This window comes from Xiphias gladius, chromosome 10 (assembly GCF_016859285.1).
Source record: "Xiphias gladius isolate SHS-SW01 ecotype Sanya breed wild chromosome 10, ASM1685928v1, whole genome shotgun sequence".
Lineage (NCBI taxonomy): Eukaryota > Metazoa > Chordata > Actinopteri > Istiophoriformes > Xiphiidae > Xiphias > Xiphias gladius.
Window position 1 is genome coordinate 23,914,987 of NC_053409.1, and position 71,171 is coordinate 23,986,157.

Sequence of the window (71,171 nt, forward strand, 5' to 3'; positions counted from 1 at the left end):
TTTCTATTTGGCCACGGAGATGTGTGCACGGTAGTTTTGGCATAAAATCTTAGTGCAGCCTTAAAGGTTATACTTAAGATACTGACGGTGCATAAGACATTTCAGGGCCTACGAGACAACATGTGGTTGAACCTAAAATTCTCACATCCCCAAAGATTAACAAGCAAAATCATCTGTATCTTTACGTCTTTTATGAACATCAAACGTGTTTTCAGCTTCATGCTGGATACAACTACATTTCTAAGTTTTCTTTGCCAGTTAACTTTTGTTTCCTGATTTGCACAGGAGGATCAGTGCACACAAGGGGATAAAAACCAGATCGTTTATGTCTTGTACGCGTTTGTGTAACCTGCTTTAGTCTGCTAAAATAACCACGTTGGGCACAGACCTTAAAATTGTCGCCGGAAAAATAAGTCTGGTTGCATTCCAGCGGCAGAGGATGGAGGCTCTGCGGGGAGTGGCAGCGAGTGTGGTGAGGCTGCTAACAACTGAGGAATGAGGCTCTGGGATGAGAAACAAGACAAAAGGCTTGCGTAGAGATGACACGCAACCTGAAGTGGCTGCGTGGATGTGATGAGAGACGTGCGGTGAGTGATGGGAAAATACGAGGTGCAGAAGAGACAGAAAAAGAAAAGAATGAAATCAAATCAAAACAAAAAGGAACGCAGGATCAACCATTATTTATTCAACACGATTAATTTTGTAAATGTTTCATTACATGATCACTTGATTTGTGTTTTTAAAAAAAAAAAAGGAAAATTGATGCTTTTCAGACATTTGAGATTCAAGTTAAAACTAAAATCAAATCCAGTATCAGGTAATGTTTGCAACATCTCACATTTGGATGAAAAAAAAAAAAAAAAACCTGATTAAATAAATAAATAAATAACATGACAATTATCTCCAAACAAAAAACTCCAATAGGCTAAATCTTATATTAGGTCAATGAGTGATTTTAAAAATATATATATTTTTTTTTACATTTTTAAACATAATGCAATCAGAAAGAGATTATATTGCAACATGTCGCCTCGCCTTTCAAACTGGGCAGAGATTTTTCCTGATTTAGGAATCTGATCCAGAACACATTTGATAACTTTGTTTGGGGCTTCGATATCATGTAAACTGATGGCGGCTTCCAAACCGAGGCTTTTAAACATTTCCAAGCTTTGAATCGTTCTTTACTGCGCGTTCAAACCACAGATGTCTAGATCTTTACATACAGTCCATGGCTCGGACAGAACACGACACGAGGCGGAAAGGTATCACACAATGTCGATGGAGAGTGAGTTTCTGGTTTGAGTTCAGTCAGAGGCTGAGCTGAACACAAACACACACACACGGATACACTCCCACAGACATAGTCCTTGTGTCGGTTGCTAGCTAGCTTATAGCTATTGTCTGCACAGCTGCTACACTGGCAAATGGTCGAACGGTCAAATTGGAGGCAAAGATTTGCTTCGATTTCTGCCTGAACACACCTTTTAGAAACGTGTGAAACAATGGTGGCTGCATTATTATTTAAAAAGCAGTGAATTAGTTATGATGTATGTATAGGTTTTCTACGTTTTTCAGTTTCAGTTTCAGAAACTTTGTACGAAGCTGAGACAGGTCTGCGCTTCTTCTTTAGTCCCGTATCTGTGGAAAGAGCCGGACTCTGACTCCACATCGTGTTTCCCTGACATTAAAAACGCTCCTGATCCTGCTTTCAGTCTCCAGCTGCCTTTTTTTGCAACTAAACTGTCCTCGTTACTTCTACTGAAAGGGAGAGGTCGTCCTTTCATACATTCTACAAAAAGTAGCATTCCTCTAGCGATTAAAAAGGGCTGGTGCAAAATACTTAAAAAGGGGGAAAAAGTGACTACATCTGTCCTCAGAAAGTCCATACAATCAACTACAAGCACATCACCCCCCCAAATAAGCAGAATATCAGCCTGATACCAAGAAGAAGAGCAGAATCCACAAAATAGCTTCTATGCTTTTTAGTTGCAGCATCCACTTCCTTGCTGATACCATGTGGACTCTATTTCTTTTCTAAATTACATATATTACAATATATATTTTTAAACTAATTAAACGCTTGTCCCACCTCAAAGAGAGAGAAAAACAAAATTCAAAAAAAGGTACAGGATGCATAAATGACTTATTGCTTTAAATATTGGTTCTTCTAGTACACAAACTCCACAACTCTCCTCCTCAAACTCAACGGGAATCTTTTCGGACGGCTTGTGTCGTAAATCACAACGCTCGGCTTCCCGGCCGAATACCGGTGCCGAAACCACATCAGACTGAACATTCACACCGAGTCCATCGATTAACCCACACCTACTGTATCAAAAAGGAAATAGTGCATTTACACAGTGGCAATACTCAGCCGACAGCCAAAGGTGAGGACAGTGAGCTCAAATCAGACAGTGTTCCTTCCTACTGGGCTAAAATGTCAGGAAGAAAATCGCTTTAAGAGAAAGGCAAGGCAGAAAACGACTCTGGGCCTGGTAACTGAACTGGTTGACAATGAAAAATGACTGATTTGAACTCACTGTCAAAATGCTTCTCCTGCCAACTGTATCTCTCCTTTCCTCCTCCCTTAGGTAGACTTTTTTTTTTTTTTTTTTTTAAACAACACAGTGCAACACTGCTGCCAGCGGTGAGCCGTGAACTCTGCTCGACTCCTCCTCGCACTGCGGCCAAAGACGCGGACGCACAATCATCCACCAGCATGCACGGCCGCAGAGGCCTTTGTTTTGAGCTTGAGGAGATGACTGCGTTTGGGAGATATGAGCTAACATACTAGTTTTGTTTTGAGCCTCTATTCAGTGACTGGCATGTGGGACTCTTCTGATAGTCATATCAGGGTTTCTACATGTTTTCCATTTCAAAATGTAATTATTTTTTCCAGGATTTCTTGAGCAAATTCAAGGTTTGACAGGTTTTTTTTCCCCAATAATATCCACGTGGTAGCACGTGGGGAAATATGACTGTCCTGTCATATCACTGACTGTACGGCTAAGATACCAATTGTACACAAGTATTTTGTGAAGATACAAACTTTCTTAGGTTTAAGTTATTTATCAAACAAAAATGCCAAATATTTTCTGTTTCCAGCTTCTACAACGTGAGGATTTCCCGATTTCCTCCGTTTTATATCACTGTCAACTGAATATCTTTGGGTTTTAGACTATTAGTTGGACAAAACAAACACAGGTGTCGTCTTGGGCACGGAGAGATAGTCATGGGCATTTCTCACAATTTTCTCACATTTTAGAGACTAAATGATTAACGGATCGACATGAGCTTGAGTGAAAACAATCTTAAACTAGGTTTAAACAAGAATAGATTTTTAAACTTTCCACAACACTTGTCTTCTGGGCTTTCACAACCAAAACAGCACTGCAAAGGTCGTGTTGTTTCAGGTACCTGTGAGAAAATGAAAGGCCAGATTGCAGGGCTGCAACTAATATTTCCATTATCGATTAAACTTAAGATTATTTTCTTGATAAATGGATTCATCGTTTCATGAGGAAAATGTCAAATAGTGTAAAATCTCCGTCGCAGTTTCCTAGAATTTACAGTGATGTCTTCAAATAGCTTTTGTGCGACCAGCAGTCCAAAACCCAGGGGTTTTTTGAAAAAAAAAAAAATAAAATAAACTCCACTAATGCCGCTCATGCGCACAGCACTCCCCGGAGCCTGACCTGTCAGGCGCTGGGACGCAAACACCACTCTCCTCTGCCGAGTGTAATCGCGATGTTGTCACAACGTTCCTCCGGCGTGTTTACACTGGCTGCTGATTTATGCGGCAGAGAGCATGCCATGTCTCGCCGGAGCATCTCTAACCTAAACACAACCCTCCAGCGGAGCTGGCTTTGGCCCATGTATGGGGCGAGTGTTTACCCTGCACCCATCAGCCTGACTGGTCCCAGGCAAAGCCGAGCCCTCGCCCTGTCAGGCGGCGCTGGGTCTGAACCGGTACAGTGCCTGATGGAAGACGAACAAGCTTTTAATCATCTGCGCATATGACAGCGGATTCCGGGAACAGATAAACGGAGCGTTGTCCACTCAGCGTTATCTCAAATACCACTCTGTCATCTTTGTTTACACCTGAGCTCTTCTCTAGTTACTGCTGAGGAATAACAAAGGGTTGGCTAAGACCACAAACAGTTCAATTCAGCAGATAGCGGGTTCACACTGCAGGCAACATGACAAGCAACATTTCCTTTACAGCTGAGCAAGCATGGCTTTCTTTATAACCAAACACTTTTAGTCTTGTAAATCACAGCTCTGCCTTGTAAATGTAAAATTGATGTGAAATCGATCACAGCCACTCAAAGCTTCCCAGCTCTTCCCACCAAGCCTTTTATTTGATAGATGACATGAGAAAATGTCCTAAAACTCAAGTATGGGCTCTGAATCCATTGCTGAGGTTAGGTATGCAGTAAAATAATGTTTTGTTTTTTCTTTTTTTTTGTCATATGAACTAATTATTATAAGTTTAAGTATAGGATTATTTTACATTACAACTGTAAATACACAGTTTCAAAAAAAATGCACAGTCGCAACGACTGCGGCTTCTTGCACCAACATCGGTTGAAATTAGTTCTGAAGTCACTCGATGAAAATTACATTTAGGTAATCTATTACTTGTGTAAATCCTTCATTAGGATAAAAATGCTGAACATTATCTCATTGTAGAATAAATCCAAAGATAATTGGTGTTGGTCAGAGAGAACAATTTGAAGGCATTTTCCTTAGGTCTTTATTTTAAATATAGATTTTATAATTCAATAAACAAATCAAATATGAACAAAATAATTATTATTTATAGCCCTAATTGGAAGACACGAAAAAAATACAATGGCCAAGCTGCTTGCAGTGTGAACGCAGTTGAGCAAATGCCAACAGGCGGCAAAATGAATTTAACGCTGAGTAGCTGGCTCGGAGATTTTCTGAACTCCCTTCGTCCTGATGGATACACACCGACACACATTCATGGCTACAGTGCAAAGAACAAGAAAGGGGACTCAGTATGTGCCTAAAATTCACAATACCCGATCTACAACTGAATTCATCCAGACTCCTTCAACCCAAAAACTATATTTATACGAGTGTAAAGAATATCAGAGCTCTGTCGTCTTCTTAAAAAATATACAACAGTATATAATCCATAATATCCGTGTCAAGAGAAGGCCACTTTGCATTTAACTTATGAAGGTCAAGATTACCACGGTTCTCATACTACTCATGCACAAACTGAACTACGTAACAGTCACAGAAAGCCGCTCTCACCCTCTGACCGGACAACCTCCAAACAACTGACAACTATTTTCTGAAACAGAAACTAGTACAAAATAAAACTCTACCACTTGCCACAGCAAGAACTGACCAGTATTTGGTTGGTGGGCTGTTTTAGTGTCCCCACACTGATTATTATTATTATGATCCTCAATGCTCATAAATATCAATCGGTCCTTAATTGGTTTGTTTGTTGATTTTGAGGAACAATCCGAATCTTCTGATTATTAAGTATGCCGCAGTGCAACTTTGGAATTTTACGGAGAGCTCTGTCGAACAGACATGAACAGCCGTGTTAAAGTGAGACAAAAGATCATCGTGTAATGAGTGCGAAATGAAAAGAAATTTACAGTACAATCATTTTTAATATTGATGTAGATGTTGCTAACTTCAGTCCTTCCCTTTTTTGGCAAAACTTCAACACTACATCATAATTCCTCCATTTTTTTTATTCTTAGAAGACCCTAAAGCTATGTTGTTCTTTTTGTTTTGTTTTTTTTTTATTGGTAGAATGAATATATAGCATTTTTTAAAATTCAACTCTTTAAACCTGCACTCACAATTTTCTATGTTGGGTCTAATGATGTCTATGGCTGCAGCCACCATTTAAAAATCCTATTTCCAGCGATAAGCTACCTGTCCAAGTACAGTTCAGAGAAAATAACAAATTACTTTACAATGTGGGAGTTTGAGAGAGAAACAAAATCTAAAAGGAAAAGAAATTGAGTGGAATGACGGTGATGACAATGAATTTTACTGTGCAAAGTTTAGAAATGATGTCTCATTTCTCTGAGATGATAACATGAATGAAATGAAAGGCAAGATGGTTCACCTCAAACTTCAGAATAATATATTCTCCTAATATATTTTCCAAACATAATTTTTGATCGATTTTCTCCTTTGCCCACTTTTAGGTTGGGAGAACAACCATGGTTTCATGTCATTCTGTTCCCTGTGTCAATAAATCCTTGAGTAAAACTACACAAAACCAAATATCAACATATATTACATGATCAGTCCAGAGGAGCTTAACATAATGGCAATTTAGGTTTCTTTTGATTTTGTGCATTTTAAAAGGCAATGAGCCTTCTTTTTCAAATTTTTAAACAATTTTGTAGGAGCTCAATTCGTGGTGATATGACAATTGGAGAAGGCAGCCGTTACCTCGTGACTCCTTCTCTCGACTTGTCCAGATCGATCTGGCGTCCAGAGTTTTCTGTGACTTCTCAACGTCATTTTTACAATTGCTCTGTGTCTTTCGGGGCGAAATGAGTTAGCTGTTGAGCTTGGCTGCCTGCTCCTTCTCAGCCTTCTCTTTGGCCTTTTCCTTCTCCATCAGCTTCTCCTCCTTCTGCAGCATCACCATGATGTCAGCCACCTGAGAGGTGGAGATGTCGATGTCCTCCTTGTCAATCAGTTCCACCACCTGGGATAATGCAAGACAAGGGGAATTCATTAAAGCCCCTAAAACCTCGGTTTTAAATTTGAAGTATTTCGATATAACATTTTAAAAACCATGGCTAAATAAGCAACTGTCAAAGTTAAGTTTGGGGAAAAAAAACATCCACAGGTAAAATTTATTAACTGTTTAACAGTCAAAAACTCAGCTAATCTGCCTCAGCAGGACTGTGTGGGTGTACTTGCAAGATATGCAAACAGCCCCACTGTTGTTCAATTTTGATTCAAATGTTGCTAAATCCCGAGCGATGCATGAAAGTATGTGGCATTACCTTTTAATAACAGACTCCGTCTACTTCAAACAAAACACAAATACAGAAATCTGTCAAATGAAATAACAAAACAGAATTCTAACTTTGGCAGAAAATGTTGCGTTTACATAGGACCCCACTGCTCACAGTGAGAAGCAGATTGAGAATATTGTGTTTTCTGGGCCTTTCAGACATTCAGAATACAGTAATTTCTTTCACAATGATAAATAAAATCTGAATAAGCTGTAGCTGGAAGCTAGACCAGAAAACTATGACGACCAGGACTATCAGCGTATTAAAAGATGCGCTTTGGCTATTCAAAGCTAAAGGGGTCATTTTGGAAACTTGCAAGAATGAAGAGAATACAAGCAATCAGATGAAACATGTGCTTTCAAATTCAGAAACCATCAACTGGTACTCTAACAACTGATCTACTGTAGGAGAATTTCAAACAAAAACAAAAAAGGCAAGTAACTGCACTTAAAAGTCACAGCTCGGATTTTGATTAGTAGGGCAAACAATCCTCTCCCTCTTGCAACTCCTAACAACTTACAACTAACAATTAATGGCCCTACCGATCATTTTTGACTACACAAATCAAATTGCAGGTATATTGTATATTCGATGGAAAAATCAGTGCAGTGTAATAATGCGTCTTAATTGAATTTACGGGCCTGTTTTAGAAACATTGCTGTGCATTACGAAGTAAACAAAAAACCTTTTACAAAGCTTTCAGGATCAGAAAACCAGTCTATTCTGTAATTACTTATCGTTAAAAGCCCTGTTTATCGATTGGAAAGTGAAAGCAGGATCCAAACTATGGTTTTGAATTGTAGTGATGATTCAGCTCTTTTGCTTAAATATCTGTATCACGGACTGTACATACTTTTGACTTGATATTTGATATTAACCAATTCAATTACACAAATCATTAGCAACATTACCCAATATCCACATGCTAAGTCCTGATCTTAATTACTTCACATAATCAAACATAATCCAAATTTAACATACGCTATCAAATGGGTGATGGTATTACACCTAACCACAACCAGGAGACACATGATCGGCAAATCTCCCCTGACTCAGGTTGTTTGGATACTGAAGTGAAGTGCTGTTGTACTATTTACATGAAAAGTCACAAGTCACCCTTTGACGTTAAATAGCCCTGATCCACAAGAAACCTGTTTCTAAGTTTTGTCAGAGAGAAAAAGATAAAGATCTTAGCTGGTAATTTAAAAAAAAATACAAAATGAAAAAGATACGACATAAACCATCATTTTCAGTCATATCGTCAACGTACTTTGATGACGTCGTCGATGTCGATCTTCCCGTCCTTGTTGTCGTCGAGAGCCTCGGCGATGCTCTGCAGCTTGTGCTCTGGAATGTTCTGGATCTGCCGCATGACGCTGATCAGCTCGTCAATACTGATGAGGTTCTCCCTGAAGGTGTAGAACAGACTGCATACAGGGAACGGTTACCAGGTTTGACAGCACGTAAAATGTGGTGGAGAGGTCTGAGGTCAACATGCTCCATTCAAGGTTCCCAGATCACACCAATCAAACTGATTTTAGAGTTTAATTTTTTAATTAAGAACAGGTTAAATTTGGGCCAAAAGGTTTAATCATGCGGAAATGCAGTGCAGCACGCTTCAAATTAATAGATTGTTGCTGCTTAATTTTTTAAAGCTGATGTATGTTCCATTTAAAGCTGCTCTGGGCAACTTTAAATAGCAGGAGGAATACATTGGTCTTATATTTTGGGTGAATTCTTCCTTAGAAATATTATCAAGCAAAGTTAAAAATCAGAATTTACATAGACCTCATAAGTGTTTAACCTTTAGAAAAGGTCACAGGTCCCTGACAAAGACTTTAATACAGTCTGAATAACCATCTTAAACCACCTTTCAAATCAAGCAGCTTAAGCAAGATCTCTTTGTATTTAAGTTGATTTCATTCATTTAGGGATAAAATCTGTTTGGTAAAATTCAAATACAGCAACCAGTGCGCAGCACCTCGGCATTGGGGGGGGGGGGGGGACTGATCCTTTACAGCACAATTTCGACAACCACAATGCAATGTTGGGCAAGCAAGCAAATGGTGGTGTACCACAGTTTCTTACCTTGTGGCATCACTACATTTAGTAAAGAATAATCTGTAAAATTTTAAACAAATTAGGAGCTGGATTTTGTCTTACAATTGTAAACTTAAACAATTATTATACATTTTTTTTTCTGGGAAACCTTTGGTTCCTTGTTTTATCTCCACCACCATTTTACAATGAAAGTAATGATGATGATGATGATGAAGATGACAATGACAACAATGATAAAGATGATAATTAGGTTGAGTGTTACACAAAATGTCCTGTATAAAACCTGAGGAATTCGACAAATCAAACCACATAATCAAATTTTTAAATCCAGAATAATTTAAAGATAAACCCATTTATGTCATCGAGGGTTGAAAATGAAAGGCAACATTTTGGGCAAATTTTTGGAATCATAAAACATTGTCAAAACAGGCAAAAAAAAAAGTGCCTGCTCAAGCAGCACTACCTTCAGTAACTGCACAGTAGACAGCTGAATTATGCAACAGCAGCACTGGTCAGTTGTTAAAGTGGCTGGTGACCAATGGCTCAGATGAAATCTCGTTCATTCGTGCCAACAATGAACTGTCCTCTACAGCAACAAGTTGCCTTTGCATCATTCACTGTCAAAAGCTTCATGTCCCCGACAGACACCAACACCACGGCGTGTGAAATGGTGCAAAAGCCATGAGAGACAGCAAAGGTTTCCTCTCAAAGGAATAGTTCAACATTTTTGGGAAATGGGTTCATCTGCTTTCTTTCCCAGAGTGAGACAACGAGATCGATAAGAATCGTATTAAATATATTGTGTAAATGAGGCAACTTTATACTTAAGAAGTATGTCCTGACTTCAGCCCTGTACTTAAAGGGAAACTCCACTGATTATACACATCAAAGTCTGATTATAGATCTCGGGGAGTCCCACTGCATATGTGAAAAAAGTTATGAGGCTCTACAGGGGGCTGTGAGGAATTTGTTTAACGTCTTCGAGCGACGTCACTTGAGCCTGCATCGGCTGGGTCTGGCAACGTTATATATTCTTTTACTACAAATACAGTACATTAGGTTGATCTTGATGTTTTCTTTGGTCCACGTTCTTTCTGGTATAGTGTCATTTATATTTATTAAGAATTTGTGAAATTTTCAGCAGTAAACATTCATTTACAAAATGACCGCACGGCAGCAATTTGGAATGAAACTCTTCGCATACTATGTTAAGCTTCAGCTGACAGCAGTGCAGTGGCAGTGTGACATGTTCAGCTCTTACCCAACAGGTGGGGTGGTTCCACTATCCATCTGTCCGTCCAGGATGACCTTGTCCTTCTCCAGCTCCAGGATTATCTTGTCAATGCGACCGATCATGCGGTTCACTCTCTTAGACAGGCGCTGGCTCGCCTTTGACTCCTCTAGTGTCTTCTCCTGGCCGCTCTTAGAGAGCTCCTTCTTTATTTCCTCCAGATCCTGGAAAACATACATCATGAACACACAAATGAAATGCAAACACATACTCGTGTAAAAAGTACATTCTTACACAATCCGGGCTTGAAAAAACACACTTAACACCTGTTTATTGTCCATTCTGAGACAAGCTACTCAGAAACCTTCGATTTGAATGGCAATATAGCTTGACTCTCGTCTTTCTACAGTAAATACTCTCAGGATAAGGCACCTCGTTGTATTCTTGGACATCGTCCTTCAGTTCCTCCAGCTCTTCTTTCTCCAGAGTCAACAGCCTCTTCTGCCCCTTCAGCTTTGAGCAGGCGTCACTCAACATGTCAATCTCTTCTTTGGTGATCTCCTCACCCTGAAAGATAAACATACAATTGAAAACATTTGCCCCAAAACATTTGATTATCCGCAACATGGATAAAAATTTGTGTTACAATGTCCTAATTAAAACATACAATATGTCCTTTGAAGCAGACTAAATCAAAACTGCTTTCTTTTTAGATACAGATAAAAGTTAATAAAGATAATAATAAAGACAGTAGCTTATGGTCATATTTTCCCCTCCAAAATGGATATATGTCACTATACATCCCAGTTACGTTGAGAAAAAGGTCAGCAAGTTTGTTCTCTTAATAAGACCCACATGTTCATTTAATATAAACCCACGTAAGAGACCAACCCAAACACACAAAAGGGGTAAAAGAGGGAAGCTAGAGAGGACGCTGGGAAACTCCCCATAACCCAACAACATACTACGTGTTACCACGAGATGGAAGGAACTCTGTGGAGCTGCAGAGGTGGTTTGATAGGGAAGAAAAGGTCAGTGACACTGCCTGTGAGGATCGACAAGGAATAGAGGAGGAAAAGTCCATGCAGATGTGGGCCAAACAGAATTTGCAAATCATATCTAGCATTTGTTTAACCAATTCAGAGCACCAGAGGAGCGAGTTTTACTCTCTCAAATTAGGAAATGCTAGAAAATTTTGACACTGGTTCGTCCACACTACAGCCGTTTTTCATTCCGGAAAGAATGAGGCTGTATTTTGGGATTATATGGTCGATCCATATCCATTTTCAGTGAATATCAAATCCAATTTCAGTCAAAAAAGAAAAAAAATATAACCCCACTTGTAACATGTCTGTGATTTGTCTGTTCTCTTTATTGTAATTGACCTTGTCTGCTTTTCATCCGACTTAAGAACTCGCAAAGCTGAACATGAGCATTTGTGGTCTGCCCTTGCATTATTTTCTCCTGCTCTGCTTTCCAAGCACGAGGCACTGCTGGCTGATGTCAACATCCATTTCATCATACCCATAAAACCTCGTATTCAGGAGGTTATTTCCTGTCATTCAGATTATGTTTTCATTCCGTCTGAACGTGAGATCAAATAGCAGTTGAAAAAAAGGTAAAACAAATGCCGCAATGGTATGCAAGCGCTGTTTAAACCACATCTGGGTCATAGGTAGACGGGACACTGTGCATGCAGGGATAGACTGGTGTGGATGTGAGGGTCATTTGGAAGGAAGACATCATTAAACCTAACCTGGAAGCGCAAGAAAGTCTGCCACTGCTCAAACTGTGCAGTACAGAAGACGCAGAAGTGATGAAATGAAAAGGTGGCAACAAGTCAGTGATAAGTCAATTACTTTGTAATAATCAGTAAATAAGAAACAGAAAATATGTCCATGCACAAAATCAAATATTTTTTTTTTGCTGGCCAAGGGTTCATAGTACCTTTGGAGAAAGAGTTAGAAAAATGATCTGTGACGTTAAAGTTTTTTATTTAACCCCATAAAGAAAATATTATCTTTACTAATTTTCGATTTTTGAGATCTAAGTAAAAAGACATTTTTAAAAAATTAAAGAATATTTTAAAATCTATTCAAAGATATGATGATTAACTGTATGTAATACGATATAAAATGATATGAAATCCAAAAAACATTAAATATAGCACTTATATCTGATACTAAAAGAAGCTTTTAGAGGGAACAATGTTTGTTGTTTTAGTAGTTGTCTTAAGATGCTGATACTTGAGAGTTTTACCAGAGCCCATAACGCTTTTATTGTTGAAACAGCAGTTAAATGTTGCGTAAAATATAAAACAAAAAATATTTCCAGCATTTTACAGTCATCTGATTTCACCAACTGTATGTTTAGAGATGTTACCTTAATTCCCTCTATGACAGGTGCTGTATCCCTCAGTGTCTCTGAATGAGCAGCCATGTCAGACTTGGACATTGCCGGCTTTGTCTCGCTGTGCTTCGCCCTCTCCGCTTCAAGCTCCAACTCACCCTCCTGTAAAAGACAGGGATGGGGCCATTGATCAGGCACGCAGACAACAACAGGGCTGAATGAAGTAACAGAAGTTAACGAAATCTGTACGATAACACAGACGCGTGTCAGGCTGCAAGTAGGGTACTACTGACCGGACTGTGTCTGTAGTACCAAGTATTAAAAACTGTCAAGTACCAAAAGCTGCCAATGGTGGCTTGGCCAGATTTTCAATTGTTTACTCATTCTTTCATCAGTTCAGACGTCTCCTGATCTAAAGTCAGTATTTTGTACATTTTTCCGTATTTTATTTTGGCAAATCCTTACCTGCCTGTTTGTGTCAAGATCACACTCGACATAGACAGGTATCAAACAAAAACCCAAAAAGCAGTTCAAAAAAGTTACAACATTTTTTTGTCAAAGGAATTTAAATCTTTTATCCAACAAATAAAATGCATTAGGAAACTCATTACCCTGGCAACCTTCTCTGCAGCGTCCGCCAACCTCTCCATCTCACGGTCCTTGTTGTCCTGGCGTATGGCCGCCTCCTCCTGCAGCGTCGTCTCCAGTTTGGTCTTATTGTCCACTTTGGAGAGCTCTATCTCTGCCACCATCAACTGGGCCTCCTTCGTCTGGGGAGGAGGGAGGACAGCAGAGCAGAGTAGTGAACAACCCAAATTGAAGAGTGAATGTAGCATTGAACACTTTTTTAAGCATTAAAAAAATTTTTTTTTTTAAAAATATGCTGACTGCACATTATTAACAAAACAAAAATAAAACAACGGAGGCAAATATTTAAATCTGGCTTTATATATTTATATATATATATGTGTGTGTGTGTGTGTGTGTGTGTGTGTGTGTGTGTGTGTAAACACTTTATAAAACTTTATACATATTCAAGTTGTGGCCTGTTGACATACCACCATCTCAGGGAGCGTCTGCAGTGTGGTCTTCAGCTGGTCGGCAGGAGACAGGGTGTCAGGGAGGTACATGGCCCGAGACAGCAGCAGCAGAGAGGTGGGGATCTGTTGGTTCAGGTGCAGCTCCAACCACTACAAAACAACAGAACCATGACAAATAAATAACATCTCCTTAAACTTAAGTAACCTTGATCGTTTCAGTCTCAATAGCCTCGGTGAATGGGCAGAAGAGTCAATGAATGGAACAATGTCTTCAGTTGGGGCTTCAGATACTGAACTTAGAATTCATTTTGCATGCACTTTTTTCCTTTGTTTAATAATGCCTCTCCTTTTTTAAGGCCTGAATGTGACCAAATTATAAGATATTAAAACTGGAATAAAATCTCGAATAAAATCAAATTAGTTCAACCCAGTCGATGCAATTTTACAACAAAGCATTACAACAACTGTAACACAACAAAAATGCACAAACGTAGGACAATAATTAGACATCAAAAGACAGTAACAACGAACCGAATACGTCCTGTAGCAGAGGATAATTTCCTCCATCCCTGGTTGTTGTTGTTGTTGTTGTTGTTACCTGGCTGAGTTGCTCTCTCAGTCGTTCCTCTGTGACTCCCAGAGATCTCATCCCTCTGACACGACAGGCTGCCTGCACCTCGTTCACGTTCAGACTCTCCACTCCCTCCTCTGCTATCAGCTGGATAAAAACAGAGCACAGAGGTCACACAGAGCTTCTTAGGATCACTTCACTTCCATTTCAACAGTGTCAAAATATAACGAAAAAATGTTGGGAGGAAGGGCAATTACAGGTAATGTTTGAGTGCTGTATAGGTTGTTTCTGACCAATTTCTAATTTAACTCTCTCTGTTCAGTTTTGATAAGGGATAAGAGGAAATGTTATAATTTCAGGAAGAAAACTAGAATTGTAGACGAAAACAAAACAAAACGTCACCACAGAGCTTTATACCTTGTCATCTGCGCGGATGGCCCTCAGCTTCATGATGAGCTGGAAGCGGAGGAAGTTGTTGGTCCCGATGGACTGGAGCTCCAGGAGACGGCAGAGAGCCACCAGCTGGGGTCGAGTCAGGTTGTCCAGAGTCAGCTCATCCTCAAATAGTTTGGAGAATTTTATGATCTGCTCATTACTGGGACGTTCCCCGGAGTCCCGGATCTACGAAGAAGTTACGAGTTGTAAATCAGTCTTGAATGATGGAGGTCTGCTATCAGTATGGGAGTGGGAACAGGCCAAATTTCATGCAAATAGAGGGATCCTCTAAACTATTTCGCTCAATGTGTAAAATGTTGCCATGAACATACAAAATGAAATGAAAATCATATCTTACAATTATGGCCCACTATTTTCGACCATTTTGACTCATAGCATGTATATAATACACCAAACCAGACCATCCAACCAGAGATGTTTCACTGTTTCCACCACTAGAGGGCAGTACTGAGCCCGTTTTTCTCCATCTTTTCATGCAGCCTGGTCTCAGCAGACACTGACACCAACCTTCTGGAAGAAGGTGGAGAACTCCTCTGTCACGTTGCCTTGGGCAGCCTTGTTCCTCAGCGCAATCTCCTCGATGGTGTCCTGCAAGAACTTGGCCATCTCCAGTTTGACCCTCAGCTCCTTTTTCAACCTCTCCTCCTAAGAACAACAGCTCATAAATTCAGTGTGGTATATAAACAATAAATGCTAAATGACATTTTGTTGAGCACTCTGTAAAGTAGTTTTCAAGAGCACTGAAATTAGATAAAATGTAGGAAATTTATTCATAAGACATTGTCACTAGTATGTATAACAGCATTGCTTGACACTATATATGAGGTTAATTTGTCATTATAAATCATTAATCTATCATCACACCACCATCATAATTTATTCTAAAATTTGTTGTGGCTCGTGCTATAATGGGAAAGGAAAAAAGAAAGAAAAAAGGATATTTACATTGCATAATTATAAGCATTGTCAAATGTAAACAATGTGGGACAACAGGTCAGGGATCTGGTTTTGATATGGATTAGACTAATTAGGATTAACTCTGGTTTAGGATGAGACAGCACTTTGATCACCTTATCAGGATCCTGGGTGAAAGCTCATGTGAAGGATGAGGATTCAAATTTTATTATATTATGAAACACTGAATACCTGTATATTTTCGCTGATACTGCAGTATGGGAGACTAATGTTAATTTTGTCAACATTTATTATTTAGAGACATCAATTTGTAGAATAATAAATATAATAATAAATTCCCACAACATACTAGTGTCCAGCTCAGCGCAGCGACGATTAGATGATCAATCAATTAGTTGATCAACAGAAAATTAATCAGCAACTATTTTGATCATCAATATATTGTCATTTCTTTTAAAATAATACCAAAAAGTGTCCGGTTCCAGACTCTGAAATGTGAAGATGAGATGGTTTTCTTTGTCATATATGATAGTAAACTGAATATCTTTGAGGTTTTGAAATAAAATAAACACGCAATTTGAAGTTAGGCTGAGGGAAATTATAACTGACATTTTTTACATTACATTTTTTTTAACATTTTCTTTAAACAAATTAATAAATGAATCGAGAAAATAGTCATTGTTGAGCCATTGTATCCCAAACCACACTGACCTAAAACTAGACTACAAATTTTAAATGTAACTATGACAGCTAGTAAAGTAATCCCTAAAACTGATCTTATGAATCTTGTCTGTATCATGCAGCTTTAGTTTAAATAGGAGGCGCAGCTTTCATTACCTTCTTTGACTGTGTCTCGAAGGTGGACGGCAACATGTTGGGGAAGAGTTTCAGCACTACAGGAAGCAGGAACTCCATGAAGGGGACAATGATGAACACCAGGAATGGAAGAAGCCTGAAGACGTCTGCACACGTTCTAAGAAACTGGGGAGAAAAATTAGGAAACTGGCATGAAGACTAGATACTGTGAAGGAATATATATATATATAAATATACTTGGGATTGGCTTTGGTAATCTTGAGGCCAATGTCCGCTTGATACATTTGCAACAGTCTAAGTCAGTGTCTGCTTCTGTTGGGATTTACAAGAATGAATGTGGCTCATCAGAACATGTAGCAGTGCCCTTCACTTCCACCACGCTGTAGCTTGTGTGTGCCTCCAGCAGAGAGCAGCATCGAGAGAAAAGGCCAGCAGGGAAACCTTTGAAAATGTTTACCTCATCTTCCTTTGTCTCTTGGTACAATCACCCTGCTCAATCCCTCTAATAACAGTTTCAACAGTCAGCACTTTTAACCCTGTGCCCATACATCCCCAGAGCAACAGAAACCTCCTAATTCATCGGTGCATTATTTGCATGGCGCTGTGGACCAAAGTGAACATTCTGCCTCACAAGGCTCAACAACTGTCCACTTGAGCCAACAGGAAGCGCGTTTATTCAGCACAGACCTAGTCACTAATGGACACTAGTCTACTTCATTGTACAGCTGTCCAGCTGTGGCTTACTGGCCGTCCTGGGACAAAATCCCAACCAGCCGACCGTCTCTACAGAAATGGCCCTGAGGGGAGAAGGCCAAAACATGAGTCCTTCTTTCTACGCCCTTTCCACCTGCATGTCAGTAGACCAGTAGGGTGAAGGATTTGGGCCAGTCTGAGTGAAAAGGCCTTTGTCCACGGGTCCATTGACATGTATATCATCTCCCAGAGTTCCACATCAAAGGAGGGTGGAGGGGGTGACAGATTAAACTAGAAGGAGCCTTAAACGGAGGCCTGAGTATTGTAAGTGAATATGAAAGGAGGAGATTAAGGAGGCAAAGCCAGTCCAGGTTGGATGAATGGGGTGTAGATGGGTTCGGGACATGCGCTCCGAGGGAGTCAGCTGCATTTGAAAAGGTGCAGATGGGATGGTGGCGTGGGTTTAATGGATGGGGGGGTCATCATCAGCACTGACCAGCAGCTACTGGCACTGTGGAGAGGATTTAACTTCCGGTTTCTTTGGCATAATCACACAGAGCTCGGTGTATGTTGGATGTATCGGAAATAACGAAATTATACCGTTTACTGCTTTTCACTGGAAACATATTATGATGTGATGATATTGTGTTACCATATAACAAAGTTACGTCGTCCCACTGAATGAATGAATCAAAGCAAACTGCAGTCAAAGAGTTTTTTCTGATGTAATGCATTACAGTGACTCTGCATAAATATTTTTTGTGACTTCGCCAAATCATGATGTAAAGTGATACTGAAAAAAAAAATCTCATTAATATAAAGTCATTGGAATCGGAACCATCGGTAACTGCATGTACCAATGCGCTACTGCATCTGAGACTGTATTAAACTGAGACTAATTTCATTTTATGCATTTGTCAGAGAAGTGGACTGAAATTGTTATTCTACATTACTAGAAGTATTATAGATAAACATATATGCTGAGAGTCAATTTCCTAAACATTTTCCCGTAGCAAAATTAATCACTACACAATAACGTTTTGTCATCTTAGCTAATCTTGTGGCTGAATGAGGAAGAGTTTTATCATAGTCATCTCTAGAGCTAAAACAATTAGTCAATTAACAGAAAAATAACTGCAACAACTATTGCGATGGATTAGGCAATTTTTCAAATCCCTGGTTGTAGCTCCTAAATTGTGAATATGTTCTGCTTTTCTCTGTTTTAAGTCACTGTGATCTGAAGATTCAGATTTTGGACGGTTGGTGATAAAAAAAACAAGACATCTTAAGACATCACCTTGGACATTTTTTTTTTTACTATTTTCTAACATTTTTCAGAAAAGAAAATCAATTATTTGAGATATAAGTAGTCTTATCAAATGTTAACGGAGAAAATGAATGAAAAGTTGACCTCAACAGTAAGAGCCAGTAAAAAAAAGGATGAGGCTCGTTAGAGATGTTCTAACTTTTGTTAGACACCATCCCTTTACAAACCCGACAGGGCCCATTGTCCTGTGTCAGTATGAATTGTGAATCTCCACATTTTAAACATGCCTCTGCGATGCCTAATGCCTGTAAGTTTAACAGCCGTACATTCTTGTAGGTGACAACTGAATTACCTACAGTTCAGCAGACATTTCATTATCATCCTGTAAAGATGGGTATTAATTCCCAGTACAAGGCAGGTGATAACTCTTTTCCACCTCAGGATTGAGCCAGCTTCTGCACTTTTCTGCACTCGCGCGGCCCTTGTTCAATCTAATCAACTGAACGAAGATGAATGAGGAGTCGGCTCAGCTAAAATTCTCTTGCCACCGTCAGATATAGCATACAAGTGATTCACCTAAGTGTTGAAAGCTGGATGTGGATTTTCAACATTCATTTCTATTAGTCACCGTGGCAGATGAACAACCGCCATTTTGAGGTCAATGTTTTTTTTTGTTTTTAAAATCGCTTCATCTACGTAAAAAGCTAAATGAGCTAGGGAATTTTGAATTTGGCTGAGTCTCTCAGCCACAGTACAAGATTCCCAGAAAAGGGCAGCAGGACCCCGGTCAAACACAACAGCAACTCAACACTTCACACCCCGAAGTAGAGCGTTCACAACTTGCCCATCATGTCCATTAAGTCTGTTCCATCCTGTACCAATGGTACACTTAACAGTAAGTGTGACCTGAGCTGACCTGCTCATCCTCCCTGAAATGACACCTGTGTGTGCCAGCAGCTGCATCAGATTACTGCAGTGAGCACTGGGCCTAAATCCAGAAAGCTTCTCCGAACGTCAAGACGACCGGATGCCATGAATTCAGAACAGGTATCAGATTACGTCAAAGAATATGAAAAGACTCTGTTAAACATTTTTATTGCTTCACTACTTGTTTCTTGTTTACTTCACTAAAGTGTATATCCTGCATCTGGTTTAAGTAGTGATTAGTGACTGTAAAACCTTATTTGTAACTTCGGGTGTCCACATATGAGTAAATGATATGGTGACGTCATCAGTAAAAATTTAATTATAACCCAATTATACACCTTCTGATGTAAAGACGGTAAACTCAGAAAATTTTACTATTTGGACATATTTCAGCCGAGTGAAATTATTATCAAATTTAAACAAGGTGTTCCATCACATAGCTGCTGTATCATCATCAGGTGCTGTAAACATTTCAGGAAAAGTAACATTATGTTATGAGGGTTTTGCAGTTTTTTTCTAACAAAAAGTGTTGATGAAGCCTTTTCTGAGTGTAAACATCGGATGAGGTTAAAGTTAAATGAGGAGTTTTCTAATTAAAGCCACAACAAGTAAAGCTTTTACCTAAAGAGCTTTAAACAAGCAAGCCAACCTGCTGAGCGACTGTTGAGCAAACAGACAGCGTGCAGCCAATTTCTATAATTGATCCCATTAGGTTTGAGAAACTGTGGATTAAAACATTACAGAACAAGATGTCTGAGCTGTGCGACTTGAATCCTTGCTCAGTCATCCCTGATCTCTAAACTCATGCTGGTTATCCGCTGTGTAAACTCTGAGTCAGAGTGGAAAAATGGCCTCCTTACAGTGGAAGCACTGGATCTCATTTCCTTTTACTGTTTCTGTTCAAATATAATTTTCTGTAACTGAGCAGACCTTTGATTGGTTTCTCCTAAAATGGCTGACTATATATGCCAGATGTGGTCAAAATTGACCAGTAGTTCACCATTTGCTAAGCACCACCGCCTCAGTAACTGTTGCTAGACCTGTAAAGCTTTCCAATCCAATTGTTAGTTGCAGCCCTGCATGGAAACACCATCTTCACTTGCTTTTTTAAAGCTTCCAGCTGACTCATTTAAAAACCAAAATAACGTAAAGGGATCTTGGATATACACTCGATGGCTACACACATGATATTATACTAAAGGAATTCATACCAGTAAAAAGGAGGGGTTTAGTGAACAGTCAACTAACTGGAAGTTGGTGTTCATTTTAAATCTTGTAGATACTCAGTGGTGCAATACTCCCTTTACCAAAGTGAAGGCAAACATAAATGGTTGAAAGGCGCTCTTCTCTGGTGTGTGCTAGTTGTTTCTCAGTTACAATACACACTTTTAGGGTGCTCAAACTCTGGTATCACTTCATGTGATCTTAACTTTGAAGAGTCACCCTTACTAGAAACATTTGACACACTGATTTACTGAGCATTTTAAACGTTTGACGTCAGCTTAGAAAGACAACACTCCGCTGGAGCTGCTCACAGGCCAGTAGAAGAACATCATGAATGTTGTAATCACCACATCACAGTCTTGTAAATGTGTAAATGCAAGGCCTGGTGGTGATTGCTTGACAGTGCTATACAGGAAAAAGCATGCCCCCAGGGTAGAGCATCATCTTAACAGACTTGGTCTCCAGAGAAAGCTTTTCACAACTACATCTATGTTTCCTCCCCACGGGCCTCACCTGTCTCCTCTCACGTCGAGACAGGCCGTGTCCGTTCAGCACCCTCCACAGCATTCGCCCAGCAATGGTGGTATCAATCCAGAGCAGCCTGAAGCCATGGTAGTAGTGCTTGATTTCATCCACAACCCGCTGTCTGAGTGTCCTTCTCACAGGTTCTGCATCGAGCGTCGGACTGTACACCGGCCCTCCTTCCTCCAGCTTCTTCTTGTCCTTTAACGAACGTAGTGATTTCTCCACTTTTGAGTCGTCCCATCTCCTCCTCGAAGTGTGTATCCACCTGACACCGGGAGTGTCCTGCGGTCGTGCTATCGTCCACTGGGCCCCCGTTGTGATCGCAGGATGCAGTGAAGGGGAGACCCCCAGCACAAAAGCGCAGTAGAGCCGCTGTGAGTCCGCACTCTGGCAGGGGCCCACGTATCCATCTGACAAGGGGAGGGAGGGACCGAATGAAGAAACCTGGGCCAAACTGCCAAGTCGGAGTCCATCAAGTCTAAGGAGACAATGGGATAAGGAGCTTCAGAATACAAAGTTCAGACTAAGTCTTGGATGAAACAAAAAGATATAGAAACTATGACAGCTTGGGGTAAAAAAAAAAAAAACACCTTACTGGTACATTTTTCCAAAAAGCAATAGGATCCAAAAACATTCGTGAACAAAATGAAAATAATTTGGCAGACAGGATACTGATAAGAGAAATGATATGGTTTTAAAACTGCCCCTCAAATGCTGTAAGATGTACAGCAAAACTACAAAACCACCTCGAAACGTCTCATTTTATTATGAAGACAGTGTGTCTGCAAGAAAATGTGCGTGTGTTTATTGAGAAGAAATCCATCCAAGAAACCACAAAGTTTCAAAGCCTTACTTTTTCAAACTGATGGGAATGTTTGGAAAAGTAAAAGGTTTACAAGGTGTTGCTTTAGCCAGTTAAAATTGGCAAAAGATCTTAAGCTTACATTTAAGACAAGATGCGGGACACAGAGCTCCCAAAACTTCAAACAGGCCTGAAATGGTACTGGTCTCTAATATAAAAGCAGCAACCAAGAAACCACAAAGCTTTAAATACCTTTTAAAACAGAATTCAGTCTTAAAATGTTATATCATACTACATGCTCGACCTTTTAGGGGCTTAAGTTTTTATATGATACAAGTTATTTTCAGATGTTCTCTGGAACTGCAGACACTGTTTAATCCCCATATTTATTTGTCTTACTTCTGACTGGAGAGTCTGAGGGCTGTGCAGTTGAAACAGGCACCATCTTGTAGTTTCCCTGAAAGGAAAAGGGGGGAAAAAAAAAAATGAAAACATGAGCAGCTGAGTTCTGATGATAAGCCATTAGACAAACAGGGACACAGATACTCAGGGATTTCATGAACTGCTGCTGATGAGTAAATGAGCAGATTACATATCAGCAACTAAATGCAGGCGTTGTCTGGTCTCCTGCCTTACTGTAACTCCACTTCTGATTTCACTGACCGAGCTGTGACATCATCCAAAACGCAGTTTTTTTGTTATTCGGTGGCTATATAATAGTGATATAAAGGGAAGCTACTCCTGGTGTCCTTTGCAACCATCTATCTAGAAATACCTTAAAAAGCAGGCCTTTTCACTGCTTTTCAGGATTGACTAATGCTATACCTTTAGCACATGGTAGCGTGCAAATCTCTGGCATTAAGCTTGTTCAAAATAGCCTGGATTCAGTTCACAAAAATATACAAAGAATCACTTTAAAGACAGGACTTACATTAAAAATTATTCTCTCTTGTGGTTATATTTGCCATTTTTTCTGTGATCAAGTTCAAAGATTATTTTAATAATCTTTCTGATGTTTTAAAAATATTCTATGTTGATCATGTTGTCTATAAAGTACTCTCCCAAACAAATTAAGTGTATTGTGTGTGTGTGTGTGTGTGTGTGTGTGTGTGTGTGTGTGTGTGTGTGTGTGTGTGTGTGTGTGTGTGCGCATGTAAAAGACTTCACACTGATCTGCATCGGTGACCATAATATTCACACCCTCAGTGAGGCCCACAGTAGGGCTTCCGAACCCCCAGAGGCCGCTATCAGAGCGAAGTACTCGCAGAGAGAGGGCGGAATGGTGAGACGCTTCGGACCAATCATCTGAGAGCAGATGGCTTGACCACACCCTTCCCATGGGTATCGCATGGCTGGCTGGATTGAATCCAGCAAGGCCTGGTTGAACATGACAGGCTCTGGCCGCCGGCCAGGAGGACACAGAGTTTACTGGAACAGAGTCACCTTTGTGGCTGAGTGGCCCGGGCACCGCCACACACAAAGAAAACCCTGGAAATACAGTAGATTACCTAACCCTGTAGTATTCGCCTGGGCTGTACACGCATGTACACACTGCAACAGTGTTTCCTATGTGGCTTTAACGGTTTTGGTTTCACATTCATGCCTCTTTCAGTCCAAGATAGGTTACATTATGTAGATAATTTTCTAATTTCGGCTGAACAATCATCACACTACATTAGTTCATTAACATTTTTTGCCAACATGCTTGTTTTCAAATGACACGTGGGTGCATTAAAATAAATAATCATAAATTAAAATTGAAATACACTGTAAATACAACAGAATTAGTTTGCACTGCAATGAAGTAGTATGCAAAATATGGCACCGAGCAGATATATAAAATTATGCAAGTAGGCTGTGGAGCTGTGGTCTTATGTATGAAGTTCCATTTACACACAGACTCCCAAAACTGATGTAATGCTTTGTAATTCTTTCATAACGACACTTGTTTTAGCAGGTCAATTTAGCTTTCTAATTACATTACTTTCATTTCTGTTTCTCTGGTAATGTGGTCATAGATGGGTACAGAACCATGGCGCCAATAAAACCTCGTTCAAGCAAAACTAAAACTGTTTTCTCCTCACAATGATTTCAGCGAACCAAAAGCTTGCGGCTACTAACTACTACTACTGAGATAAAAATTTTGTTTCAGGTTCGGTGACCAACAGATGCTCCCGTTCCAGTTCTCTGTGAGACTCAGGGGTTTATTTATATGTTTACATTTATTTGGGAAATGTTCCAACCACTAATACCTAGTCAATGATTAGCACTGGCTAAAGAAAGAGACCACATATCGTATTTTATGAAGCATGTCTACTGAACCCACTGAACCTGCCTCCGATCTAAACGTCTATGAAATAATTTTATCTAATTAACTAATTAAACTAATTATTTAACTAATTATTATTGCAACACAGAGGTTCCACAGAATCATGTGAATTTCTGCTGACTCCTGAGGCGTTACTGGTGCATTTGTAAAGTAATGTACAGTGTCTATTGGGCTTTAAGTATTAGGACTTAATTTACAAAGGCAATGGCCTTGGTTTGGTCTTGACTCAAAACAGACTAGGTCTGGTCGTGGAAGGTCAGGACTCCGTCTTGCCCTGCATTGCCTGCTTGACTATTACCTTCAACTGCTAACTCATGAGGGACCCGCAGCCTGCAGGGGTCTGGCTGTGCTAAAGTGCTAAAACGGCAGTCTAAAAACACTTTCTTAGCAGTATATCACCAGACAGCGGCCTCAGGTCAGTTCCTTGTAATTAAGTTGAATAAAGACACATCAGGTGTTACTTTTAGTCTCAGCTATTTCAATATACATGCAGCTGTCATGCACACAAACAAGCCATACACGCTATTCTTCCAAGTTATTACCTGAAAATCTAACAATATACTGGATCTTATGTAAAATTTCCTTTGTTTTGTCAGAAATGTGAGCTAACACGTATGAATTTGACTGAAATGGAGGCAAGAAAAGAAGAGGACAGCTGGTAGGGCTACATAATTGGTTTATAAACTGGACACCTCCCATCACAGATGTTTCTTTGCATCAGCTCCAGAACACCACACAGTGCAGTTGTGCGCTCTGAATCCAGTGTTACTGTCAGAACGTTTATTTCACTGCATCTATAGTCTATCTATCTATCTATCTATCATATATATATTTTCAAAACAAGCTTGTTTATGGAACACATAAGCTTAGGTCCAGACTGTGGTTCACTTTGTTATGCTTGGCCTCCCGAGTATGAGGATCTGGTGGCTCTTAGGTGTCAGGCATCTCCTTTCACAGTACGGATAAAATGTTACATTTTTGGGTCATTTCCCCTGGGCCAACACTCTCAGTCATACTGAACATCAGCGCAGAGACAAATGAGACTCCCATTTTTTCAGGCGTCTCAGTGTGAAATGAGTCTAAATGACAGTGGTCTCAGCTGGACAAACCACGAAAAATTAGTAAGCGCTCTGGTGTTTAAATACATTGCTCCATATGTTGTTCCAGATGCCTCTTCAAACAGTAATACTGCGCCTACACCAATGCATGCATGGGCACTGGTTTACCACAACTGAAAGTTTATTGTTTCTCCCATAGTTCATTGACACCGTGTTAGATAACGTTCTAATCTTTACTATGTCTGACTGTACAGCGTCTTTTTGATGGCTTGCTAAACATCCACTTTGCAAAGACAGCACAGTGGTCAATGTTCAGCAGTCTCAGCGGCACTGAGGGCTGATCAGGGTGCTCGTGGTCTCTATTACTATGGAACTAAAGTCAAAGATTTTTTATTTTCCTTTTTTATCCAGAGTAGGTTGGATGTGAGATTATTATTAACTGGTTATCTAAATATTCCAGTGTCTGCTTTGTGCGAACGCAGATTCATGATGAAGATACAATTGTACGAGTTAGAAGCTTATAACAAGATCGCTACCAGGACATGAGGTAGGGTCCACCATATTACAGGAATGTAATAGTGCTTATGTCAGCAGACACGAATACACAATGGGAAAATTAAGCCCAGTCTTTCTCAGGTGGAGTTTTAATAGGCACTGACCTTTCCTCATTGACGCACTGCAATTTGTCTGATAATCTGGGCCTGGACCCAGGAGCACAGTCTCAGTCTGTCCACTGCAGACAACTCCCCGTCATGACCCTCTTATCTATTTATAAGCACAGCTTCAAAGCACCAACTCAAATACAGACATTTTTTTTTTTTACTTCGGTAGCACTGTCTTCTGATATCTACAATCCCACTCACAGACAGCTTTGACAAACCTACAAATTAAACAATGAAAGTGCAAAGACATACTGGTTGAACAATAGGTAACCTACAACGCTTATCAAAAACATGCAGTGATATGAAATTACTGAGTTGCGTGGAGCCACACTCAGGTTGACCAGTGGTGCTATGATTACTCTACTAATATATTACTCATTGAGGCGCGCAGTATATACAAATTCCTCCATCATTATTGTGCAATTTCAAACTTTTCTGAGATCATTTCTGAAATCATCAACTAGTAGCATTAGAGCGCAATCATAATTCATTTTATGATCGAGTGCAATCATGGAGCCCTGCTCTATTGGAAAAAGCCTAGAAGAAGAAGCCAATAGTCACATGGCAGCCTACACTAATGGACCGGTTGATCTATCAAGTTTGGCAGAGTCAGGAGCAGACAGGGAACTTCTGAAGTTGAGAAGTGGATGTTCTGATATGACAGATGATGCCACAGTTTGTTTGCATCACCAGAAGCACTTTTTGGTGAAATCTAGATTTCTTCAGAAACAGTGTCGTAATCTCTCCAACTTGCATCCCAAAAATAAAACGGAGTCGCTCACTGAGGATCATAAATGTAGAAAAAGCATGAGATCTGTGGAACTAAGATTAGTATTTTTATTTATTTTCCAGACACACGCAACAAGATGGTATCATCTAGTATGCAACGAACCAAGCCACTACAAGCTGTGACTTGCAGATGGAAAACTTTGAAGTCAACATTGTACAAATATCTACCCCTGAAATAAAACCACTGAAGGTGATATTAGAGCCAGGGAAAAGTACGAAAAATTTGCTATTTTCGAAAAATTATCAATTGATGAAGGAGCAGTATAACATCTTTAAATTTTTTATATATCTGCATTGAATATTAGCACTTTCCCTTACAAAAGTTTCACAGAAATTAAAATAATCCTTCTTAATTGTCTTAAAAAGTTTGTTTTCCAGCGCGTCACGTTTAGCAAGATCCGCAACATCTGTGGCACTCAATGTTTTATTCAGGACCAAATAACTTCTAGGTGTGATAGAACTATATTAATACTACACAGTGTCACACTTTGGCTGCAGAAAAGTGAAAACTGATGGAGATATAGATTTTTGAAAATTACAGATTCTTCGTTTGGGTTAAAAAAAAAAAAAAGAATTTTTATTAATTTGATTACTATAAAACATTCAGCAAAAACTATTTAAATGAATACATGTTGCAAATTATCCTTAGGGTTTCTTGTATGTTCACTACAAATTTCAACCCAATCCAGTGAAAAATAAAGCTTAGAGTACACATACAAAGAATCGCAGAAATTATGAAATTTAGCTAAAAAAAAAAAAAGGATTTCTTTTTTTTGAGAAAATCCATGACATGAACTGGGAAAAGTTCTGAATTCGGGGTGAGTTGGAATGGAATGATCTATAAAACAGTCATGCTCATTTTCCACAATGGTTTTGTAAACCCTGAGACATTGAAGAGACGATGAAGATGGAGGTAACTAAATCTTGTAAAAATCTTTGTATGAGATTGATGTTTTTTTACATGGTCCCTGAAAAATAAATGTAATACAACACAAAAAAACTAAAACTTAATCTTTGACATATTATAGCACTGATAATCTTAGTCAATTTAGGGCTGCAACTAACTACTATTTTCATTACTGATGACTCAATTAATTGTTCAGTCTATAAAAAGTCAGAAAACTGCCACACAATGCCGATCACAATTTCCAACAACCTCAGGTGATGTCTTCAAAGGTCTTCTTTCGTGAAACCAACAAATATATTCAGTTTACTGTGATACACGACAAAGAAAAGCAGCAAAGTCTCTCAACTGGTTTCACTAGTTTTGCTTGATAAATATATGAAACAATTAGTCAATTATGAAAATAGCTGCCAATTATTTTTTTCTTACTCTCAATCAATGGAATAATCGTTGCAGCTCTAGTTCATTCAAAAGACGACAGTAAGACATACACGGTATATGAACCAAAAAGGAAATTGAAATGTTAGCGACCGCCCTTGTTTAGGAAAAGCACAAAATCCCCACACTGCTCTGTGTTTGGAACATCACCATGCCTGTGGCTCATTATTTCACAACTTTGTCCAAACACTCCAGCAAAGATAAACTGTGCTCCATCATGGAGCTTAATTTGTGTTTAAATCCAACTTCCTCTTCTCTTTTTTCTTCCTCAGAACACATCTCGCTTAGATAAGGATATCTTGTGGATGTTGAATAAACACATGGGAACCTATCTGCCATAGCACCAAGTATCCTCTCAGACTGCGGTGGAAAGAGGGGGCGCTCTCCAGGCAGAACAGAAACCAGGTTGTCCTCAAATAACCTGGATCCTAAATCACGTTTTGCTTCTGATTTCGTTCTCATCAGCAAGATATGGGGCCTGGAAATGTCTTGCCAGGTGACAACCCTAAACCCTTACATGCAACGCCATCATTGAAACAAGGTGGTTATTGATTTGTACTTTAATGGAGTGAATGATAGACTATTCAAAGTGTTATCTGCCGATACCCTTTTACCCTGAGTCATCCACCATCTTCCTTGAAACCCAAACAGGGCCAACCCAGGACCACCGGCCCGTTAAGACATGGCTCCCCTTGATGCTAATACGACTCAGCTAGTTTAGCCTTATTTCTTTCTAATACACGGTAAAGCTAGACAGTAACATAAATAAATAAATAAATACATACATAAAAAAACAGAAAAATGACCTTTACCTTTCCGGAATTCGCTCTTTAAAGATCGGGACGTTTTCATTAAAGGTGCCCGGGACCTCGTAAACAAGATTAACGCCATGCGGAGGGCTTTCCGTCTCAACCCGCTGCTTTTAACAGTTACAGTAAACTTACGAGCTAGCTAGCCTGTTAGCTAGCCACTGTTAGTCCGGGCTGTCGAGACCGGAAAGGACCGCTACCGAGGTACACAGAAACGCCGAAATCCCCGTGTGTGCTTTTAACACGCCACGACGCACACGGAACAGTACACGGGAAAATCTAGCTCCATGTCATGTCATGTCATGTCAAGTCACGTCCTTCCCTGCTCCGCGGATGACAGCCAGCGGGGACAGGCTCCAGGATGACGTCAAAAGTGGTGTCGGTGTTCGGGGTTTTTTTTTTTTTCTCTCTCTCTCTCTTCCGGTGGGTTTAGAAAATAAGATGCAGTTCAGTTCGGTTCGGTTCGGTTCGGTTCGGTTCAGTGCAAGGGCTTTGCCGCACTACGCAGAAATAAAACAAGTTATCGATGCAATGACATTTTTCGTCAGTTGTCTCCCTATCCTGATGCTGTCGGGAACTGTGTCTAACTAAAATATACTAGAAAACTAAGAAGTCAAACAGAAAAAAAAATAAAAATAAATTAAATAGCAGATAGATGTTATCTGAAGTAAATGTGCACAGATTGGGAGGATATTTTGTAATGCAAACCCACATTCATATCCACATACAGTATGCATATCCGTATATGCATACCTTTGTATATATACTTACTTCAACTCATCTAAATACATACATACATACCAGATCTGTCAGCTCCAACCTTTCTGGCCCTTCTCCTCTGACCTCTCTCATCAACAAGGCGCCTCCGTCCGCAGAACTGCTGCTAACTGGATGGGGGTTTTTTTTATCGCACCATTCTGAGTAAAAACTCTAGAGACTTTAACTGTGTCAAAATCCCAGGAGATCAGCAGTTACAGAAATACACAAACCAGCCTGTCTGGCACCAACAACGTGTTGTCGATGGGTAAAGACTTTTTTTTCAAAACTGAATTTCCAGAGCTGTTTGTGAAGATAGCTTTAAGATCCGTGTGTTTAATCCCTTGATGTTCCAGTTCGTTCCTTAATGACTGCCTTTCATTTGCATATGTAGGACAAACAAAGATGGTATGATCCACGGTTTCCATTTCATTGCAGGCATGACAGTTTCCACTTGGATGCTTTCCAAAGAGAAGTAGAGATGAATTTAGTTTAGTACATCCCAGCCTAATCCTACTGCTCATACACTCTTCTCTCCAATTTTTTGCAAGCTGGTCTACTGTTTCGTTCCCTTGAATGCCTACATTAGCTGCTACCCATAAAAACCGTACACCACTTCCTAACCTAATAGTTCTATGTAAATATTGGAATGTTTCATAAAAAATATCCTGTCTACATCCTCAAGAAGTTTGAGACTAGCCAGGGCTGCACTAGAGTCTGAGCAGGGGTTTGATTTGTGTAGCAAATTAAATTGCCATTATTTCGAGGAACTACACCGCTATACGGTCAGTTGTTCTTTTTTGCCACCTCTACACACATGAAGCAACAGTGTCCACGGCAGCAGTACAGCACAGCGTTTTTTCGTAAGCTTTATGTCACTAGTTTGAATTCTCAGGTTACATGTACACCATTTGCAGTACTGTGCAAAGTTTTGGGTACTAAAGGTAAGGTGAGGAGGCTTTCAAAAATGGTGGTAATAATAATATTAATGTATCAGTTAACGATCATCATACAAAGTGCAGTAAGCAGAAAAAAACCTAAATCAGATCAGTATGTCCTGTGACAGACCTTTACCTTTAAAACAGTACCAGTTCTCCTCAATACACTTGCACACAGTTTTTCAAGGTACTTGGCAGGTGGGTTGTTCCAGCATCTTGGAGAACTTGGTACAGCTTTTCTGTGGATTTAGGCTGTCTCGGTGTCTTCTGTCTCTTCGCGAGATCCCAGACTGACTACATGATGTCGAGATCAGGGCTCTGTCCGGGCCAGACCATCTGCTGCGGGACTCCTTGTTCTTCTTCTCTCTGAAGATAGTTCTTTGTGACTCTGGCTTGATGTTTGGGTCGTTGCCCTACAGCAGAATCGATTTGGGACCAATCAGGCGCCTCCTTGATGTTATGACAATCTAAACATCTAAAGTGCCTCAAACTTTTTGCACAGTACTGTACATTTTAAAAAAAAAGAAAAAACAAGAAAGAAATTCCAGAAACAGAGAAGCAACGTAATATCTCTCACAATCAAATCTTCAGACTTCATCGTCTACGACAAAATTAATAAATATCTGACAAAAACATGAACTTTACAGTACTGGAGAAATCAGAATAATTTTATAATTTAATCTGCCTTTGGGTTCACGTCATTCATTGCCCTGGTGTATAATCACCGATATGGACTTTTACTTTGAAAGGCCACGTTTTACCCGAAGCGGGCTGCATTGTTCCAGTAAGTTTCACGCCCCCTAGCCTCCTTCATTGGTACTGCAGGTTTATGTTTGAATTCACACCACAATACTCATGTGAGGCAAGGAGGCACCGGGGCCTGTGCACTAGCTACCATTATCCTGTTGCTGTTTAAAGGAGAACGGTCATCTAGCATTTAGTTTAAAAAAAAACTTCTTTTTTTCTTTCCCCATGACCACTTGTGTGTTATAGTTTTTAGAGCAATCGAGGGAACCCGTGATTAAAAAAAAAAAAATCATTGTAGCAACGCCTGATGCAGTTGTGTCAGCTTTTCCACTTGTGAGGGAACAAAGGGGCTGTATTTCTGGCCATGCTGTGGTCATATGCATTGGCTTTACTATGGATCAAAGCTGAAACTGCCCTGGGGCCCCAAAAGCCCCAGATTTGTCCACTCTACTGATTTTCTCAATTTGATTAGTTATAAATGTGTGAGGTTATTCGTACCACTGAAGTACAATATCAGCTAAGGTGAGTCCTGCATTGTTAGCTAATTACCTGGCCCTTTACCAAAATCTTTATTGTTTTGGATTATATTGTCCTCGAGTGGAGCATATTCTTAAATACAAGGATACAAGGACTTTTATTGTCACCTCATGACAGTTACATTTTTTATATTTTTACATTACAATGCTACATATGATGACAATGAATTATGTTTCCTGGGGCTTTGGTGAAAAAAGTAGCCCAGTAGTTTTAAACCTTCAAATTTAAGAAGAATTAAAAATTTAAATTAATATTCACAAATAATAGCAACATATAACAAGAAGAGTAATACAATAAAATAAAATGAGGGATGCATTTGCAGAGGCCATGAAGAAGAAAGGTGTTAAAAAACAATTAAAATAGAATGAATAGAAATACGAAGGTGGTCTGCAGGGTTGAGGTGGAGCAGGAAGTTGAAACTACTGCAGCCCTCATGAACATGGAATGTGCGCAAAAGACATGCACATGCATATTAAACAGAATATATGCAAAAGATCAACTGATCCAGTAATTTTAATCTGTAGCAGCATTGTTTGAATGTATATACACGTTCTTCACAATAAATATATACACTCGGTTGGCAGTTTATTAGGTACAACAAGCTAAAACTAACACAATCTAATACAACAATCCTGCAATAAATCCTACCTTCGTGACAATTATAATGTTCAGTTTGTGTTGAAACTGTTGATTTGGTGTTGATTCAACTTCATGGACATTTTTGGAGGCTGCAGTTTATTGTGCTGTCGAACTGTATTGCGTTATACAGGCAGGTGTTTCTACCATTTTGCCCATGCCATTCATATCAAAGAGACTAGGCCAAATAGGAAAAAAACTTCTTAGTATAATGCAATGCACATCAACAGAACAACAAACTACAGCCTCCGAAATTACCATGAAATTGAATCAACACTAACAGTTTCAACACAAACTGAACATTATAATTGTCATGAAGGTAGGATTTATTGCAGGATGTTTGTATTAGATTGTGTTAGTTTTAGCTAATTGTACCTAATAAACTATATATATATATATATATATATATGTATATTATATTATACACACACACTGTGTGTGTATAGCTATTTGCACAATGCTTATTGCTATTGCTTATTACACGAGGGCTGGGGGACACGGCATAACCAGTTGCAACCACATGGACCACATTATGCGGAGGTAGTGCAAATAATTCGGTTATGTTGAATCAAATTACCACAAACTGAGACATATCAAGTGATGTTTCAGCAAAGGAGGTCTGGTTGCACAGGGCTCGGAGGTGGCAGGGTTCATATTCAGAGGATGGTGGATTGGGGGGGTGTAGACTACACTTAACGTTAGGCCTCTGATGATTCCGGGAGAGGGTCCAGGGCCATCGTATCCTTTAGAAGATTGCAAGCCATCCCTGAAAAATACAGCACAATTACTTTGTATGCATGATATTAGAGACTGTAACGACTTCATGTACTGCAGCCTTGGTGTCAAATTGTGTATCCGCCCTTCTTTTAAAGATCGGCCTACCAACCCTGTATTAAATGGGGGTATTCTGATGTGGGGAAATACCGCTTTTGCTTTTCGTATTTCACTTTTTCTACTGTAATCGTGCCGTACTTCAGGGAAAACCAATTATAACGGCGACACAAAATTTGCTTTTAGTCGACATATTAGCAACGGCCCATTTACATTATTGTTGGTAAGAAACAAATAAACATACACACATCGTGGCCGTAAACCCCTAAGGATTAGAAAGTAACCTAGAAACTACGAGAAACGGTGTGAAAACAGACGGGAGACACCGGGGTCAGCTACTTCCTACGGTTGGTTTTTTGAAAGGACCGGTTGGATCCTCTCTCCGCTCCCGACCAATCGGAAGTGAGTATTTTTCGCGCTGGTTGGCCGGAGAGTTTGAGTTTCCCGCAAGCTTTTGATTCGATTTGAATGAAAGCCTCCGTTTTACAGGATGAATACGGACATTTTCTCCCTTTAACCACCGACAGGAGATTCAACAGGTAACTACAAAGAAACGGTCTTTCATGTTATTGTCAGCCCCGGGGGTATTAGCCGGTATGAGTTTTCGCAAGTACACTTGTTCGGGCCGACCATCCATTTTAGCAAGAGAGGACCTGCCTGCTAGCTAGCAAGCTAGCTAACTGTGCTAACGTTAAATGTGCAGTTTGACTTGGCTTCAATGGTATGCTTGTTAGCTTCGGCTAGCACGGTTAGCTTTTTTTTGAAACGAGCTGTCATGGCGCCTGCAAATTGAGTATATTAGTGAAACAATAGCAAAACAATTTAATCAAGCTACCGCAATCCTCCAGTCATGCACCTGTTTATTTATTCACATATTTGTTTTTGTCGGGTAGGATAGCGAGTTGGTCGGTTAATTGCATTTGGCTTTTGGGTGGCGGCTTTGTCTATTTGCTGGAATGCGGCGTAATGGCTGACTGTTGCACTGACAGAGATGCGGTTGTACGCTATGGGGAAATGCTTGTCCGCTTGTCCATAGCTGGAATCCATGAGATTCCCACATCGTGGCTTCCGCTTCGGATTATAGTCGGGGCCCGTTTCGTGCATGACATTGTCGGGTAAAAGTGGCAAAAGTGGGCACTTTACGTTGGCCAGCGGAGCGCTTTAACGTAACAGTTTACTTTAAAACGAACGAAGGGCTCCTACAAACGCTTGCGTTAACGAGGTAAGCTCAGTCGTCCTGTCGTTCTGTTGCAACCGAAAAAACAACCAAACTAACTCAAACAGCAATGTAACATGTTAGCTTTTAACTGAAGCGGGATACATTTATTCGCACTGTAGTAGCATTACTCCGACTTGTCAGCTGCTTCCATTTCCGCGGCTTTTCTAGCCGGTGATGCGGTGGTTACGCGGCACGGTCAGCCACCCACTCATTGGGCACTCGCTGCGTGCGGTGCAGCCTGCAAGCCTGCCTTCTCCTTACCGCTTTGCCACGGGAGGCAGCTAGCAGCTAGCTAGTCCTTTTCCCGGAGAAAGCCAACTTGAAATTGTCGCGGTAAGAGGTTTTCCGCCCGCCCGGTGGTTTTGGTTTGTATGCATGGAGGTAATCGAGAATGGGTTTGACTTGACCTCTTTCACATTAGTTGTGATCAACGTATAGGTTTTGATTTCACTGAGGTATCAGTATTCGTTTACTATACTGAGGTATTGTTGCTTCAGACTTGTGGTCAATCGAGTTGCTCGCTTATCTTTATAAAAACATCCAAAACAACGCGGCTAGAACATTCCGTGACAGGTGCAGCCCTCTCTGTCCTCCAGTGTCTCTGTTCATGCTTCGCTGGAGCAAGTGAGTGCCATTTTGTAAAATGTGTAACGTTATGCTCATAGGATTCATATCCAAGAATGCCATTTTACAAATTGCAAGAAGGAAGAGCATCAAAAAATGACTGCATGATGTTGTTGATGATTTTTGCCTGAACTTGTGGAATAAGAAGTTTCTGTGTGCTCCCTGTTCTGTAGCTCAGTGAGCCTGGAGGGGGTTAGATGGGATGGACACTAAAGGTAGCTCTCTGCCTTCAATGCCCGAACCAGCCAACCCGATCAGCATGAAGCAGCCGCCAGAGTCCCTCAGTGTACGGAAAGGCCGGGGGGACATGAGCAGTGACCCTGCTCTGCTAATGGACAAAGCTGCTGCCCAGCTGGCTGCCACACTACAAGACGGTGTCCTTCAGAAGATGGCTGGCCACAGTCATAACAACCACAGCCACGAGAGGCTCAAAGACCTCACCTCCCGTGTGCTGAATGGGGACCAAGACACGCTGCCCAAGCTTTGTGCTCCAGAGCCACCTATGCTTAAGGGTGCCGAAGCCCCTGCTACGAATGGCACCCATCAGCACAATTGCACTCCTCATACGGAGCATGAGCTGAAGGTGACAATACCCCAGGTGGTTAAGCAGCCGCTGTTTGAACCATGCTGTGCCAATGGGACCAGTTTGGCCTTGTCCACTGAAGGTACTATATCTGGACCTGAGAAGAGACAGGACGTGAAGAAAAGGAGGGGGAGACCTCACAAACCAAAACCTCAACTAAAACTCGGTTCCTCTGTCATCCCTATGGAGCAACTTGACCACACAGATGCTGTAGATGGAACCGGAGCAGCTGATGAGGTTTTGCTCTTTTTTCCTGCTTTTAAGTAACAATAGCTGGATGTTTGTTTGTTTGTTTTTTTTTAAGCTATAACTTGCCTCTGGCAGATTACTACAATACAATACACTGAAATATGCCTAGCTAATACTGGTTTAAAGACAAACATTAATACAATAATGTACTACGGTTATGCTGATGGGTAGTACTAAGACAAAAGGACCATACACATAAATATGACCAAACAGTACCAGGCCACCTATGGACAGCTGAAGTCAAAGTGATTATAGAATTAGTTTTATCTATTGACATTCAAATTTTTGTGCACTTATTTTGGGGAAGTTGATACTAAATATAAAGTAGAAAAAGTTTCCACATAGACTTAGAAAATGTTAAACTGATGGAACATGTGTAAGTTTTTAAACCCAATTCAGAGCTGCAGAGATTTTGCCCCAATGTATTGGATGTGTTCAGTTGTTTGCCAATATTTACAGGAATACAAACTGGCAGTGAAGTGTTTGTGTCTGAAATAGCGTGTAGGGAAAGTAATTGATTTTAGGAGGCGAAAAGTTTCGGAACATTGATTAGTCTCTGTTTTATCTATTGATTAATTGATTCTTCTTTCTCTTCTCCAGCATGATCTCATCCCAGAGTTGACAGAGGAGGAGGCTACAGAAGAGTCTCCTTTGCTGATCCGTTTCTCTGTTGGTGATTTGGTTTGGACAAAGGTTTCGGGATACCCCTGGTGGCCTTGCATGGTGACCACAGACCCGGAATTCAGCAGTCACTTCAAACAGAAACAGAAAGGTGAGATACACTAACAACCACCTGCTTCATTCTAATTTGGCTTTAAGTGATATGCTGTCAAGTTAAAGGTTGAGGAATCACTTAATTACATTATACAATACTACTTACATTACACATTAACTATTGTTATATCTGTGCTAGTATATGGGACAGATTTCCATTTTTTTTAAACCATTTAATTTCAGTATTTTTATTTATTTGTTTGTTCCGGTTTTTTGTTTTTGTAGCAGCCAATAGCAGGTCAGGCCTCCTTTACCATGTGCAGTATTTTGGAGATGCCCCAGAGAGAGGCTACATCTTTGAGAAGAACATGGTGTCTTTCACTGGGGAGGATCAATACCAGGAGCTTAGCCAGGGCAACAAACAAGCAGCCTCCCGCATTATTCACAAAAAGGTAAATCGGCTTCTTTTTCTTTGTGAGGCCCTTGCGTATTGGCCCTGTAGGGGATGTGGTGTGCTGTTGATTGGAAAGACTTGGCTCAGAAACGTTGCAACATCAAAACATTGCATGTCTTCTTTTTAAAATGTTTTACACAAGGTTCCCTCTCGCCATTAAATTTCTAGAAAGTTGCAGAAGAGCCAAATGGTTAGTTTAACAGGTAAATACCAGAATATATCTTGCAACTTGGTTCACAAGTTGTTAAATTTGATTTTGATTTTTTTTTTCCAAATTTTTTTCCCCCCCATAAATTCAATCCCATTATAGGAGCAGCCAGTCTAATCACAGTTTTATTCTGTTTTCACCAATACCAACAAACAAGAAAGGACTAATTTTTTACAATATATACATTTATGTAAATAATTCTTGTCATGTTTGTTGGCAACTCTCCAACTCTCCTGGTTCTACACATTGATTAAACATCACTACTATATTGTCTTTTTGTAATATGTAGTGTAACCCTGCTGTTTTCTCCTTGTGTCATGTAGCCGGCTCCCTCTGTACCCCGTAAACTCCAGGCACAGTGGAACATGGGCGTCATTCAGGCCAAGGAGGCCCTCAGCATGTCGCTGGATGAGCGCATGGTGAACTTTGCATTTTTATATGATGATGACGGGCCTCATCTGAACCCCCACATCCTGGAGAAGTTGAAACCAAAGCAGAGTGATGAGATGAACCAGGAAACGGAGTCACGGCTCAGCCCAGATCTCCCTTCCCTGCTGGTAGGCCCTGCCAACGAACCCACAGCCGCCTCCCAGTTCCAAGACAGCACTTCAGCAGGGAAAAAGAAACAAGCACCCAGAGCGAATGGTGGAAGAGGGGCAAAGGCCATCTAAATAATTTCCAATTGAAAAACAGTTTCTTCCAAAAAAAAAAAAAAAGCTTTACCTGCAGCCAGCCTTACAGGTTAGGATAAGTAACTAAAATGCATTATCAGAGGAAGGCTTCTGTCAGGCATCATTTTTTTAAGTTCTTTTCTTGCAGACGTTGCTAGGGTTAACGATTATTCTCCTTATAAATTATTCTGATGATTACTTTTTTGATTAATCATTTGGCCTGTTAAATTTCAGATAATAGTAAAATATCCTTCAGTTTTCCAGAGCTCAGGGTGACGCCTGCAGATCAAATCCCAATGATATTCAGTTTACAATCTTGTAAAACAGAAGCAGCGACTCCTTGCTTTAAATAAACTGACCCCAGAGAGGGATTGGAGTTTCTGCTTTAAAATGACTTAAACGATTGATAAAAAGATTGTTTTTCCATTGTTTGACTAATCGATTAGTTCTTGCTGATCTAGTTCCTACACAAGTTTGGAAAGTAAGAACATTTATGAATGATAAATGTAATATTTTACAAGTCTTGAAAAATTCTAAAATCAGATAAAGCAAGAGTGATTACGAAGCAATGTAAATGGCTTTAATGTGCCTTAGTTACTGAATCATCCTCAGACTTACAGCTGGTGTTGTGAAGAATTATCTTCAAGTACTGAGACATCTTGCAGAGCAGACAATCATATTGACCGGCAACTCAGTCCGTATTTTAACTTTAAATATAATTTTAATATTTGTAAATTCTTCAAATCGGGTTGAAAATACAAAACATTTTGGAGTGGAAAGAGTTTTAAAACCCTAATAAGATCATATCATGATCATACTTAAACAGCCTGAGAAAACCTTTAACTTTGGATAGCATCATTAAATACATTTGGTTGTTTTCCTCACAGGATCCCAACACTGCTCAACCAGTTATACAAGCTGAATCAAGCATACCGCAGAAGAAAAAGAGAAGACCCAAACAGGCTCAGTCTCCGAACAAGACAGTGAGGAGAAGGAAAAAATCCGCAATGGCCGACTCTTCTGACCCCGTGAAGAAAAGGAAATCAAAGCTGGTTTCTTTGACAGATGATGATTCGGAGCCTGTCTCTCTTCCAGTTTCAGTTCCAGGTTGGTTGAAAGTTGAAACCGCTAAATCAACTCTAGCCATCAGTCAATGGCTGGCTATATCTGGCCGTGGCTGGTATGTGTTTATCAGAGCTGCGGAATCTCCTGCTTTAAATTGCCATATGTGGCTAGTAAAATAGTGAAGTTGGTGGAATATTGTGGAATTCCCTACTTTATGTGGCCTGCGTATTTAAGAATTTCCATCTCTGATTCTAGAGAAATGGTACATTTCTGTTGTGAGACTGCTAAATCCAAGTAAGCTGTTTATCCCCAATAGTACTGAACCACAGAAATGCATATAATTTATCCAAAATGCTGTTTAATGGTTGTTGGGGGTTTTTTGTCACGTATAACCAAGATCCCATTCACACAGCTAATCATGTAGAAAAACCAAATTTTAATGGCCATTGGATTCTTGTTCCTATTCAATTTTATATGGCAAAGGAAACTTAAAATAAGAGCTGATAAAAGTACTGGAATCAGTGCTTTCCAACAAGTAACGCATAATTTGATCCTCATCTGTACTTAATTTGATACATCCATGTAGATTTGTTAAATGAATTTAATTTGAAAAGAGCTTTTTGCTGTCATAGTTGACAAAGTGAAGAAAAGGCAAAAGAGAGAGACTCCTGCAGAGCGGAGGACTGATTCCTCAGGTGAGTCAGTTGTCAGTTTAATATTTATCTAGTATTGCGAAAGGTAGAGATTGTCTCATTTAAGCGAACCAAAGCTCAGGAGAATATTTCTTCTTGAAGCTGAGTGTGACAATTTATTTTGGCCCGTCTAGTATTTTCTTTGGCTGAGTTAGGGACCCATCACAGGGTGATGTATGTTGGTGGGTATGTTTTACAACAAGGTTTTACATCAATCCTCAAACTACTCTAAGCCTGAAAATATTGTCACAATTTCCTGTTCAAACCAATAACAGCAGATAAAATTGTCTAATTCAAAGCCGAATTAAGATGATTAATTTTTTAAACATTTTTGACTTCAGTGAAGAGAGAGCGAAAGAAGACCTCTAAAAGGCAGCTAACAGACGCTGCAGTTGACAAGGATCAGCAGCCTAAAAAGAGATGCAAAATGAGCAAAGATGCTGAAAAACAGGTGAGTTTCCATCTGGTGTGATGTTACGTCAAACGCAAAACTGCACCTGTACTCGAATAGTAATGGTTGTCATCGAAGAAGACCTCAGTGTGGAGAGTTTAAATTATTTGCTTTTAAAGTAAAGGCCTGACAAAATTGATGTTTGATGCAAAAGAAGAATTTTTAAATATGGAATGCCAGACACACTTTTGTGCCTAAAGTGGACATTGAGCACTTTGGAATAAGAACTCGATTTCTCTCTTCATCAAGTCCACACACTGATTGAGATTTTACCTTCTCAGGCCTCGATGTCAGAAGGAACGGACAAAAAGTGGAGAAGAAGGAAGAAAACTGACAAAGAAACCAAGAGACGACAGAAAAAGTCAAAAGATCTTCTCACTGGTAAAAAAGCACATTACTCTGGGCTTCTCTTTTAAATTCACACCTCTGGGATTTCCTCTGTAAACCCCACTGTCAACTTAGCTGCTTTATTGTGGCCCTGCAGTACTTGGTAATTATAGTTCAAACATTTTGACTGTACACAGATGACCAAGATGCAGAGAAACCAAAGCGTAGGAGGAAAAGCAAACAGGATGGAGAGAACCCGGCCACGCCTGCTAAGGCAAAGAAGAGGAGGTCCTCCCCATGTCCTGATCCTGAGGTAAGAGGGAATAACCTCAGGTGGTATTGACTTAAATTACACAACCTTATTATCAATGGTACAAGTCCTAAACCATAACCTCAGGTGGTATTGACTTAAATTACACAACCTTCTTATCAATGGTACAAGTCCTAAACCATAATTTTTAAAGTAATTTTTTAAAGTATAAAGAACTGGTTAGCTTTAAAAGCCTCTCATCCATTTTCCACTTGGTAGTAGAGCTCTTCAAGTAACAAAGTCACATTGGCAGTTGTAATTAGTTTCCTTCATCACTGAGGTGTGAAGGAAATAAATAAGCTTCAGTTGATTGTGCATCATCTTTGCACAAATGTATGGCTGCAGACGTGTTATTGATTGCCATTGTCTTATTCAAAGTTCAACACACGTTGTTTGCTGCAGGGCTCTGGGAGTGAAGGACGTCCTGATTCTCCGAGCGACAGCTTAGACGGGACAAAGAAGGGCGAACGGAAGAAAGAGTTTGTCTGCCAGGTAGGTCTGCCTGTATTAATTTGAATTTAAACAACAAACTCTTGCTTCATTTGTTTCTAAATACAAATGTGTCGTGGTGAAATGAAGTGTGTTTTATAAACAAACATGGTTGGTGAAACAAGTCTCCATCCTTTTTGTAATTGTGTGTGGAATAGAAATATTTTTAGCTGTAAATGTTTGTGCTTCTTCACACTTTGTTCGAGGTTGATAACTGCTCTACTTCTCCATATTTCCGTGTGATTTTCTGATCTCTTACTTATCATAGCAGGCACTGACATGTCTGAATCTCTGCATATGTTTTGATCTTTGTGTGTGTGCGTGTGTGTGTGTGTGTGTGTGTGCGTGCTTCCCTGCAGATGTGTGAGCAGGCGGGTGAGGACTTAGTGCCCTGTGAAGGCCAATGTTGTGGGATGTTTCACCTCCACTGTCTGGGTCTTTCCTTCAAACCCGATGACAAGCTGCTGTGTCGGGAGTGCAGCACAGGTGAGAAGTTCACATTTTGTCCCAGAAACAGCCACTGGGCAGTTACTTTATGTTATAAGCGACCTCTTGCTGCCCTTCATTAAGTTCTTGACTGTAACAAAGCATAACTCAATTGGATCAAATTTTTACCTCAAGGGCCATATAAGTAGGTCCCTTTCATTCACAGCTAATAATGACTTTTGGTTTGGGTTAATCTATTTTTCTTTTTGACTTATCTATAAATAATTTAGTCAATGAAATCATGTCAGTTATTCTTGATGAATTACCTTATTATTATTGTTATTATGGGAAAGTTAACATGACAGCATTGTATTATGAGTTAACCCCTGATGCACACAGCTTTTTAGTATGGACAGAGAGAGTGGTAGTAGTGGAACAGTGAGAGTTGGTAGTAGCTTTTATTGTGATAAAAGAAGTAAATGTTAGTGGCATGGTTGTAATTGCCGCTGTTCAACATTTCTTCCCTTGCTGTGTCTTTTCTCAGGAATTCACTCGTGTTTCACCTGTAAGCAGTCAGAGGGCGAAGTGCGTCGCTGCCACGTCCCACAGTGCGGCAAGTTTTATCATGAGGCGTGCGTCCGCCTCAACCCGCTCACCTTGTTCGACAACAAGGGCTTCCGCTGCCCACTGCACACATGCCTGAGCTGCCACTACAGCTGCCGCACCAAGCAAAAGTCCACCAAGGGTGAGAAACCGCAACACTACACATTACTTTCCACTGTTAAGATTCCTTTACATTTAGGGGTACATTTATTCCTGAGACATGAGTTCAGTTCTGGCCTCTGTAAAGGATCAAATTCTTTTAGCTGGTGCAGTTTGAGATGTACTGTACTGATATCAGGATGTTGCAAATAAATTGTTGAATCCGGGCTTGCTGAACATCCGACCAAAGCTTGGAATTTTATCTAGGCTTATTTAAAGCTGTGTGGGAAGGAATATTTTGAGTCAGCTGTCCATTGTAATAACTGTAAAGGAAACTTCATCATCCATACGAGTTAAGAACTTTGACATTTAAAGAGTTTCAGAACAGATATGTTTAGTATAAAGAAAGACATTGTTTACTGTTCAGTGGCCAGAGAAGTTTTTGAGAAATTCAAAAATAAAATTTTTAATAATACTGGTTTTTGCTAATTTAAAAAAAAAAAAATCAATTTAACTTGATAGTTCAGTAGAGCTACACTCGGTGGTATAAAGACCAATGCGTTTTGCCCAAGGTGCTTGGGTGTTGGTCTGACAATAAAGTTCTTCTTCATACTTCATGTGTTACTGGAGTTACAAGCATGAAAAGAGAGGCAAGCTGTAGTAATAGAATTTGTTTGTAGAGTGTTATTTTGTGCCTTTCAGGCTGCTGTGGGGGGCTTCAGGTCCTCTTCTGGAGCCTTGAACTCAATGAAGACAGTTTCTCCTCTTTGCTTTATCTGCCTAGGATGCTTGTGGCATGGTCAGATTAAAACATTTGATCTAGTGACAATGACAACAAGGCACTAATGAAACAAAACGCAGACATCCTTCATTGCCAGTTGGTGACTAATCTGGGTAATCCCCAACAAGAGTGAGGACAAAAGCTAATGGCAGTATAATGGAAAAATATCCAAAGGCTACAGATAGACTTTCAAATGAATGGTACAATAGCGGAAATTACCCACCACAAATATTGGAGATGCATCAGTTACCATCTTTACAAAGGGATCCTTTTTCTTTTGTGCTCAGGGGTACTTCTGTATGGTAGGCATTTTTGGTTAGTTAGGTGATGTACGGGTATATCTGTGTAATCTGGTGTTTGTCTTGCTCTCCATGTTGCAGGTAGGCTGATGCGTTGCCTACGCTGCCCGGTAGCGTACCATGTCGGTGACCCATGTGTGGCTGCAGGCAGTGAGATGATCACCAACACCGCCATTATCTGCACCAACCACTTCCACGCCAAGAAGGGCTACAGCCACCACAGTCATGTCAACGTCAGCTGGTGTTTCGTCTGCTCCAAAGGTTTGCCTCTTCTCCTCTCTCGCCTACAGGGAGGGCAGTCACCAGTAGCCCAGTCTGACTCACCAGATGTAGACTGTGGGTATAAGCCTGCTGTTGGCCGCATGTCTAGCGTGGCTTTCTCCTCCCCTTCCACTATCTGCCCGTTACCCGTTTTCAAAATCCCTTTTTGCTATGGGAAATGACAACAACCTCCCAGCTAGAAGCCTTCATACTGAAAAAGGCAAGTTTGTGACATCGAGCAATCAAACGGTTGACATAAGTCTTTCACTGTTTTTTTTTTTTGTGGCGTTTTCTTTGCGGGGAATTAGCCATTTTAACGACAGTGATCGCCTCCCCGTGTGCAAATGTTCCACCAAAACAAGCCCCCCCCCAAACACTGTTTTGCAGGGCCGCTGTCGCTGCATCCTGGGCTTAGCGCCGCCCAAGACGATTGTGATACGTTTAAAGAAATACAAACAAGCAAGTGCATTTATTTTCCTCTATAGCAGAATGATAATAGGTGCAGCCAAACCATTCTCCAGCACTGACACAGCGCTGTGGAGATGGGTCTAGCCATGGAAGACTACCAGTAGCCATATAATAATTTGTTGTCCGCTTGACCAACCAGCTATGAAACCACAGCACAGTTATTTAAGGCTATTGTGCTGCTACAACCAAATTTAACTCATAAAATGGCAAGTTTTATACTAAACTTCCATTCAGTTTGATCTTTAAGTGGCTTTTTTTTTTTTTTTTTTAATAGAAATGAGTCTTCCACACAATTGGCAAAAGTCTTTGATGCTCCTCTTGCACTTATTTAAATCTATGTATACGTTTTCCTCATTTCCTTCTTTACGTCTTTGCTTGCGTGCATATTTAGGCTGACGATTGCCACCGATGATTCTCAGCGCTCGTTGACTTTGAACAGGGACAACCGGGAGAAAAATCTGACTTGTGTGTCCAGGCCTTTATTGACAGGGTTTCCCTCAGGAAATTAATTGGCAGTGTTGATAAGCTAACGGGATATTAACACATATCTGCTCGTGACCAGTATAGTTAGTAGATAAAGCATAAAAAAATAGCTGCACGCAAAAAAGATCATGGCAATATGCTGTGTTTAATTGCACTTCTGCTTTTTTCCCCTTATTGTTAATGTTTTATTTCATGAAGTGTATTTTTTTTTGTGTTAACAGAGGTGGTCTTTATTTCAGGAGAAATGGCCCAATTCCGCTCTCAAACTTTGCAGCAGTCCATACTTTAATATGAATTAATAGCTTTACAGTAGGAGTTGGGTGAAGTTAAAATGGTTGTAGATTTTCTAGATGTTCTAGATAAAAATTATTTTTGGCACTGACAACTGCACTAAAGCTGTACTTGAGTGGATGTGGAGCTATTAATCACACATGCCGCTGCTGCTGCTGCTCCTGCTGTAAATACCTGGGGAAACGCTGAACTCCAGCAGTTCCTGAGACTCAATTTTCCGTTGAAATCACAGCCAGTTTTGTGGAGACAGCTGTAAAGTCATGAGGGTGTTAATTTTTTGTGTGTGTGTGTGTGTGTGTGTGTGTGTGTGTGTGTGTGTGGATCATACTGAAACACAGAAAGAAAGCTAGAACTGCCAGCTGTTTGCTAACTTTAATATTAACCTGCTAAGAGTTTTCCCATCATTGCAACATCTTGTGGAAATTGCCACGGCATCAGACCTCCCCATGAATCCACTCAGCTTCACAAGGGAAACACACACAGAACACCAATGTGCGTCGACTAATGAGTGGGTACATGGCAGCGATTTTGGCTGCTACTCAGACTAAACATTTGCGCTTTATTGTGCTCTTTTTTTTTTTTCTTTCTTTTTTTTTTTTCATTCACCATCGTACAGATGACTCAACTATAAATTACAACTCACTTTCCAGCTTCACTGCTGCTGACTTGTCACTAAAATATTCCACAGCCATCTATAATGACTTCCAGGTTTAATTGGATTTCACTCTGTGCTGCAGGAGGGCAGCTGCTGTGCTGCGAGTCCTGTCCAGCAGCTTTTCACCCCGACTGCCTGAACATCGCTATGCCTGATGGGAGCTGGTTCTGCAACGACTGCAGAGCCGGAAAGAAACCGAAATACAGAGACATCATCTGGGTCAAACTAGGGACGTACAGGTGAGAGAAACTGTAAAGATTTCGTTAGTTTCTTTTTCTAATTTCACCCAAAATGTACCGTACCTTCGTGTTCTGTGAGACCCTGAGTACACACTGTAAGTCATACTGCCTTGTCTTCTCCTCAGATGGTGGCCTGCAGAGATACACCACCCGCGAAACATACCCACCAACATACAGCACCTTCGCCACGAGATCGGAGAGTTTCCCGTCTTCTTCTTCGGCTCCAAGGATTACTTCTGGACTCACCAGGGCCGAGTGTTTCCCTACATGGAGGGAGACAGGGGCAGCAAGCACCAGAGGACTGGCATCGGCAAAGTTTTTAAGAATGGTAATGCTCTCGGCTGAGGCAATGTCCTTAATCAGTTGATTAGTCATTAAAACAAACGAAAGAAGTGAAGAATACAGCCGTAACCAAATAAGCATTTAAAGTTAGGATGCGAAAATGTAGATGTCAGTCAAGACAATCTAGTAAAGTATGTCTGTCCTAATTTGAATTTCAGGTTTTGACATAAAATAAAATAACACCAGAAATTATTTACTCCCAGTATAATTTCTACACATCTGTGTAGTTTTAAACCCGCTCGTAAAATTTCACAACAGTTGATTTAATGTATATTGCAGCATCATCTTAACCTAAATGTTCAGATGAATGTTTCCACAGATGAAATGAAATGTAATGAGCCTTTACATTGTTTTGTTCCCTCAGCTCTGTTGGAGGCTGAAGCTCGATTCAAGGAGATAAAAATGAAACGAGAGGCCAAGGAAGCACAAGAGAACAGCCGAAAACCACCCCCATACAAATTCATCAAGGTGGGAAATGAGTTTACTGATAATCTTAAAATTTTACTTTTCATCTTTTCTGGAATAGATGTATAGCATCATTTTAAAATGTTATGCTTTGTTATTGATGTTTCATTACATTGATGATTACTTCTCTTATGTTTCTACTTTTGTTTTTGTTTTGTTTTTTTCTTTTCCCTCCTCTTCAGGTCAACAAACCCTTCGGCAAGGTTCAGGTCTACACCGCAGACATTTCTGAGATCCCCAAGTGTAACTGCAAGCCGACAGACGAGAGGCCGTGTGGGTTTGAGTCTGAGTGTCTGAACCGCATGCTGCAGTACGAGTGCCACCCTCAGGTGTGTCCCAGCGGGGAGCGCTGCTGTAACCAGGACTTCACCAAACGTCTTTACCCGGAGACTAAGATCATCAAGACGCCTGGCAAGGGCTGGGGCCTGGTTTCCCTCCGGGACATCAAGAAGGTAAGAGGAGAGGCATTCACGCCATAAACCAGCGTTTTAGTTTGAGCAGATGATGTCGCATGCTAATGTGTTCAGTGTCGAGAAAACCAAATGCCATTTTCATCCTCATTAAAGGTTAATAATTCTATTATGTATATTAAGGCAAGTAATTCTGAAAACATGATTAATGTTTTTGTCTGAAGGACAAGAGCTAAATACATCTCGGTTGTGTTTTCTGGATGAGCACAAGCAGAGTGTATAGTAATAATTTCAGGCTCTTTATCTTTCTTTAAAATGTCCTGTCTGGTACTTTTTGGTCCCAACTGTTTAAGGGAACATTATCAAAATTGTTCTTTTATGTTACAGGTAGTTTAAAGAAAACGAATATTGGCAAATATATCTTTATCTTTATATAGGAAACATTTCTTGAGTTTAACAAGCTTAAAAATGTCTTTCTGGCAGCTCATTGAAATGTAGCGTGACGTATTACAGCAAAGAGTGGATACGGCTTATAAACAGTGCCAACAAAAGTATAGGCACTGTGTTCATTTTGACATGAAAGTCTTTTTCTTGCTTTTTAAAAAAAGTCCCCTTTTAAATCCCTTTTGATTTAGTGCTGTAAAACATAAAAACTGCCAAGGGATGGTGAATACTTTTTTTAATAGGTACTGTTGCCAGTAACTTGCGTTTAGAAAAAAAAATACCTGGATGGTCAGAAAACTCCTAGTATCAAGACATCGCTGGTCTCTGGTCTGATGGTAGCGTTTCTCAAACAGGGAGAGTTTGTGAATGAATATATCGGAGAGCTGATCGATGAGGAGGAGTGCAGGGCGAGGATCAAGTACGCCCAGGAAAACAACATCACCGACTTCTATATGCTCACCATTGACAAGGTGAGTGCCAGCCACATCTGGATTAATAATAATGCTCACAGAGGGACTGGTGGTTTTTGCTCCGCAGTCTGTCAGGGTGCTGTTTCCTCAGCACCAGTGCCATTTCTACTGGGAGCTAGAGAAACAAAGTGGTACTGCATTGGGAATGTTGCATGACAGACAACTGTAACATTACAGTAGTCAGTACTACAAATACCAGTGGCCAGTGGAATCCTCACAAAGGGATCTTCTCTTAATGCTAATATAGATATAAATACAAATACCAATATTACTATAAAAGTAACAAAATGGTGGTGTGATGGGAGTAATACAGAAGTTGTAATTTATTCACATAATATCATAATGTGTAATGTTATTCACATATTGAACACAAATGCCTCCGTGGTTTCGTTTTTCAAGGACCGGATCATTGACGCCGGTCCAAAGGGAAACTACTCTCGCTTCATGAACCACAGCTGTCAGCCCAACTGTGAGACGCAGAAGTGGACGGTGAACGGTGACACACGGGTCGGCCTGTTCGCCGTCTGCGACATCCCAGCGGGTGAGACGAGTTTCAAACGAGGCTGAATTGAAAATCAGTTGGATCGCTGCGTATTTGTCGGCACATTCCTTTTCCAATAATTACGTATACGACAAATTCACAGAGATGAGACGGGCACTTGTTCTTTCAACCCAAGTCCCGCCTGCTCATCATGTTTATGTTCGTTTATTTGCATTCATTATCTTTTATTTGGGTCGCAGGGACCGAGTTGACCTTTAACTACAACCTGGACTGCCTCGGCAATGAGAAGACCGTCTGTCGCTGCGGCGCCCCGAACTGCAGCGGTTTTCTTGGTGATCGTCCTAAGGTGAGCTTTATAATCAGAGCTGCGGGGTTTTGTTCAGATTTAAGTTGAAAATAGATACATTAAGTAGACTATATTACTGTTTCTGGGCCACAGATACATGCGTGAGTGTGGGATAATAAATTCTGGGTCCGTCGTGTTAGGACAATATTCTAATTATTCCAGTGGATCTGTGGGACCGGGATGGTGTCACATCACATCCAGGTGTTTCCAGCAGTCTTGAAAGACTTGAGTTGGGAATTGAAGTGGTCCAGACAGGATCTGGGAAAGCGGGTACACTGGGAAAAAAAGTGAACTGGTCTCATGGTCTCTCAGAATAATTACGCCCTTAACTAAAAAAACCAGTTCAATTAAATATACATATATACAACGTGAGAAACGCGCCGTGTGTTGCTCAGATTGATTCCAACTTGGCGTCTCATCCGCAGAACTCAAATGGCCAAACAGCCGAGCCAAAGGGGAAGAGACTGAAGAGGAAGTACAAAAAGAGGAAAAGCGAGGGGAAGAAGAAGTCTGAGGACGAGTGTTTCCGCTGTGGAGACGGAGGACAGCTGGTGCTCTGTGACAAGAAGACCTGCACCAAAGCGTATCACCTGTCCTGCCTGAACCTCACCAAGAGGCCCTTTGGTAAGAGACACCTGAAACGCAAAAAAAAAAACGGCTGCAGCCGTCGCAGAAAGCAGAATGACAAGTAATGACCACGTGTAAGTGGAAGGACGGCTGTAGACTTTGAATTCATTTTATTTTCAAATGAACTGAATTTCTGCATAGTTTATAGTTGAGTGAGCGTGTCCGGAGCACAGGTGCCTTTTTTTTCAGAGGGCTTGTTTAAAGTCAGCATCCCAGCCTTTAAACTGGTAAGATTTTAAACAGTTTTTACAGCAGCCTTCTGCCCACCCAGCTAAGTGCGTTTTCAGATATTGACCAAAGTTTTGCGTGTCTCTCTCTGTACTAAAATATTCTTTCTCAATATAATCTCATATTAATTTTCACTTTTTTTAAATTCTGGTTTCCAGCTGTTTATTTCTCTCATAGTTTCTTTCCCTGTTGGTATTTTTGCTGTGTTCGAATAGATGCTGCAACAATTAGTCGATTTAATCTATTAGGTGATTGACAGAAAATCAATCAGTAACTATTTTAATAAACGATAAATTGTTTTTCAAATTCCAAATAGAAATCTGATTCAAGCTCTGCAAGTAAATTGAATATCCTTGAGTTTTTCTGTGACTGTTGGTCAAAAACAAGGCATTTGAATGAATTCTAAAAGGCCTTTTCCACTATTTTCTGACTTCGTACAGAGCGATAATCAGCAAATTATTCATTCTCACCCCCCCGCAGGCCGCTGGGACTGCCCCTGGCACCACTGTGACGTCTGCGGGAAAAACTCTGAGGCCTTCTGCCAGCTCTGCCCCAACTCCTTCTGCAAGGCTCACCAGGAGGGGGCCCTGCGCCCCTGGCCTCCCACAGGACAGCTGTGCTGTCTGGAGCACGACGAGCTGGAGGGAGCAGACGACCAGGATCGGGACGTCGACTTGGAGACAACTGCGTCGACCGCCACTACTGCCGCCATCGTCGGTCGTCCTCCTAAAGGCCCCAGGAAGGCAGAAGGAGCCGAGGCCAAAACAAAGGGCTCTAAGAGGAAAGCAGCAGAGGCCTGAAGTGACCTTTGACCCCCTCAGAGAGCCAAAAGACCAAACTAGACTCTGAAAACCTGCTTCCTCGATCATGAACAAGTACAAACCCCACGTAATGTCTTCACGATCACAAAAACCAAGGCACTGTACATCTTCGTCATCAGGGAAAGCCGCTGATCTCTCACATGCTCGGCAACGACCTCTAGCTCGCCGCTTACATTCTCGTTTTTATTTTTAATTTTTATGTCTTGTCTGCACTGAGGGCGAACCATCTGTGGTAAAGCACAAAAGCAGCAGAGCGAGCACAGGTCAGGAAACTTCGGCTAGTGGATTCTAACTCTCATTCTTCCACCAACCAGACTGTCTTTTTTTTTTGTTGTTGTTTTGTTTTTATTGTTGTCTTTGTTTTGATTATTCGATTTTATTGTTTTTTTTAATAACAAGAGCAACCAGTTAGTTACTGCAGAAAAGAAACTGAACCAGCCAGAAGTAGTCCTGAGCGGCAGCGTCGCTGTCTAACTTGAATCTCAGTCACCCCCACCCCCCTCTCGCTCAACACGGATGATCTTGAACAGCAGAGTTTTATAGTTATATCTATATATGTGTATATCAAAGACCAAAATTATGATTACTGGAATAGTGTAAGACATCAAACAGGTTACCAAATGGATTGTTTTTATTTTTATATATAGTATATATATGCCAGATGTAATATCAAACACCAAGACACTATGGATAGGCCTCACATGACCTCTTTACTTTTCCTTCGTAGCCATAACTTACATTTAACTGTAGACATGCGTTTGCTATTTTACAACCTGTTATGTTGTTTTAGCTCAGTTCTTACTCTTTAGATTTTCAATTTTTTTTGTTTTGTTTTTTGGGGTTTTTTTTGTTTTTGTTTTTTAGTTTTTTGTTTTTGTGTATCAGGATGTTGAACGATGGCGCTACAAACCGTTTATCTACCTGCCTGTCCGGAGAACGAGGGATTGCAGAAAGCATTCAGCCGAGCTGAGAGCGCTCTTAAGCGGCCGTCTGACATAAAAACACTACTGGGAGGTTCAGAGGTCTCTGGTCTCTGACGCGCTCTGCTCAGTGAGCGAACCAGATAAATGAAGGAATGACAGCGATTCTCTTGAACCTTTTTTCTAAGTTGAGTGTTGAGTCCAAACCTTAAGGTGCTGTTTGTTTGTTTTTTTTTTCCCACTGAAGTATGTGAAATCTGAGGTACGAAGATTTTTATGTGTAAATACACACATCATGCTGTCTGGTATCTGAAGGCCTTTCAGTGTCACTTGCCGGGCTTTTTATTGGGGTTAAAGTCAGTGAGTAGCTCATCTGTAGCGGAGGTTTTCAAAGAGAGACCAACTTTTGTTTTTTTTTTTTTTTTTTTTAATCCTCAGGAGGTTTTTAGTCTCGGAACTGCACCCTGCTTCCTGTTTAATACTTTAACACGAGCTGACGGCACGCTGGCTAACACCTCGTAACTCAAATTTTGCTAAATTTGTCTCGTTTTCACTTCACAAAGCATTACAAGGAGGCTTCAGGAAACTCCAGAGTACCGCGGCCAGTTGGGGACGTCGGGCTCAGCTCTGTGCTGTCGGTCCTCCAGCGTTCGTCGGACTCGGTTCGCTCCAGCTGCGCTTAATTCTCAGCGCTGACGCGTCACGCGTCCGTGTGGAAGAAGGATCGGCGCGGAGCAAAAGTCGACCTCCGCCCGTGTACCCGAGCGTCGGCGCGGAGTGTCCGCAGGAAGGCCAGAATCCCCGACCGCACAGAGACACGAGCAGGAGCCCGGCGCAGTGTAAACAGGACAGAGTCTGCCTCCCGTTGGAGCGTGCGCAGCCCGTCATGCCAATCCCATGTTCGAGTTACCGTGACTGGAGAGTCACGACCCGAGAGTCCATTAGGCTGACGCGCTGAAGTCCTTCGGAAACCTAAAATGTAGTCGACGTTGGAGCTGAAACAGTTACGCTGCATTTGTGAGGGGAAAAAACTCGCGCCACCTTTTTGTTATTGAAACAAGTGTTTGTCGTTTTTCATGAAAAATGACCAGAACAGCTGGAACCGACGTTCTGTCGTGTGTCTTCGTCCTTTTGTGATTTATAGGGTGAATTTCTCGGGTTCTGGACCGTTGGTCAGACGAAACCGGCACGTTTGTAACATTTCTTTGGGCTTCGGGATATGACGATGGGCCTTTTTCACCATGTTCTGACATTTTATGGACCCGGTCAGTGAATCAAGGAAGTGATCATCAGTTGCAGTGCTAACAGACGTAGCGCTGTGCTGTCAGTACAAGGTTTTGTTTTTTTGTTTTTGTTTTTGTTCCAAATCCTCATGGGACCAACTGTGCAGTCGTACAACCGTCTTGAGGTTTCCGGCGAAGTGACCGCTCGGCGGTGACTAGCGGCCTAGGTCGGCGCTGCAGCCAGTGTGTGTGGCTGGTTCACAAGGAGTGTAGGAGGAAGTTGTGTTCTTTTTTTTTATTTTTTAAAAGGCACCACCTCCGTACATGTAACACCCCCCCCCTCCATGTCACAGGTAGCATTTCTAGTTCATGTGCAGTTTAAATTTTCTTCCCCTCCTCAGATGGTTTAGTTTGAATTTCACAGGTCTGAAGAGGTCGAGACAGGTTCAAGAAATAATCATCCTTCTGTGCAGCGGGCTTTAGTTTTTCACCATCCTCTGCCCCGGTAGTCGTCCAGTGACCCTTTCGGGTCACCCCATGGTTCCTCGTGAGGGTGCCCGCTTTTCCCAGCTTCGGTCCGGAAAATTGCATCGTGGTCTTACGCGTGTACCTGCTCTATCCGTGCGATCGGTGCATATATCTGAAAAAGGATGAGCCCAAGGTCGGTCGGGGGTTGAACCGGGGCTGTTGTAGTAACACTAAGATGAGCCTTACAAGCTGAGTCGGAAATGTCCTGAAGTGGCCACCGTATTTGAAACCATCTTAAATCCCAGTTGGCTCGGGTGAACATTTTGCGCGTCGGCCGAACGGAAATAAACACAAAAAGTCGGTCGTTTTAATCCGTGATGCAAGTTAATAATCCGGAGACGCCAGGTTTTCGCCTCAGCAGCGATGAGGCCGAACATTTTGAAGTTAGTATCAGCAGTCTCTCTCTTTTGGCTCTGCAATGAGATTGTCTTTTTTGTTTTCTCCCCCCCTCCCAGGAAGACTGAGGTTACAGACATTTCTTGTCCTTTTTTTAAAATTTCATATTTTACACTGACGACGCAAAAAAAAAAAAAAGTTTGGGATTATTTCATCTGCTTTTCTTCTTCTTCTTCTTCTGGGTCTCATCTCCAAAAACCAGATTTGACTTGTACAGACACAACAGGAGGCTGTTTTGTTTTGTTTTTTTCATAACTGCACCTTTTTGTTTTTTGTTTTTGTTTTTTTGGAAAGTGTTTTCATTGTTTTCCCAGGGCTTGTGAATGGGACATGTCCGGAGGTGCGACAGCAAGTATGAGTATTCTGCGACTTTCTACGTAATGATCTTCATCCTAACCTTGATTTGTGTTGAGTGAATGTAGTCCAGCCAGTTATTTTTGTAAGCACTGTAATTCCCTGTAGAGCTGAAGTGTAATGTGTGCGTAGGGGTTTCATTCTGTAACTACTGTCATAGTAAACCAGAGACTAATATGTACATAATGTATAAGTGGTAATAGTGATGCATCTATTGTAAATATCATACAATTTCTCCGACATTGTATGTTTTTGTTGGTTTTTTTTGTTGTTTTTTGTTTTTTCTTCTTGATGCAGTGCTGAAACACTTTTGTGCAGGATCTCACATCTGTTGAATCGTGCGAATAAAAAGTGGTCGAACATGCATCCACTCCGTGCGCTGCTGGACTTTCATCACTATGCACAGTGCTGATTTTTTTGTTTCGTTTGTTTTCCCCTTTTATGTTTATCCGTTGAGAGACGGCTTGAGCATCTTTCAGTATAACTTTAATTTAAATGAATCCAAAGGACAGGAAAGCTTCCTTGAAGCCTGAAAAACTTAGAGCAACATGTTGAAGATTGCAGAATAGTTAGTCTTAGATAGAGACCACAGCTTCTCTTTTCATTGTCAGTTTTTCTCTCCGGTGCGATTTTTATTTTATTTTATTTTATTTTTTAACTGTTTAGTCACACCGACCAGAGCTGAAGCGATGAGTTGATCAGCAAAAGTAATCGGCAACTTTTGAAAATCGTTTCATTTGTCATTTTGAGGTAAAAAAAAAAAACTCTCTCTTTACAAACTACTGGTTGCACAAAACGAGACATTTAACTCCGTTTTTGAGAAACTGTGATGGACGTTTTTTTTTTTTTGCTATTTTCTAAAATTTTACAGATCAAACGATTATTTCATCGATAATGAAAATATGTCGGTTGCGGTTTTAATTTAATTTTTTGGTTTTGTGTTCCCAGGTTTTGAGACATCACACGTGTCTCTGAGATTTCCGCCCCCACCCCAATAAAATGGAGGTGAATTATTATTAGTCTTTCCAATGGTTTTATTTTGCACCCGTTACAAATATCTGTTTACCTCCATTGTATTAGGGTGGGGGCACAAATCTCAGAGACTGATAGTTTCTCAAAACCTGGGCAACAGAAACCAAAACTGTCTGCATGGTTAGACACCACCAGACTGAGGTAAGTGAGATTCTTTTTTTGTGATTTTGTGTGAACTGATCCTTTAAACTTGAGTCGTCAAGTTCGTCTGATGTTAATTCAGGGTACGAGGTGACATTAAAGACAATATTACAGATTTTAACCAGGTAGAAATGAGCTCCTGTTGATGCTCGGATTCATGGAGATACCACAAAATAGACACACACCAATCGTGGTTGGTTTTATTTTTTTTTCCTTTCAGGGTATCTGCAGGTCTCGAAGTCTTAAAGACACATTAACTTTACTTCTCTCAAAAGAAGCATGAAAAAGTATAAAAACGTCGCTCGACGCCTCTAAACTCAGCCTGACTGTTGTGACAGCGGTTTGTGCTGCAGGAGGCTGTTTAGATCCTTCAGTGGCTAAAACTCGGTCTCATAATGGTCGATTCTGGCAAAAAAAACTGAACGTAACTTAAAAGAAAAAAAGATTCATTTAATAGGTTAATTGATCCATTTATCCAGGTACAGGTTGAAAAAAAGTAATATTAGGAATTAGTTATATACTGCAGGGAACGTTTTGTTTTTTTGCTTGAATTATGACTTTACTAATCACGTCAGCTCAAAAACAATGAATTCAAAACTGTTGTATCGGCACAAGGATTTTGAAAAATTTAGAGCCTCATCATTAGTTAATGCAAGAACAGGAAAAAGCATTCACCAGACACGGATCGCAGACTGAAGTCCTCCAGAGTGTTTATTCCTCTTTAAGACAAAGACAAAACAAGATTCATTTTGCATAACAGTAGTAGTACAGCAGCGGCCGAGGGTACAAAACGCTTTTTTAAGTTTTCAGTGTAAAAATAACTCTACTCATACCTCACACCTGTGCCGTCCTCTCGTAGTGCAAACGCTTCAAATAAAAGTTAGGCACATGATGGATACGATACGATCGCAGTTCAATTACACTTAAGTGCTGATGACAAGTAAAACGTCAGTCTCGATTCCTTTTTTTTTTTTTTTCTCTCTTTTGTGGATTCTCAATTCATAACGCTGAGCTTCAGGACACAGACTGGAGAGACAATGACAGCTGGAGTTTACACATCGATAAAAGGGCAGTTTGACTCCGTTTCTGGATGTTGAAGCTTGATTTTTTTTTTTTTTTAGATTTTTTTAGATTTTTTTTTTAAAAAGACCTCTAGAGTCCTATGTGGCTGACGGGATGAGGATTATCTGTTTCAGCTCTTTCCGACTAAGTGCAACTGACTCATGGCCGAGTTTAATACTATGCCAAAAACAAATTACATTGCAAGCTTATGGTCCCAAGCAACAATCACAACTTCTCCCTAGTTGATGCTTTTGCTTGTAAATATCTGAGCGAGCGTTTAAGTGGCAACTTGACATCTTTCTACTTTGAGGAAAGAAAGAAAAAAAAAAAATTTTTTTTAAAACTAGCTCAAAATAAAGTGAAAAGTAAAATATTTCCCAGTTTTACATATGTTACAAATAAAAAATAAATATCAGCTCTGTTTTTTTCTATCTAGGCATTGAGAAAAATAAAGGTACAAAGAGCGACCGTCGTCCTTTTCCCACTAACACAGTGCAGCTTATTTTTTCAAAGTGTTGCTCCGCCATCAGGAGGCCAGCACGCCTCGGCGGATGATGTCGGACCCGTAGCGGCGGCCGAGCGACGCGTCGCCCCTCAGCTGGTGGGAGTGGCATCGCTTCAGGCAGGGCTCCGGCTCGCCGTCGGCGTCGTTCTCCGTCCCCGTGCGGAGCCGCGTTCTCGGGTACGACGGCTCCGGCGTGTTGGTCAGCGGCCTCAGCAGCGGCTTGCGCTGCTCCGCCTCCTCCTCCTGCTCCTGCTCCTTTATTGTCAGAGGCCTCTCGCTCCTCTTAGGGATCCTGAACTTCCCCCAGCCTTTAAGGTGTCCGCCCACGGGTCCGTTGGGGGCGTGGGAGCCGCTCGCCTGCGCTCTCCTCAGCCAGCCGTTGGCTTTGGCGGCGGCGGCGGCGTCTGACCCCACGCTGGCTTTGTTAAATTTAGTGTTGGCCGTCCCTTCCAGAGACACGGGGCTTCTTTTGGTCATTTCGTCTATGAAGTAGTCGTCGGTGTCAGAGTTTCTGATGTCCACCAGCCTGATGGACACCGTTTTCTCCAGATGTTTTGAGCCAAACTTGTTCTTCACCTGGCTGGAGAAGCTGTCCGTCACCTCGCTCCTCCTCTTCCTCCTCCTCTCCTCCTGCTCGTGGTCGTTGTCCCGTTTCCCCCTGCTCGGCGCCTCGTGCTCGGGCCCCGGGGCCTCCCTCCGAAGACCTTTCCTGCCGTCAGGTTTGTGCAGCTTGACGGCGACCGTTTCCTGAGCGACCTCTGGCTTCTGAAGCTTCGGGAGCTGAATCTCCTGACCCGTCTCGGAGTTTGGGATTTTGGCATCGCCCGCGGCCTCGGCGGGGCCGGGCTCTTTGATTCGGGAGCTTTTACTGTCCTTCGTCTCCAGCGGTTTGCTCAGATTGTCCTTCTTGTGAGCGTGTGGTGAGTCGGACGGGCTTTTCCTGTCGCCGCTTTTCCTCTTTTCCTGCTTTACAGACCCTCGTTTGGTTTTCAGTCCAGAGTGGCTCCAGGAGGAGCGAGACCCGGATCCCTGAGAGGATAACCAGCCCAGAGAGAAGAGCTTCTCCAAATCCTTTGCTGAAGGATCACCTGAAACAGAGTCCGTGTTTTTACTAAATTAGGGCAATATTTCTATATTACACTCTACTGACTTTCAGTGGCATCATATTGTGATGATATGATCCTATGATTTTATCTTTCTACAAATTCCTGTGGGGCTGGAATTAAAATCTAGTTAAAGACGTTTTTCTTTTCCACTCGTATGAAGATTTTATTTCAGATTTTGTGGCCGTCCGCGGAACGCGGGAGGAAACTGGCCTTATTAACATCATTAAAACTTTTGAATCAGAATCCTTTCAGTGTTTGACCAGATGACGCAGGATACTTTGAAGACTAGGGAACAGATTAATTTGAACTGTTAATTTGACTGACCTGTGAGCAGCTCGTGGTCGAGCAGCCTGACTTGGTGCTGGAAGATCTGCTCCTGGACTCTCCACAACGAGCGCTTCATCTTCTCCCTCCGAGTCACCATGTAGGTCAGGTTACGAACCTGAGGAGCGGCGGGTCAGGAGACACCAAAATGAATACGACAAAGAAAGAAAGGGGGAGGAAGAAAAAAATTCCCTACATACCCACCGATACTTCTGATCTGTGATGCAGCTTTCCTGTAATCGAGCCTGCGGCGAGGGGCCTTGTTAAAGCCCTGCCTGCGTGTTACAGCTGCCAACTTAGTCGGCAAGTTCTCATCCTATTCCACCTATCCACGGGAACCGCACCCGTGCGGCGGCCATCAAGACCGAACGGCGAGATTCGGGGTAAGGGACCAGACGCGATAAGCGAGAGGAACGACGATAGAAACGAAACACGAACGCGAACTACACTGACGAAAGAAGTGTCCCGGTCCGAGATTGATCTCAACCCGAGCCTGTGAGACACATGAGGTTGATACTAGATCAGCATCCTCCACCACTGGAACCGCAGCACATACCAGCTGCCTTTGTTCTGTTTGGACTGTTGATTGGACGAGAGACTCCTAAAGACGTGCGACATTTTATCGACTGAACAACTCTGTCGATTCTCTATCAGATTCTGGGGGAGCTCCGCTGGGGAACGTGTACCATCATCATTCAAGCTCTTTTTTTGGGGGGGGGGGGCAAAATGCTGGGATTTTGATGAATAGTTTCTCGTTGGCACATTTAATTACTGGTTATTTGATTTTTTTCTTTTTTCCGTATGTTGTGCTATTTACATTTTTTAAATCCCACCTTTTTACTCCCTTAATACACTGTGTTGTTTCTTCTTACTTGTGCACATAAATAAACTAAATCTAAACTTATCAATCAATCTATTGATCAAAGGAATATTCAAGAGATTAGTCAATGATAGAAACAACTTGACTGCTTAGTCGCAGCCCCATCAAAGATGGTGTAATATTCTTTTCTATGTAACATGCCTTACATGGAATCTGTGTTACAGTGAGGTCCGTAGGTATTTGGGCAGCGACACAGTTTTTGCCTCCGTGGACCATCACAACGGATCTTGCCCTGTGGCGCACGTGGCCAACGAAAACCACATGTTGATGGCTTCGCTTCGAATCCACCGCGGCGGTGTACGGAGGTAAAACTACAAAAAGTGCGTCACTGTCCAAATACGTACGGACCCGTTCCGGTTGTATTATTATTCATACCTAGACACTGTGGCTGCCTGTTTTTCTACCTGCTCACAGAGTTGCACTACTGGACTCAGTCATTATTGCATTTTAAACAGCTCTGTCGTTTGTTTCCTACGTCTTTAGCCTGATTCTTACGCTGCTGTAACAGGTGAATTACTGCTCTGGAGCTCAATAACAATACACTGCACCTTCAGAATTGATTTATTTAAACTATTTCTTTGGCCAACAGGCAGTCATTCCCTCTTCTTGAAGATCTTTCCCTTCCGGCCTCTGCTGCTCCCTGTGCTCCCTGTGCTCCTGTGAGCCTTGATGCAGGCGAAGTGGAAACCTACCCTCTCCAGGTCCTGGCGGAGGTGTGTGAAGAGCTGCAGGCGTCGCAGCAGCACCTCTTGCTCGCGGCGTGCCAGGCTCTCTTCCTCGTCCTTCTTGGGCGTGAGGAGGGGCTGGTTGAAGTTGGCTTTGCGTTTCAGCTTCCAGTACTGGTAGAGGAAGTCCACCACCTCCGGCGGCAGCTTCAGGTGACCGGCCACCTGCTCCACCTCCACAAACTGGTAGAACTCCTCCTCCATCTCCTGCAGCTTCAGCTTGCGAAGGTTGACTCTCTTCTCCTGCTGGCGGCTGCTGAGGCCCTCGGGGTCGCCGGGCGCCCTGTCGATGAGCTGAGGAGCCACATAGGAGGACAGAGAGGAGGAGGCCGCGTCTTCCTCCCCTCTCACCCTGCCTCTCCTCCTGCCCTTCTTGTCTCTGGCGCCCTCCTTCTCCTCCTCGCCTCCCGAGTCTCCGTCTCTGGACTCGGCCCCCTCGAGCCCAGAGTGCTTGGGGCAGTAGGACTTGAACTTGACCTCGTCGTCCTCGGTGAGGATGGTGTTCATTTCGAGGCTGGCGTGGAGGCCGCACGTCACGTGGAAGGCAGTCCGGCAGTTTTTCGCTGAGCACTTCAGCGGCAACAAGAACGACAAGTTAAGACTTTTAAACATTAAAAAGAACAAAACACATTGAACATAAACACTTTAAATGTTTCCTACTAAGACGCGGTATCGTGAGACGTTCATCTGTATCTATAGCCGTATCCCACATCCATACTACACACTGATTATGAGCAGGTTTTGAGTGTGTACTGTGTCCACACTCAGGTGCTACAGTGCAGGAACGTTAGGTAAGAAAATGTCAACTTGAGCTTTGGGCATTTCTTTGACTGTCTCCTGACATTTCATGGACCAAAGGTCCTTCTGATTCATTCAGAAATATCTGTTAGCTGCAGCCAGTGATGGAAGAAATACTCAGATCTTCTACTTAGGTAAAAGTAGTAATGCTACAGTGTAGAAATACTGTTACAAATAAAAGTCCTGCATTCAAAAAGTATCAGCATTAAAATATACTTAAGGTACCAAAAGTAAAAGTACTCAATATCCAGAACGGCCCGTTTCAGACTAATAAACATCAAATAATTGTATTATAATTATTGATGGAATAATGCTGCAGCTTTAATGTTGAAGCAGGTAAAGGTGGAGCTAATTTTAGCAATTTTATGTACTGCTGGGTAATTTAATCTATAATCTATAATAATACATCCTAATATTTATTGATATTTTGTGTTAATAATCAGAATATGCAAAGTAGGAGTGTTGAGTATCGCAAAGTGAAGATTAGTATACAGATTATAATTAGTGGGTAGTATGGAATTAGGACACGGCAAGTGACCTGTGAATGGTTTAAAAATCAGAGCCATTCGGTCGAGTCGTTCTCCGTTCGTTCTCCAGCTGCTGGTAGAATGCTGCATTACAACCGTCGTGAAGGGAGGGTTTATTGCAGGGCGGCTGTGCTAGACTGCATTCGTTTCAGCCGGGTGAACCGAACAGACTGCCAACCGGGCGCATGCCTCATTTATCCGCACTCGTCTCAATTCTACACCAGCAGCCGCTCACAACCCGCTCAGCGTCTCCAAACTCACTCTTTCCTCTACTTCCGGTGTCTGAAACTAATTAGCGGAGGGTGTTTGTGCGAGTTATTCCAGCTGGTAAACATGGCGGCGGCTGAATAAGGAGCCTTGTCCTCCAACGAGAACACATACAAACTAAAACCCTTAAACAGCCAATGATACATCCATATAATCATCATCTGTTTTACCTACATTATATCTGGTAACACACTTGTACTGATGGGTTATATTGACAACCGGTGAGATGTTTGTGGTGTCAGTCTTGTCACTTTAAGGAGGGAAAACCTCTGATACATGGAATTTAATTTAATTTAAAACAGACATTTGCCTTTTTGAGAAAATGTGCTTTCCCAGTTTGCTGCCTCCTCACTCCTCCGCCCTGCTGAGCTGTGAAATCATTACAATTTCCTTTCCCACGTTTGTTTGGCAGTGAAAAGCGGAGGAAAGCGACGCAGCATCGCGCCGCGGCGCCGACAGATACGCACTGGCAGGACAGGTCCCGCTGCGCGTTTCATGTCTCATTAAATGTCTTTGTGTCCGCGGGAGTGAAATGTGAGCGGCGACTCTACCTGTATACACGCTCCGGTCTTCTCTTTGCACAGGCAGCAGATCAGAGCCCATCTGTTGCTGGGAATGTGGGACACGTTGGTGATCGGCTCCATCTTCTCAGGATTCCCGATGCTCACCTGCACAGCACATTTAACGCGTTCAAAAGTCAGCGCGGGGGTTGCTGACTAATTTAGAAAATGCAAATACACCAACACATGCTGAGAAGTGGATGTTTGCATACACAGGGTCTTAAATCTCCCCCATGTGTGCAGTTGATGCTCCAGTGGGAATAAAACCTCTAACCTGCCGTGTTGTTTTTGCTCTTTTCACAACACAAACAGCCGTCGGTGTTTGATCAGTGGTTTGCTGAGGGTCTATGCTCCTTCAAGCTGCTAACACTTTCAGTACGTTTTGCGTGACGTTTCGACAAAGTCAATATTCTGAAACGTCAAAAAAATACAAGCTGGTCTTTTGGAAAGCTACCATTTTAAAAGGTGCAATCATGTAAAATCTACCTTTAATTTCATTTTCTTTTACAGACTTCGGCCGGCGGCAAAGTCTTGCTTTGCTTTGTAAGCTGAATAGATTCTGGTCGATCTAAAGAATCCAAACTCAGACTTGTGGTTAAACCTTATACTTCCGAGGGTAGAAATTATTTGTTTACAAACAGGGGGAGAAACAAGAGCACTTGTATGAAACAGTGATCGGAATGTTAAAGTTGACATTAGTGCCTGATGCAAATTAGTAAAACGTGATTGTTGGCTTTTCATCTGCGGTGATGGATCGACTAGGTCTTAATTAATTTACTGGAATAAAAAAATAACCCTGCCTCGTGCTCCGTTGCAGCGGCTTCATCAGCATTTTTACCGTGTTTTCGCTGAGTTTATCAGAGGCACGGAAAAAAAATCACACTGCTGAAATTTCTGTTTATGCCCATTCAAGAACATTTCTTTTAACATTATTTTCATGTGTTGAGTTGCTGCTTGTGAGATAGAGAAGAGCAAACATAATTTTGTATTTTTTTTTGTATCTAAAAATGCTTTACAAACACACACACACACACACGAACAATGCTGAAGACTGTATACAGATAGAATCTGTCCTCACCTCTGGAATCCACAAGGCACAGCTGACGTGGACCCACTTGGTTCCACTTCGGGTGGGCTTCATGGCTCCACCCTTCTTGGGACACAGCTGGCACTTTGGCAGGATGCCGAGGGCGCAGATCCGGCACAGCCAGCTGCCCTTTGGGACTTTCTGGATGCCGTAACATGCCTGGTCAGGAATGCAAACAGACAGCATCTCATCTTCCAGACTGCAAGCAGATATCAATACAGCAGCGGCAAGTGAAGACAGAGTGTGTGTGTGTGTGTGTGTGTGTGTGTCAGTCAGATGAAACCACAGAAACAGCTGATCTGACATGTAAGAGTCGTTTTCATTTTGCTTTTAACCACAGCGAGACGTTCTTCACGGAGACCACATTTAGTCCTGACGCCACCAAGTTACTATTTTTTGTTAAAAACTGGCTGGTGGCTCCATCGTTTCACATCTTAGCTGCGATTTTCAGCAAAATCTCCGTAACCCTCGTATGTCTGGGTCCTTCACCTGCAATAATCCTGCCAAACAGCGATGTAGCTGGTGATACACTGCCCAAGTTAAACACTTTGGACCATAAACACCACATATTCCATCATCATTTATTAAACGTCACACTGTGACTTATTATATTACGATGTTACTGGGCAGGTAAGGAGGCATAAAGCTGACATTACCTCTAAAGGAACATTTTGTCATAATTCATGTCTGTTTATTATTACACACCATGAACCATGGAACCTCTGGTTATGCTGGACTTGACTCATTTTATTCATTTTTGCCTCCTACTTAATGTTCGTGCTTCCTTCTGAATTAAAGCCAGCGTCCTTGATTGTGTGTGTTGCTGTTTTACGCAGTGGTTGCAATAAAAAGCTTTGCCTCATGCTGCATTTTACTCTCTTCTCAGTGAGTTTACTTGAGGTAGTGAGAGCGAGACTTTATTCTCACAACGGGAAACTGAGAGGACGCTGAAATTTCGATGCAAAGTCCCATCGTTTAGTTTGCATTGACGATATGTAGCCGATACTCTTACACATAAAGTCATGGAAACGAGACAGACAGTGGGAGACGCTTAAACTCGTGCAGCGACAACGCTGGAAACGAAATGTACCAGGGTCAACTGATCGATACATGAAAAAGGGGAAGAAAGAATATTGAATAAACGTCATCCGGACCAAAACAAAAGCATAATAGAAGATACCAGTAATCTCTGTATCTAGAGATTTAACTCTGTATATCACACAGTAAAAATTCAAAAAAGTATTTCGTCTAAATTTTAATGTTTTAAAAGTTAAGAGTTCTTTTCAATTAATTTTTTTTTCCTTCTCATACCAAGTGAGTTAAAGTGAGTCTGTGTGTCGACCTCTGACCTGGTGCACGCAGATGTTGCACTTGTCGCAGAACACCATCTCGTTGTTGTCCTCCCCGTCGGGGGACTGGCAGACGTCACACACCACGTCCTCGTCGTACTCGATGCCCAAGCCCTCCTCCGTCTCCATGGCGTGCGTCATGTTTTCGTGGCAGCGGCGCTCAAACTCCTCCATCACCCGCTCCATGGTGATCTCGTCCAGCGGCGGCATGGCTGCAAACAGACGGAGGCAACGTGGCACAATTTGTCACCAAGTCCCCAAGACGCCCCTTCCTGCTGTCATGAAAACCTCCTCTAGTAAGGTCCAGCTTTCAAAATTTTTCAATCTTATTTATACGTAAGTATCAAATGCTTCTCTGTGAGTCGAGAAAATTACAAAATCGTTATGTGAGACATTTAAATCTTGTTGAATTAACTCGAAACGCTCATTTCTCTGTTCCTTAGCAGCTGACAATTTGGAGATAAAACTCTTTTTACCCAACAGAGTCAAGCAATCAATCGGAGAAATTACAACAGGAGTCTCTAGTGGAAACAAAACCCAAAACCTCAGAAGCAAACAAATCCATCTTCTCAGCTCGGGGAGAAGATGGAGAGAATCTGAGAGGGTGTTAAGGGCGGGAAAGACGAAACAGGATAAGACGCAGGAATCGCAAACAAGCGGTGCAGGCTCTCAGCCCCGATGGCTCTTCTGAAAAAAGACTTTTCCTGACTGTACACCTGCAGTCTGGGTCTGTTTTTACAACAGTATGATTTTTTTTAAAAAGAACAAAAAAAAAAAGATACCAAAACCCAATTTCCTTTCTGCAACGTTTCAAGCTTCACGTTGTACAGAATCATTTTCAAATTCAACGGCCCACTGACATCCAGTAAAACATTAAACTAAACCAGCAAACCCACATCACAGGTAGCATATTTCTATGGGTTGTGATTTTCTTCTCATTTTTTTTTTTTTTTTTGCTCAATAAGCAAGGTACCAACTACCGCTGAATCAAACTACAATGAAAAGAGCTACATAGGGAGTCTGCAAGTGTGAGGCTCAAAAGAGAATCCAGCAACTGTATATTAATTTATATATATAATATTTATTCAAAGGGCAAAAAGTTTTTCATCCACAGCGATTGGGGATTCAAAGTTTACTTTGTAATTTTACTAACAGTTCCGATCTTCTAAATGAAATCAGATCTAAGAATGAGATCCTAAAAACTAACTCCCAGACTTTCATCACTTTTGTGACTCACCCATCTCAGCAAACTCCTCGTTGATGATCTGCAGCCAGGTCACGTCTTCCTCGTTCAGGTCGTAGCGGCACATCCCCTCCGCCAGCGTCCGGATGTCAACGTAGCCCAGCGCCTCGGTGCCCGACGTCCGGATCAGCTTCTTTGGCCTGACAAACATGACCTCCTTCCCTTTCTCTGCCAACACCCTGCACCACAAAGCCGGAGACGTTTAAATTGACTGTCCTGCATATGAACGACGGCAGCATGTACAATCTGTCTACTTATTCTGAGCACAGGTATGGAAAACTTTACGCCTGTTTAACATCTTGGTAGTGGTTTGGCTGACACACACTGGAATAAGCTGATATCGTCCGACCCCTCGGTCTAGCTCTAGTACTTTACGTGTTTCAGGGTCCTTTTGGTAGATGAAACACTGGGGGCCCTTAAGCGACACTTGGAGCGCAACTTTTTCAGTCTCTGTCCGAATGACTCTGGCATACACAGGTTTTGCTCTTTAACTTTTCTCCAACTCTGTCCCTGGTGGATACCACGCTATCTGACTCAAATCAAATTCGAGGCACAGCACTGACTGTATAAGAGGAGCTGTTAAATTCGTTGCCTGCTCTACACAAAGCACTGACATCTTAACTTTACGAGCCCCTCCTCCAGCGGCGGAAACCCTGGCGGGATCACACCTGCGACTTTCGGCTCTTACGGCAGACCCTGTGTTGTCCTACCTGGCGCGGGGCTCCGGGATGGACTGCGGGCTGACGGGGACCTGGACCCCCTTCTCCCACTCCTGCCTCCACGGGTCTGCGAGGACGTAGTAGTCCTCGGGGTTTAGCTGGTACGAGTCGTGCACCTTCATGGCTGTGATCAGGTCCGTCCTGAATACCTGCGGCACATGACAACAACAGTCGGCAAACAAGTCAAAGATTTCACTGCATTTACGACCATACGTCACAGCGGGTGACGGTGACTGATTACTACAGTGTTGCTCTGACTGTAGAGAGGAATACTTTTCAGATCTGCTTTTTGCTGATGGGCAGTTTACAGCCGTCAGAGGAAAGGAGGCGCCGCCTGCAAAGCCACAAAGCCTGTCTCGAATCTTCAGTCAAAATATTAACAAGTGCAAAAGGAAGCCAGAGAAAACACCACAATGAAAGGATTTGGATGTGGTGACGCCTCCCTATACCTCTGCAGTAATCACACGTCCTCATTCTGGCCTCTGCAACACTAGTAAATCGCAGTCAATTACTTCATCTGGAATAAAGTTGAAAACAGCCCCAAAGTTGCAGGAAATGCGGACTTAAGCGTGCTGAATTTAAATTTTTGCAAAGCTATACAGAGAATATCTGACAATAATTCTCTTTACAATCTAGATTATAGAGCTGCGAAGGATCAGAAACTTTTAATAATCAATTAATCGATCAATCAATTAAAGAATAAAATAATTGTTAGATAAATTGATAATGAAAAAAATTCATTAGTTGCAGCCCGGCTAAATGATTTCATATTTTTTAAAGACATATTCCTTTTTTCCATAGAGATACTGTATATCAGTGTTTACAATGTCTAAAAACTACCAGGCTGTGTGCAGCCAGCCGAACAGGAACCAGCCAATCAGGATCCTGCTCAGGCCAGCGTCACTGTTTTGCTTTAATTTGACTGGCCAGTGGTCAAAGGGAGTGTACAGTGGCCTGCAGGGACCAAGTCCACAGACTGTGCAGTAGATAACGACGGAAACGTTGCCATTCTCAAGGACTCGCTATCTCATGTGGCAAAATGCATAAATGACTCCACCGAATAAAGACTCATTGTACAGATATTTTGATAAGTGTTGATGTCTGACCTCAACATGTTCCTTAAATTATTAAATATATTTATCAAATTCTCTTTTTCGTGAAGTGTTTTCTTTTTTTTTTTTTTTTTTAAACATAACATATAAAACTATAATTAAATCATAACAAGAATAAACAAGGAGACCAGAAGACTGTTCAAGACCCAGGAACTATACATGTATTTATCAGAATCTAATCATCCTTCAACATCGTGATGGTGAGTTTGAGTGTACAGACGTACCTCGGACGGTTTCTGTCCAGTGCCCCTCCTCGGCTGTGATGAATGCTGGGACCAGCAGGTAGAGTTACCTGGAGGAGAAACACCCCGGAGTGTTAACAAAGGTCTCAGCATTTCTTCTTCCTTGTCTGTTTCTGCTGCTGCTCTAATGAACAACCTCCCATCCTCAAAAACCCTATGGATTTCCCCCATCGGGGGAAACTTATACATGCGTGGCTCATTTGGATAGTCAAAATGGTGCAACTGACTTTTTCTGTTTTCAATTTCATTTCAATACTAGTTACTAATTTGACTTTGTTCTAATTATAAAATTACTGACAGTACAGTGAACTGCCATTTGAGATCACTTGCATGACACCAGGATAAAACTAAGCAAAGCCTTGATTTGCACTAAATGTTGGAGCTCGAAAGCCTGAAGAACTGTGACTTCAAATCTTACACGTGGAGGCAATAAAGACACTGTATTTTATGCCTTGATGTGTTTTACATGTTAAAGAATCAATCTGTGTATGTGTGTCCAAGTAAGCAGCGCAGATTTTTAACAGTTTCCTTAACCTGTCTTGTCAGAGATATATTTGAAAAACTCATTTCAAATAGCTCGACAAAAAATTCTTAACTTCAAGTCCAATTTCTAGCTTTTTCAAGGGCTCTCAAGACACCTTTTTCAGCCTTCATCGGCAGATAGAGTTAGCTCAGTCTTCCAACGGGAGTAACTCTTTTGTCATAGAATACAGCACTGAACCGTTCACCTCACAAAACCCTGAATGGAGACCAGGCGAAAAACTATTTCCAGTAAGAGTTTGGAGTTTTGTTTTTGCACCAGACGGCACATCGGATATGTGGGGTGATAAGAAAATCCAAACAATCATAGGGAAGCATCGACTCGCTCGCGTGGTTTTCTGTGATTGACAACTTACCCCAACATTTCGTTAAATGTGTTAAAGACTTCACCCGTCTGGGATTTTATGGATGATGAAACAGATGCCACAAGCTGTTTCTGAAACCGTTCACCGAGTTCAGATTTCAGCCTGTCTGCCTGTCCTGCCAGAATGTCTTTAAAGGTCCTAATGCGCCTCCTGTCCCTACTCTGTCCCCTGTTTCTCAGACTGTAGTCCGTCTTTTGCTTTTCCTTATTCTTTGCCCATCTGCCGCCCTTCTTTCTTTTTCCCTCTCTTTGTTTACTTCCTGAACCTGAAGTATAGATTTACTGATACCGACAGTAGCAAGATTGAAGATACATTTTCAGGACAAAACAACTACTCTGACAAAGAAACCGTCATTCCAAAAGGAAATGGCTGTTTAGTAATGGCTGGAAAACGGCCCAAGTGCTGGGCTGACACAAAGATGTAACTTTTACAGATGGAAACAACCAAAAAGTAAAGATATTGAATCGTTACCTGTAAGTAAGAATTTACTTCAAGCCAAAATTAGATTTTGTGGTATTTAAAGAGTAATTTAAAAGTGGGCATTTCCTCTGATCTGCCGACTTTACATTACTGCTTCGCACTTTCACTTGTGAATTTGGGGAAGGTGGCGGAGTTGTACCATCCCTCATTCAGGACTATATTTGGGCCTGGTACGAATGAGTCAGCAGAGACAATAGTTTGCTTACTTCCATTGTCGGAGTCATCACTGCTGCTGGGGTGCCTGCTTCTCTTCATCGTCGTCTGTCGCCGGAGCTCCGGTGTAGGGACACTACACCAACAAGACAGGAGGTCAAGATAAAGAAAAACTTGAGCACTTGAGAGTGAGATAAGGGTTCAGCCTCAAAAACGGACGCAGCTAATGTTAGTGCAGACAAGTAATCAGAAACTATTTTAATAATCAATTAATCGTTTAAGATCGTTAAAAAAAAAAAAAGTTCTGCTTTTCCTTATCTTACGTTATATTCATTAAATATTTTTTTGGGTTTGGGGCTGTTGGTCAGGATAAAATAAGACATTCGATGACAATGGGGTCCAGGAAATTGCGATGGACATTTTTCGCTGTTATTACGTGATTCTAATCTTCCATAGATGGAATGATTAATCAGTATCAGGCTACAACTAACGATTATTTTCATTATCAGTTAATCTGCCGATTATTTTTTCAATTAACTGATTAATCATTTTGTCTATAAAACAGAAAATAGTAAAAAAAAAAAAAAAAACACTTGGCGCTCTTACAATTTCCCATAGTCCAAGGTGACATGTTCAAATGTCTTGTTTTGACTGCCCAACAGTCTAAAATCCAAAGACATTCAGTTTATTGTCATGTGTGACAAAGAAAAGCATCAAATCCTGACATCTGAGAAGCTGGAAACAGCAAATATTTTACATTTTTGGTAAAAAACAAAAAACAATTATGTAATCAACAAAAACAGTTGCCAATTAATTTTCTGTAGATTGACGTTGTCAATTAAACAACTAATTGCTGGGGCTCTCGAATAATCTTTAGATAAATCGATAATGAAATTAATAATAAGTTGCAGCCCTGTATGTTACGAACACAAGTTGAATCCAGGTTATCCCTGGCATACTTGTTGGGCAAGTACAGCGAGGCAGGACTACACAGCTTGTCACTGTTCCACCTGTTTCCTTGCTGATCTGACAGCACACCGGCCCCGCTGGGATGTGAACACACACACACACACACACACACACACACACAGTCACTGTTCCAGCGATGACAACAAATTACCACATGCAACACAGACAGGAAACAACGCCTTGCAGCGCTATGAGCTCCGCTTGCGGCGTGCAAAAACACACACACACACACACACACACACACCAGCAAGGACTCTAAACTCCAAACAGGTGGAAATATCTCAGGGTCTAGGGCTACCAGCGTGCACGGGGTGGGTGGGGGGGGTATGCTAACCCTGACTTAGCTGGTCAGGCTAACAGCAGGCTAGCCACGATTTGTGTGACACCCCTTCTTCCAGCCAACGGGCAGCAGAAAGCTAACTAACCACCGGCTAGACTTAGCTAACAGCTGACTAAATCAAATCCGTCTTTTAGTTGGTGTTACCCCGGCGTCACACACACACACACACACCTAGGCGAGATTGTGTGTTCTACGGTATGATCATAATTTGCGTCAACGCAGCAACGCGACGAAGCGTCGCATTTTTCAAACAGGCTGCAGACTCTCGCTGGCTAACGTTAGCCAAATTGCTAATCTTCCACTACGGTTATGCAACATGCGGGCCCACCCACACCCGGCGCCTCAAGTGTAAATGTTGTTTATTTTTTTTCAAAATGCTCCGCTAGGTCCGTTAGATTAAAATGGCTATTCTACAACCCCCCCCTCCCCAAGGAGACTGGTTAATATCAGAAGGCTTCTGTTCTACAGGTGCAGGAACAGTCTGTACTTTACACTTAGCTGACGTTTGGCGATTAGAAATATCGGTTAGCCCGGTAGCCGGAGGCTAAAGCTACACGCAAGTT

The 71,171-nt window shown here is 41.5% G+C and overlaps 3 protein-coding genes across 16 annotated transcripts in view; 1 reads left to right on the forward strand and 2 right to left on the reverse strand.

Annotated features, from left to right (window-relative positions):
* Positions 1-665: 665 nt before the first annotated feature.
* On the reverse strand, positions 666-29,251 carry letm1 (leucine zipper-EF-hand containing transmembrane protein 1). 6 transcript variants are annotated; one of them, XM_040136807.1, is made up of 15 exons: positions 28,904-29,251; positions 22,311-22,368; positions 21,098-21,587; positions 16,495-16,638; positions 15,250-15,387; positions 14,704-14,907; positions 14,314-14,433; positions 13,734-13,865; positions 13,287-13,445; positions 12,709-12,837; positions 12,083-12,115; positions 10,759-10,893; positions 10,357-10,550; positions 8,305-8,443; positions 666-6,718 (listed from the first exon to the last, which is right to left on the reverse strand). In XM_040136807.1, the coding sequence occupies exons 1-15, from the start codon at positions 28,980-28,982 to the stop codon at positions 6,566-6,568; spliced, it is 2,307 nt and encodes a 768-aa protein (XP_039992741.1). In that variant the 5' UTR covers positions 28,983-29,251; the 3' UTR covers positions 666-6,565. The 6 variants fall into 6 exon arrangements, with proteins under 6 accessions (XP_039992741.1, XP_039992740.1, XP_039992743.1 ...); XM_040136806.1 differs by having other exon boundaries at positions 8,305-8,461; XM_040136809.1 differs by lacking the exon at positions 12,083-12,115.
* A 4,507-nt stretch (positions 29,252-33,758) lies between these two features.
* nsd2 (nuclear receptor binding SET domain protein 2) lies at positions 33,759-54,464 on the forward strand. 3 transcript variants are annotated; one of them, XR_005708267.1, is made up of 24 exons: positions 33,759-33,884; positions 35,362-36,008; positions 36,621-36,792; positions 37,020-37,186; positions 37,720-37,953; positions 38,955-39,174; positions 39,765-39,827; positions 40,166-40,275; positions 40,557-40,656; positions 40,800-40,915; positions 41,315-41,404; positions 41,761-41,887; positions 42,372-42,572; positions 43,691-43,870; positions 45,850-46,006; positions 46,132-46,334; positions 46,713-46,816; positions 46,996-47,265; positions 48,021-48,137; positions 48,537-48,678; positions 48,879-48,985; positions 49,411-49,609; positions 50,321-52,563; positions 53,162-54,464. XR_005708267.1 is itself a non-coding variant. In XM_040137740.1 (23 exons), exons 2-23 carry the CDS (start codon positions 35,391-35,393, stop codon positions 50,638-50,640), a joined length of 4,017 nt encoding a protein of 1,338 aa, XP_039993674.1. In that variant the 5' UTR covers positions 33,759-33,884; positions 35,362-35,390; the 3' UTR covers positions 50,641-54,464. The 3 variants fall into 3 exon arrangements, 2 of the variants coding, with proteins under 2 accessions (XP_039993674.1, XP_039993675.1); XM_040137740.1 differs by having other exon boundaries at positions 50,321-54,464; XM_040137741.1 differs by lacking the exon at positions 39,765-39,827 and having other exon boundaries at positions 50,321-54,464.
* Positions 54,465-55,948: 1,484 nt separating this feature from the next.
* Positions 55,949-71,171, reverse strand: part of jade1 (jade family PHD finger 1) — a 19,670-nt gene continuing 4,447 nt past the window's right edge. For 4 of the 7 annotated variants that reach the window (XM_040136642.1, XM_040136635.1, XM_040136637.1 and 1 more), the window contains exons 2-11: positions 69,353-69,435; positions 67,744-67,811; positions 66,399-66,556; positions 65,683-65,867; positions 64,446-64,657; positions 63,088-63,255; positions 62,001-62,117; positions 59,825-60,427; positions 58,253-58,370; positions 55,949-57,910 (exon numbers count right to left, since the gene is read on the reverse strand). In XM_040136642.1, the coding sequence (XP_039992576.1) occupies positions 56,844-57,910; positions 58,253-58,370; positions 59,825-60,427; positions 62,001-62,117; positions 63,088-63,255; positions 64,446-64,657; positions 65,683-65,867; positions 66,399-66,556; positions 67,744-67,811; positions 69,353-69,401 (2,745 nt within the window). In that variant the 5' untranslated portion in view covers positions 69,402-69,435 and the 3' untranslated portion in view covers positions 55,949-56,843. Of the gene's footprint in view, positions 57,911-58,252; positions 58,371-59,824; positions 60,428-62,000; positions 62,118-63,087; positions 63,256-64,445; positions 64,658-65,682; positions 65,868-66,398; positions 66,557-67,743; positions 67,812-69,352; positions 69,436-69,905; positions 69,963-70,602; positions 70,752-70,779; positions 70,952-71,171 lie in introns of those variants that run through there. The other 3 variants (XM_040136640.1, XM_040136639.1, XM_040136641.1) reach the window with 3 other exon arrangements.

Bases quoted from the DNA above. Each gene is read 5' to 3' on its own strand.
- letm1 (XM_040136806.1), bottom strand. From the start codon at position 28,982: ATGGCGTTAATCTTGTTTACGAGGTCCCGGGCACCTTTAATGAAAACG. The intron at 13,866-14,313 runs GTAACAACAACA...GTTGTTTTGTAG, and splicing joins TGAGAGAGCAACTCAGCCAG to TGGTTGGAGCTGCACCTGAA. The intron at 10,894-12,082 runs GTTAGGTTTAAT...TTTATCTTTCAG, and splicing joins AGACTTTCTTGCGCTTCCAG to GGTGAGGAGATCACCAAAGA.
- nsd2 (XM_040137740.1), top strand. From the start codon at position 35,391: ATGGACACTAAAGGTAGCTCTCTGCCTTCAATGCCCGAACCAGCCAAC. The intron at 43,871-45,849 runs GTTTGCCTCTTC...TCTGTGCTGCAG, and splicing joins GTGTTTCGTCTGCTCCAAAG to GAGGGCAGCTGCTGTGCTGC. The intron at 48,986-49,410 runs GTGAGCTTTATA...TCTCATCCGCAG, and splicing joins TTCTTGGTGATCGTCCTAAG to AACTCAAATGGCCAAACAGC.